Raw genomic sequence first — 72,089 nt, 5'->3', positions numbered from 1 at the left:
AGCTTTTCCCAAGGGAAACCAGTATGGATGTCATGCATGCTGGTGGCCACATGGCAGCCCATCCCATGGAAAGGTCAAGCTATGCTATTGCCCTGCTGTGGCAGCCTCTGTAGTGCCTGCAGCTGCATCCTGCATACAGCAATACCACCTGATGGAATGCATTCCTCAAAAAATGGAAATGTGTACATTCTTGGCATGGTGGCGGTCAAGAAAAACCACACCTTTATCTGAAAGACAAAGAAGGCCTTACCAGCCAACCTTTTTGAATGGAAGGATGAGCATACAACTTCCCTTTTACCAGTAATATGATTATTCCCAGCAGGGGACAGTATGTGCTAAAATACAGCAGCATATGCCTAATTATACAATTACACCCACACATCCCTGTCACCCACGCTTTGCCATTTTCATCTGAGAAGACAGGCAGAGTTTAAATACAGCATTTTTGGGTGTAAAACCTCTTGCACAGTCCATCTCTTTAGGAACCAAGTTTGTATATGTGCAAACACAGCCCAAAACCTCAGCTGAGCCCTAATACACACTGCAACATTAAATGCATACTTACTGCATCAATAGGGCATGCACTGATTATGTGAATCCTTGAGGCTGGACATTGCTACCAGAGATGAAATATCACAGACAAACAAGTTTTTTTTTAGTGAAGAATACATCCTTCATAAGTGGATCAAAAAAAAGAGCTGTGGAAATTGCCTGAAAGAAGTTGGTGTTAGGATGTAACTGTAAAACATCAGGCGGGGAAGAAAAAAAAGCAAGGAAAAAAGGAATGTATGACTAATACAAAATGTAAATATGTATAAGAGGTGAGATAAAATTATATTTTCTTTTTATTCACTGTTCCACTATGGAAACATATCTTACTAATTTGAGAAGAACTAATATTTATTAAAATAGGAAGACTAATTATATATACTTACATTGCTTCAGTCACACCACTATGCCAGCTTCTTAGCTTGTATCTGTGTTGCAGGATATTTTGTAGACTTTAATATAATCTGCCCGTTCTGGAGAGTCAGATGTCATGTTCTGCAGGGTCTCTCTGGATCATGCCTGTTTCTGAATTAATGTGAACCACAACTTCACTGACTATGTTGAAAATATTTAGCCATGCAAAGCTACACTGGGAAGTTACACACTGTTAAACTTATTAGGTTTGGACCAAAACTGGACCCAAGCCCATATCAATTGTGAAAACATGAAAATATAATTTACTGACTATGTAAAACTAATATTATAAGTGTCACAGAAGTATTTAGTGAAGTAGTTATGGGACAGATTTTGCATTTCCTTATGAGGCAGATGTTTTTGGTGCTGCTGGACGAGTAAAGCTTCTGCACCTCTTTCTTTTAGGATCCAAGACTTCTGGACTGTGAAGGGCAGTCAGATTATTTTTTTTTCTCCTGCTGATAATTTAAACCTGATACTTTTAACCTCTCTTCAAAGGTGAGGCTGTTTGCTAGGGAATGTTAAGAATATTTAGTTTATCTATGCTTCTTTACCCAGATTGCCATGCATGAAAAAGGTTAGAGCCTACCAAAATTACTATTTCAAGGACATTGAACACAGGTTGTCTACTTCACAAGTAAGGCAGCAAAAGCATTTTGACATTAGGTTCAAATGCCAACAACAGCAAGCTTCAGATTTCAAATTTCTTTGCATGATTTATAAGGAGCAACAGATAGGATAAAATAGAATCCTCACCAACGAAAACTAAAAATGAAAACACTTCCATATCCCAGCCCACAGGCTGAATCTCTCTCTCTCTCTCTCTCACAAACCCAAAGTATGCTGCTTATTTCTTCATAGCTGGACACAATAAGGGTAATGGGGTCCTTGCATCCACCAGAATAAAAGATCCAAGATCAGGATCCTGCTAAACATGTCTGGACTTGAAAGATGAAAATGGTCCCATATACTTCCATAGCTGCTAAATGTGATATTGTCTCTTGAAATGTGGTAGCTTATTTGAAATGTGGTGTCTGACTCCATATGTGTGTTCCTAGAGCCCTGCAAAGCAAAACTAATTTCCTTGAAACATATTTTTAAGCCTCCATGAAAGAGTCACTCTGAGGAAAAAAATGCTTTTCTCACCAGGGAAACTTAGCAGGACTGTTCCTGGGGCCTCAGCTGCTTGGCTATTTGGGTCTCATTTCATTTTGGAGATGTACTTTGTGGACATTCTAGGCCTAGATATGGGCCAGAGGCCAAGGAAAAGAACAATCCTATTTGGCTGACCTAAGCAAAAGGAGCTAAAGAGCATTCAGGGGAGCACATGGATTCCAACTTGAAAGTCAAGTAAATGCTTAGTGGGGCAGCTCTGGAAACCAAGCCAGCCTGTTAATCACTAAAGGTTCATCACCACAGAAAATTTTGTGACTGATTTTTGGAAAATATTTCATTCTTTCTTTCCAAAACAAGTATTTTCCAAAGAAATTCAGTGTATTCTTATTACTTAATATGTTCAGAAGATCCTAAATACATGCAGATTATGGAGTTTTAGTTGAATATAGTATTTTTTTAAATCATGGCTTTCTAGAAAAATCAAATTTGGTAGATCTGTAATCTAGGCACGCTTTTCCTGAACACCATGTATTTGTCATAAATATTCTTATTCTGTACAGTTGGAATAAGAAGGAACTTTTACACAAACTCAGGCAAGTGGTCAGTCATCCTACTGCCAACAACCTAGAGCCACCTTTGCATTTTGTATCTGAAAGGTAATAACAAAATGAGCACTTCAGGAATATCAGTTTGACACATCAAAACTGTGTTAGTCACATTTTTTTTGACACTGAAGTAATGCAAAAGAGCACAGTAAATACAACCTTTTTTTCTTCCTACACCCTCACCACATGCACACAGTTGCTTGGGTATGAAACTCCAGCAAATAATCTGACAACACAAACGTGAACTCTTTAAATGTTCAAAATATCCTGATTACAACAGTATTAAACGTGTCCCTTTACTTGGGAACTCTGGTCTTGACAGCAACTAAAATTACTTTAAACCCCTCTCTTTTTCAGAGAGAATTTCCTAGCTCCTGCTGTGTGGCATCTACCACTAATCTGACATGCCAGAACAGTGGCAGAACAAAGAGGAAACCATTGTAAATGTATTTATTTTTTAAATCTGCATAAAATGAATATTTCAGGGATGCACTATTCAACCTCTGACTGCAAAGTTTGGTCACCCCTAATCAGTCTTCAGTGTAGAATTTTATCAGCAATTGCAGAAAGAAGTAGTATCATTTCATAACTGCATCTGGAGGCAATGAAGTGTGGGTCTGTCTGTATGGGGAAGTTACAACAAAATATGTCAGGGCATGAATTTCAAGCACAATAACTGCTATGCTGTAAGTCTCTCTGTAGATGCTCTGCAACACTAAGACTTTGGGGGTTTATTCCAGTTTAGCTTAATCCATTTTCACAGTGGACTCCTACAGAGGAATTAGTGTCCACAGAGAGAACTATTTCTTAAAGGAATTCTGAGATATTTTCCAACTAGACAAGCACTAATTGTTAATATATTTTAAAATATATATTTCCCCATAGTAATGAAATAACAAACCTGAGTACTTTTTCAGAGGAAATTAGAGATCCTCAGAGACTAAATCACCCCCATCTGCTGTTTTGCAACCCGTGTTGTATGGCAGCCTCTCCTACTTACACATGCTAAAACAGAGCACGAACAAAGAGAAACTCTGGCACATGCATACATTTTCCAAATTTACATAAAATTAGAATTTCCAGAATGCATAATGTGCCAGCCATCTCGAAGTATTGTTAGTCTGACTTGTCTTTGAACTGGGTTGGTACAGTATCGATTATATATGAAATTGGGTGTTACTTTCCCTGTAGTACAGGCTGTGTTGCAGCAAATGCCACTAAAATATAAAAAAAAATGTGCCAGACTGCTCATATAAAGTGGCATGCAGAAAGCATGCATGTTCTTTTTTGGTTTTCTTTTTTTTTCCTCTTTTTTTTAATTTTTTTTTTTTTTAGCTAGGATTTAATTTCTTCATCGAGGTTTTGGCTTTCCATGCCTGAAAAATGTAAAATGTAAGCAACCAGACACATTTCCTGACACTGAGTTACCTGTTTCACTGATCAGAAAGTCTTATGTGTTGTCCATCAAGATGGGCATCAGCCAGTGAATCACATCACTTCTACCTGGGACCTTTCAGATACAAATATTATGATGCTAATGTGAGTGTTACTTAGTGTCAGAATTTTAGATTGATTTTCAATATCTAGAAATTTAATCCACAGTCTGAATTGCTTCAGGTCTGCCCTAATGAATGTTACTGGCATATCACATCTTTATTGATGTTATTTTTGAGACAGATATGTGAGAAGAGGGACTACGCAGAGACAGCATTTCCCTCCATTAAGAGTGCAGCAAGCCAGCCCAAACAATATTCTGTCTGCTCATGGTATGATGTGAGATTTATTATGAAAGTTTTCTCTGCCTTTCAAGCTTAAACAACATTATCAAACTACCATAGTTGGTTTTGGTTTTTTTCTTTTTTTAGGACCCATGCTGAGGGAAAACAACATATTAATGCAGGAGAAATTGTTTGAAAATATGAAAATATTAATTTTACTGATATTATTAGTAAAAGGATACATTGCCCCAGCATGTATTAAAAGGGTAGCCTAACATTTTTTAGAATGCTTAGAACAATGAAATATGGCACTATTCAGCACTATTTAAAACTGTGTTTCCCAAAAGACTCTCACTATTTGTTGAATATTTTCTTGCTCTAAATTGTGCCAAAAATTCTAATTCATCTCTGGATATTCCATTTTTATTCTATTAAAAAGTATGAATATGAGTAATAGTTGTTTCATGTAACAGCTTTCAGGGTACAAAAATGTCATGGAACAGAAATGAATACAAAAAAAATCAAGATTTCCTGGGTTTTATTGAAATATTCCCATTACACTTATTGGGAAAGGATAAATTTCAGATGCTAGATGCTAATCAGATGAGAGTAAGTTAATGGAGGATCTCACATCATCTCCTTATTTGTGAACTGAACATTTGTGTTACTGATATGTAGCAGCCTCTACTAAGCAGAGTTAGAGGACAGCTGAGAGAGGTTTCAACAGCCTCCAACTCTTCTGAGGAGCTTCTTTGCCTTTATCTTGTTCACTTCCATAATAATAGTAGGTCTAACCATTTGTTGGGTTTTATTGATTTCAAAATGGTTCTTAGTAGACATAAAATAGATGTTTATTTCAGTTTTTTTCCACATAATGATACTGTAGATTCACACCCTGCTCTTACTGGCATAAATGCCTATCTTTGAAGTTTGAGAACATGATGCTGGAAAAGCTTGCAGACATTATGCAGACATGCTGCTTTTGTCCTTACCAAGTAATTTCTAAAATCAGCATACTTTCACTATGCTTATCTTTCACACATGAAAAGAGTTTGAAGTTTAAGGATTTTTTGGTTTTGATTCGTTTTCTTACTTTTGCATTGACACACTTTCATTTTAGTGAAAAGAACTTATGCAATCAAAGAAATTGAAGTTCTAGGGAATCTTCTGCTGGCCTTTTTTTTTTTCCTAGTACCAACCTAATTGGAAATACACATTTTTCTAGAGAATAAACAGGGTATGTTAATGAGCAGCCATTAGACAGGATTTCCTCTGTCATGTGGAACCCTCCATATCTCACTAAGGAAATAACCACTTGTGAGTCTTTCCTTGAAACTGGGTTTATCATATTTTGTGGCAATTTTCATGTCCCTTCTATTAATGAATATTACTGTTTCACCTGCACATACTGCATTTACATTTTGTGATACAGTTTCTATTTTGTTGCACTATGACTTCATATATCCTGAAGGCCTTTTGGATGCAGAAATTATGCCATGGTAAGCCTCCTAACAGCCAAATTAAGACAATCATCTAATGTGAAGAATCCTATCAAACAGGAAAAGAACCCAAACCAGCACCATACATTTACCTTTATTTTCCTTTTCTAAAATACCCTAGAGACATAACACAAACCCCAGCTTGGTTGATGGTATCTAAAATGTGTCATGGCACTTCTTAAATGCTGATGGAATAATACACTGTGTAGTTGTAAACTGGTTTTAGACAAGTAGTTTTCTATAACATAAAATTCTATTTTATTTTTGGCACACCATTCTTCATTAAGTTCTAGCTACAGTGATCCAGATATTTGATAAGGAATAATTTCAGTATTTTTATTCAGTCTAAAGCAGCACAACTTTCATGCAAACCTTCTGGAATAATGTAATATTTTGGCATAAGCTTCATATGGTGTTTTCACAGAGAAAATAACAACCATAAAGGATCTGTGAGTTACCCACTTCAAGAAATTTTATCTGTCTTTTGACCCACTGCTCTTTCAAAGGCAGAAAATAGATCTGAGCACAAATATTTCACTTGAAACTGTATTTCTCCTTATCTTGGGAACAGTGATATACTTTTCCACTGTATCTGAATTTGTTTTACCCAGTACTATACTAAGTTTTCCATACAGAGAGCAACACAGTGCTAAACTAAACATCTGACTTGATAAAAGCTGGAATTACCTTTGAAGCCACACCCCATGAGCTGTATTTCCAATTTAAAGATCGTGTTGTAAGTACCTTGATGCCTGGGTGAAATGTTCCTGAAATGGGTGAAACCCGTGTTAGAGAATCCAAGACTACTTGAACACACCATGGGCACAGTGCTACAAGCCTGTCTTTGGAGCCTTGCAGACTCTGAATCCAAGACTACTTGAACACACCATGAGCACAATACTACAAACTTGTCTTTGGAGCCTTGCAGACTCTGAGGTTGCTGCCTGAGCAGCAACAACAAGGAGCCTTTACTGCAGTCCCTAAAGACAGCAGGGAGTAAATAAAGGCAAATCCCAAGCAGCCAAAGAGGAATGACAACCAGCTTTCTGAAAGGTCACAGCCAGGCACATTCCTGAAGAGGAAGCACCTATATTTACACAGGGGAAATTCTAAAGAGATATGAGATTGTGCTCTCTGTCACACATACAGCACCTAAAACTAGAAAACACAAGATTGAGACAAACAGACCAAGCAACCATACCTGAAGTACTTTGGACTCATCGGGATACGAAGGATAAGAGAAAACTTAATATATTATGATTTTTTAAAATTTTTAGAGGTATTTTTATCCATGATGATAGAATTTGGCTGTGGATTGCCTGTGCCCCAGATATGGGTGACAGTTTTGGTCCAGCAGGCATGGGAGAGCATCCCTTTCCAGCATTGGCATGTGGCTTTGGGAAGGTTTTGACTACTCTCCATATGTCTTGGAGATGGACTAAAGAAGTCTAGTTGGCCCCATGGAGAATAAGCTCATGCAAACCTGCAAGGCACTTTCAGATGTGGAAATACTCACAAATGTCACAGAAACACTCAGCTGATCCCCCTGGATCTAGCTGGCTCCTACCACAATTATTTGCTCTGGACATGTAGGGTCTGAACAGATTCCATGTTGCTCCACTAATTTTCTCATACTCCACAGTACTTTCTACTTGCCCTGCAAGGACACTTTTAATTTGGGCCCAGTATTATTAGGTCACACAAACCATCTCAGGCCCAGAAGACTGCCCAGGTTTTTGCAGGTGCACACAGCTCATTCCTGGCTCTGTGGGAGCCAGAAGAGAAAGTCCAGAAACATGAAGAAAACCAGTAAACCCAGCTGAACTCATCTTTCTTGGACAGATAACACAGTGCCTGTAGTCTCTTCAGCTATTTTATCTAAGTTTTCATACAAGTTCAAGCGCTGGTTGCCCATTATTTCAGAGGTGGGAAGCCATTACTTGTCTGGCATGCTTTTGTGTGGAATTAATGTTAATGAATTAATGGTTTTAAAAGACTGGCAAATGGCTAAGCTGCCCTGTAATGCCTTCAAGGAGAGAAGGATTCAAGTGCAGAAACAGATTATTAATGTGCCAAGGTGATGCAGTGAATTGGTGCCAGAAGTATTAGACTGGAAGATGAAAATTTCAGAGGTTCCACAAAATCAAAAGGCTGGTTGAAGCCTGAGGGGTGAAGAAATGAGGCACTGCAGTTGTGACAAAGCCTGCATGTATTTGTTGTTTCCAAAATGAGTGCTGGGCTGTCTAAATAAGAGCAGAAATACAGAATTGGACACCAGACATGTTCTCAACCAGCAGCCACCATCTGCCTGCAGCAGTGCTGTGTCATCATGCTGTGATAGCTTGTGACTGCAAAATTAGTGGGTCTGCAAAGAGTTTAAAGGATAAGTAGAACCCATGTCAAAGAACAGTAGTCCCAGAATAACTCTCAGGATGTCAAAACCATCAGGGTACCTGAGATCTGAGAGATCCTTTCCTCCCAACCACAACAACTGACTCTTCCTTGCTGTTTCAGTCCTTACAGTTTTCTGACTAAAATCAAAATACTCTGTAGCACTTCCTGGTTCTCCAACCTGGTGCAGTTTGTTTGCAGGTTTTTTTTGTTAGTTTGGTTTGGTTTGGTTTGGTTTTGGTTTTGTTTTTGTTTTTGTTTTTGGTTTTGTCTCAACTGGGACAAGGGCTTTGATCTCTCTTGGTCTCTTGTATGGATAAGAAATATGGGTAGAATATGGGTACCTCTTAGGGCACTGATAGGTCACATCCCACACAGAGACATTCAGGGTAGGGAGGCCCCAGATGTACCATTCATGGTTGATTTTCAGACATGTATATGACCATTCTTTCAACACACACTGGATTAAACCAGCTCATTGTATTACCATGTATAAACATTTTTTACTCTTACTCTACAATAAATGTAGGGGTGGTTGTAATATTGACTTGAAATAAGGAATTATCATCTTTAAAAGACTGAAGAAGACTGAGCTAGAACACAAAGAGGTTATTAATGCTTTTGAAAATATACCACCTAGGCTTGAGTCAATAGGTAGTGAGGTAATTAATAAAGTGCAAGGCTAACAATATATTTGTATTCTCTTTGTGCACAAAATGTAACTGAATAGACATAAAATCCATCCTGTTATTGTCTTTCTCTTCTTGTGGTTGTGATGGAAAGGAGATGAATGTATTTAAGAGTGGTTTCCTATACACTGTAGTCTTGTACAGTATCCCATTAACATTACAGAATAGGATGGGTACTGCAATGAATTATTGAGACAAGAAGCTCTATACCTACTTCTCTATCACTTGGTAGGCTATGTGCCTTGACTTTCCCACAAATTCACCAACTTTCCACAGAAATAAAATGTAAATTATGGCTACTCTGGTAAATTCTTTCTCCAGGAAAGCAGGAATCCTAAAGGTTTTAAAAATACTAATTTCAAGGAAATTAAAAAAAAAAATTTCATTAAGACTTTCTGCGCATTTATTTTTGAATGCTAAGTTTATAATGTTACATTGCACTAAACCTTTCACTTTATATAGATTGTAGAGTGCATGCTGTCAGCTGGTTTTAGATTGAATTGCTGCTGGAAAGGCAGGTTGCCTGTTCCCCACAGTCCCAGTTTCATGTTTCCCTCCTCTCTTCATAATGGAGTATCTTTCTGTGCAGTCAGATGAGTTCAGTTAGCAAATTATTTATTTTTCTGGCATTTCAGATAGACCCTGGTATGAATTACAATTGATTTTACATCTGAGTAGATGGGTGCAGACCAAATCAAGTTTGTAGAATCAGTTTGTATTCCAAGGTAGGTTATTAGCTCAGGCACATTTAGATACCCTGTTCCAAGCCAGAGCTGTATTCCAGCCCAGGTCTGTGTATGTTTGTACATACCTTGAGTGGTCCACTCCCAAGCAAGTTTTAAAGTTGTTTTAGAGTACCAAACATTAACTCTAGAGTTTTTCTGCCAAAATAAACACTAAATCAAACAGTAGCAGACCTTCCTGATAGCCAATCTGTGCAGTATTGTTCAAACAGCTGGAACACCTAGTGCTGTGAGTCCCAGTAATGAAGGCCTGGGTGGGAAATCATAAATGAGTTGCAATCTGTTTTACAGAAGGTTACAAGTGATGAAAGTTGCCACAGTTGCTCAATTCTTTGATGTTTAGAGGATCTTAGTGCTCTGAAAGGGTTTACTGAATTTGGTCTGATGCATTGAGCAGTCCTTTTTCTATATTCAAAGTTTATTATATCAAAAATGTTGTTAAATGCTATATACATTCACTATTTTTTTTTGTCTGTGAAGCAACACAAATTCTTGTGCACAGAGAGAAATCAGGTCCCTGAGCAAAAAAATTTCCAAGCTACAAGTGCTACAAGTGACCTAGCCACAGATTATATAAAGACTTGCTCGATGAGCTCTCAATATTTTCTGCATATAAACACTCATCTAATCTTCCATCAACCTGCTTTTGGTATAACTCCCACTTTCCATAAACTGCATTTTGAATGCTTAAAGGTGATGGCAAAGAAAAGAAAATAATATTTTAGAATCTCTATGAGCAGGATTAATGAGTGGGTTAAACTCAGTCCTTTTGAATGGGAATTTATTGATTCTCACTGTAATGTAAAGAAGAGAATGATGGAGAATTCACTTACTCACTTTGTCTAACTCTCTTTGGTGTGGTGAACTAAAAAGAACTGGTGGTTGTGAGATTGTGAAAGGAATATATTAGACCTCAGAAACCTGCATCATTTACCATTCCACCATTTCTTAGTTTTCCTCTTACATTCTTACTTTTATTGTTGGCAGCTTTAGGTGCACATATGCTATTTTAAATTCAGAATTTGAATAAATTCACAAAAGAAAATTATGTGCTCACTTTACAAGGTCAAAAGCAATTTATTTTTCACTGACAACTCAGCCTGATTGTATTGGACATTTAAAATTCAATTTGTGTTATTTCTGCCAAATCTAGTACATAAGCATTAGCAATAATGATTTGGAAGCCACATTTAGCTGGTTTAGCTGTTATTCCTAATGTGACCATAACTATAGCATCTAAGTGGAGTACTGATAGCCTTGTTAAAGATTCATGCAGTGCCCAGGACACAGCTCTATTCTATACCTACTTCAGTGCTGCTGGACTGACAAATATAGCATTGTTTTTCTCACTGTAGAGTGACTCACTCTCACCATAACAAGATAATACTTTTATAAAATAAGTTTTCTGAGCACAGCAGCATGTGGCAATAATTTGTGAAATAAAAACAACAGTAAATGAAAAATTAGTATTTAAAAATCTATATGTAAATCTCATTCTTATTTAGCTTATTTTGGACTTAGCAAATGTGATATCTAATATCAAACTGCTTTTAAAACAGCAATGCAAACTTCAATTTATGCTGTCATGTCAGGGCAAACTGTAATAACTCAAGAATTTTGCAATTACTGTTCACTACATGAACTTATTTGTTTCTCATTTTATACAAGTCAACATCTTAAATCCTGGGAAAGTTATTGATATACATAGGTGTGAGAACAGCACACCTGTGGATCCTTCTGTGCAGACACTGCAGGTGCAAATTCTGTGCTATGTAATGACCCACTGTGCCCTGTTGGCTATGATTTGACTTCAGCACATATGAGACATTGCAGATACTATTTCTAAAAGCAGTTCCTGTGTCCATCTAAGATATCTGGCCCATATTCTGCTTCAGTTGAGCACCCCAAATCACAAGGCACTTTCAGAAATGTGCCAAATGTTATGCGTCTTTCCTGACATTTCACTTGTGAGCTGCCCTATCACTTCTTCCCACTGGGCAGCTTAAAGTCACATCTTGACAGCTTGCTGAAAGACCTCGTGCTGCAGCAGACGTAAGCTGCCACAGAAATTTAAGAAACTAAGGAAATGGTTCTAAACAAGTAGAGTTTGGCTTCCTGTTCTGCTCTTTTTTTCTCTGCTACTTCTTGTACAACAGCAAGGAAAGAGGTGAGCAGTACAAATTAAATTTGGTCCAAACTACAGGTCCTATATGTCTTCTTCTTAACCCTGAGAGGCAGATTCTGCTACATTCAGAGTTCTGCTGTTTTCTCAGGTGCTTCAAGCTCTTCTTGCTAATAATGCATGTGAAAACCAGAGGAAATACACAGTGTGAGATATGCTAGGATATACACTTGAGGACATAATGCTGGGCTTTGGTGAGAGAAGTCATAATAATCAAGACATCAAACAGCACACCAAACTTCCTCTTCCCCCCAGCTGCGCCTGTGGAAGGCAGAGCCTGAGGCCATAGTGCTGTCCTCCCATGCCATGCCTCTGCTACCAGATTTGCTTCCCATCACTGGGGCCTGTGCTACTCCAGCTGTGAGCAGGCTCTAGTCTGAACCACCACCACCATCACAGCCACCCTGGCTGATCTTCATGCCTCCTTCTGGGCCTTCAGCATGGGCCTGTTCTGCTGCTGCCTTTCCCCTGGAGCTGGGCCCAGGGGCTGTGTGTGGGGTGTGCCAGCAGGCAGTGGTGGCACCACCACCATCACAGCCACCCCTGGCTGATCTTTATGCCTCCTTCTGGGCCTTCAGCATGGGCCTGTTCTGCCTTTCTCCTGGAGCCGGGCCCAGGGGCTGTGTGTGGGGTGTGCCAGCAGGCAGTGGTGGGACCATCACCACCATCAGCACCACCACCACCATCACAGCCATCCTGGCTGATCTTCATGTCTCCTTCTGGGCCTTCAGCATGGGCCTGTTCTGCTGCAGCCTTTCTCCTGGAGCTGGGCCCAGGGGCTGTGTGTGGGGTGTGCCAGCAGGCAGTGGTGGCACTGCCAAGAACTCACTGAGCACACTCCCACACGGCCAAAGTGCTTGAAGGTCATGAATGAGGGGAAAGGGCATCATGGGCCATGGAGAGCTGGATCAGGCACATAATCTGCATCCAGTGTAGCAACACCACGTGGGTCTCAATTGTTACAACTTAATTTTTCATTTTTATTCTTTGAGAAGTGAGAGTATGAAACTAGCTTCATATTTGGGGTTGGTTCAGAAGGTTTATCTCACAGAGTGAAATCTCATTAGGATTGGAAAAAAATGTAGCCTCATAGCAGTTAAGCTGGTAATAAACTACTACCTTAAAGTATTTTTCCCAATTAAAAATAAAACCTATATTTTTATACAAATAAAAATGTCTTACAAGTTTACATCCTAATTATAGTTTAAAAGTGCCAAATTCTTTGAAAAAATGATTACAAGCCAGCTAAAGGGAGAGTGGAAAACAGTTTTATCATAATTATACAATTGTGAAGTTTTACAATAAAGAAGTTTCTTAGAATTTCTGTTTGTCTGAAGTGCCTTGTAGATTGCTTTACAGTGTTTTAATTGCTCAATCAAAAGAAAACACCTGTTTGAAATTAGCATACATCCAAATAAAGAACAAAGACATGCATTTTTGACAATGAGAATAATTAACCACTGGAAGAGACTATCAAAGGATACAAAGCATTCTCATTCACTCTCCTTAAATCAAGACTAAGTCTGTTTTTAAAAGACACTGTCTCTTATTCTAGGATCGTTTATTTGAAGTTCCATGATCCGTGCTATGCAAGAGATTGTAATAATGATGGTAATTTTTTGCTAGAGATGTCAGAGAATATTTTGGCTCCTGGGACAGTCACATAGCACATCCCTGAGCTCTGGCTCCTGACAGCTGCCATCATTCTGCAATCCCTCTTTCCTGCAGATGAAACAGTCAGCAAGTTTTAGAGATATTTATCCCTATTTGGTCTGTAGCTTTCACATTGTCCCTAGTACAATCTTCCATCTCGAAACCTCTTTACTTGTTAGAATGAAAGCAGTATTGTAGTTGCTCTGAAAGTATTTTGCAAAAGGAAAAAAAATTACATATATTTAATTAAACTCTAAGAGCCAAATTCAGAGGTGTTTTAAGCATCTTTCACTGATTTCACTATCCCTACCTTTAAAAACATTGCTGTTACTTCTCAGACTTGAATTTTTGGACCTTGGTGTTCCAAGACATGTTCAAGCTATGAATTAAATGTGGTCCTATGCATGGACAGCTTACATGTGTGCTCCAAAGCAGTGAACCAAATTCCACTCCAGTTTACTACATTTATACCCTAAATATTTCTCATCCCTGCTGATCTGGCTGGGGGTGCAGACTCCACCTGCTCATCACCTAAATAACTATGGGATGTGTCAGCACTCAATAAAGGACAGAGCCAGTTGCCTTGGGATTTGTCACTCAAATCCAGCCTACCTGTGTTGTATCCTCTAGGCTCTGCAGGAGGATAGATCATGAATGGGAAAGCTATTGTTGGCCTAAGTAGTACTTAAAAGCCAGGTAGGGATTTCTGCTAGCAAATCCACTCAGGTACTGTGGGACTATGCTGAGACAGTTCCTTTTTGCAGTTTCTCTGTTCTGTCTTTTCCCTTCTTCTCAATTCTTTGATCTGCTCCTTGTAAACAGAGTGGATCTCCTGAGCGAAGCAGTGATTCACAGCCACCTTGGCCACAGTGACCAAAGCAACTGAATTTAAAACTCTGTTGACAGGAGCAAAAGAAGCAAAACTCCAGCTTCTGGACATCACGAGGGCAGACTTCAGATTGCTCTGGGAATTAGTAAGTATGGTCTGTCGCAGACATCTTTTCATTAAAATCCTTTCATTAGGATTTCTCCTGCTGAAGCTGAGAAGTTTCAGCAACAAAGTGTAAACAATGGTTATCTGCTGTTACGAAATGCAACAGGTGGATCCGTGATTGGTCTCCTGGCTCTCGCTCTCTGCTGAGACACAGATCTTTGTTATCATTCTTTTCTATTCTATTCTTATAGCCTTCTGAGAACTTTTCTTTCTCTTCCTTTTTAGTATAGTTATAATGTAGTATTTATATCATAAAATAATAAATCAAGCCTTCTGATCATAAAGTCAACATTCTCGTCTCTCTCTCATCCTGAAAACCCTTGTGACCATGGTCAAATATGGTCCCCTGGAAAATGTTTTTGCATGAGCTGAAGTCCATTGGTGCTGATCACTTTTTAAACATCCCTTCCTAAAGGCACAGAAAAAGGCAATTCCCAAATGTTGGAAGTCATGCAGGTGAGGCAGAAAGTCAGCTCGCTTGAACTTGATTTCTTCTCTGGAAAATAAGGCAAATTAAGAAGGTGTGTGCCCAGTGGAAGCAAGGTTGGGTAACATGGGACAAATACAGTGATACTGTTTGCCACTGTAGGGAGAAAATTCATATAACCAAAGCTCAAATGAAGTTGAAGCTGCCAGAACTGTGGGGGACAATAAAAGCAATTTTTCAAAATATGTTAATGGCAATTAACATAAATTAACATTGACCCATTATAGGATGAGGATGGTTGCCTCACAAACAGGGACATGAACAAGGCAGAGGTGTTTAACATGTTCTTTGCCTCAGTCTTCAACATGGATGATGGACCAAGTGGTTCCCATTGCCCTGATTTGGAGAACCATGGCTGTGAGAATGATCAACTCTCAGTCAACCCTGAAACTGTGCAGGATCTTTTTCTCCAGCTGGATCCCTATAAATCTATGGGGCATGATGGGATTCATCCAAGAATCCTCAAAAAGCTGATGATGTCATTGTAAAACCTCTCTTGATGATTTTTGAGCAGTCTAGGGAATCTGGAGAGGTCCCAGCTGGAAACTGGAACGGTGCAAATATTGTCCCAGTTTCCAAGGACAAGAAGGAGAACCCTGGACTACAGGGGTAGTCTGTTGACTGCCAATTTCACTGTGGTGCCTGGTAAAGTTATGGAGAAGGTTATTTTGGGAGGTATTGAAAAACACCTGAAAGACAAGGCAGTCATTGTTTACAACCAGCAAGAGGAAGATCCTTCTTATCAAGCCTGACATGACAAGTCATGACAAGGTAACCGCACCCAGCTGACTAAGGGAAGCCATTTGATGTAATCCTTTTGGATTTCAGCACAGATTTGACACTGTCTGTCACAGGATCCTTCTGGACAAAATGTCCATCCCACAGCTGAATAAACATTTTATGTGATGGGTGAGCAACTGGCTCATGAGTCAGGCCCAAAGGGTTACAGTGAAGGGGGTGACATCAGACTGGTGACTTGTCACTAGTGGGGCTCCACAGGGCTCCATCCTTGGCCCTGTGCCCTTCAACATCCTCATACAGGACTCGGAAAGGAGGGGATACTGAGCAAGTTTGCAAATGATACAAAACTGGGAGGAGCTGTTGACTCCTTCAAAGGCAGGGAGGCCCTGCAGAGAGGCCCTGACAACACAGAGAGCAGGGCAATCAACAACCAAATGAAGTTCAACATTGGACAGTGCCAGATTCTGCACCTGGGATGGGGCAGCTCTGGATGTACAGACAGACTGCCTAATGAGATACTGGAAAGCAGTGCTGCAGAAAGGGGCCTGGGTGTCCTGGTCTATGGCCAGTTGAATGTGAATCAGCAGTGCCCTGGCAGCCAGGAGGCCCAACCCTGTCCTGTGGTGCATCAGGCACAGCATCACCAGCCAGGCAAGGGAGGGGATTGTTCTGCTCTTCTCTGAGCTGGGGCAGCCTCCCCTCGAGTGCTGGGGGCAACTTTGGGTGCCACAATACAAGAAAGATATAAAACTATGAGAGAGTGTTCAGAGGAGGGCAATCAAGATGGTGAAGGGCCTTGAGGGAAACCTTTTGAAGAGTGGCTGAGGTCACTTGGTCTGTTCAGCCTGGAGAAGAGGAGACTGAGGGGAGACCTCATTGTGCTCTGCAACTTCCTCATGAGGGGAAGAGGAGGGACAAGCACTGATCTCTTCCCTGTGGTGACCAGAGACAGGACATGAGGGAGTGGCCTGAAGTTGTGTCAGGGGAGGTTTAGGTTGGATATTAGAAAAAAGGTGTTTGGGCAACAAATTCCCCAGGGAAGTGGTCACAGCACCAAGCCTGTCAGAGTTCTACATGCATTTGGACAGGCACCTACTCTCAGGCACATGGTGTGACTCTTGGACTCAATGATCCTCATGGGTCCCTCCAAACTTACCTTATTCTATGATTCTGAGAAATCATAGCTCAGGGGAGGTTTCTGCTGCACCTAGGCAGCAGGCAGGCACCTCAGAAAACATCCCTGTTGTATCTGTCATTTTATTCAGTGTTTTTAATTTCCACTCGTTTACAAGAGATGATTATGTAGCTGCAGCCACAATATTTTTGATATGGGAAAATATTCAGCCCAAAATATACACTCTTCATAATACAGAGCACAAGAAATAATAGCAAGGAGAGGCTTTTAATAAGGTATAACAAAATGGTTTATCACTGTAACATATAAAAAAGACTGTAGCCAAACTTACCAAAAGCCTCCAATTTGTTAGACCTTCCATTCACTCTCAGGTAACATAAACCTGCTCCACAGGTTGTGTCCTAGGCATGTGGTTTTTAAATAAGATTTTTTTTGTCACTGTTGTTCAATCTTCAAATTTTTACTGGAAGAATTTACCACCATGAATTTGAGTGACTCAATTATAAGCATCACTATGAAATTTTCATCAATTTCTTGAAACTGCACTTGTGACATTGCAAAATGACACAATGAAACTTAAATTATGCACATTTTAAAATTTATCTGAAATCATTAAGGTTTTATGAACAAATCTGTGTGAAGAATTTGTCTAAAGTTTATGTATTTCAAACTCAGGTTTGTGGAATAATTTGGCTGGCTTGACTTTGTCCATCCACCTTCATCTCTTCAGCACCTTCACCATTACCCAGTTTATGTATGTATTTATGTCTTTTATGTCTTTGTTTCCTCCAAGGAGATGTGGGCTCATTGTGCCATCCTTTGTGCAAACCAAAGACTGCTTTCCCATCTCAGTAGTTCAGAGCAATTCATCCCAGGGAGGGCTCACTGATGAGACTTGGCAGTGTGTTCAGCCACCTCTGCCCATCAGGAGAGCAGCCTCTGCAGACCCAGGGTATGAGCAGACCAAGCCTCCCCTCGCCTGCAGTGCACTGGTTTGACACACCTGCATCTCTGCACAGCTGCAGGAGCCTTCATGTCAGGAGGGGCAATTACAGAGTGATTAATAAACAGCTTGGCCTGTGATGCCAGGCATGAGGAAAAGTATTGAGAATGCAGCAAGGTAGGTTTTTGAAGGGGAGTTGCAATTTTAAATGTTGCAATTAGAGAGGTTTTCCCTGAAAGCTTCAGCAACTGTAGGACTGTATCTTTAGAAGACAAACCGTTCCATAGGTGTTCCAGGCTCAGGAGTTTGAATTCTCTGCTTTTGTACTCATTTCTATCTAGACTCACCATAGCAGAGCTCAATCTGCCTGACTGCCAGCACCAGTGTATTTTGCAGCTGTCCACTTTCAACCATGATTTGCTTGCCACTAATGCAATAGTAATTTATACTATGATATGGTTTTATTTGTATATAAGTAAATTATCTGCTATATATTTGCATAAATATGTCATTGTACTAAGTTAAAGCAAAAAAACCCAAATGCAGTCTCCATAATGTCAAATGAATGGGATTGCTTGTGGAATACAAACAGAACAACATAGTTACTAAAGAATGGGTAACATGCAAAAAAGGAATATTTCCTGGACCCTTAGTTTGGGGAGGTTTACTTGAACCTTGGTATTTAATTTATCTGTCAGGAAAGGCAAGGCCCTTGTGCCCAACGAGGTGTCAGCATTCTGACTGAGCAGTGCTGCTGGATCAGAGGGTGGTTTGACTGACTCAGTCAGGGCAACACACCAGCAGCTAAAGCGAGACCCCACAGCAGGACTTTCCACTTTATGATCCCTCTGGATCTTCCTCTTTTTTGGGTATAACCCACTGCCAGCAGCTGCCAGTGCTTGTGGAGGACTCACACTGACAGAGTAACACTCTTTATTAATATAAAATTGTGACAGGTCAAGGTTCAAGGATTGTCGGTGATAGTAGCTGACTGCAAAAATGCATTCAAAGCAATACACAGAAAAGCTCCAATAAAATTATTTAGCACAGACAGGGATGTCAATAGGCATCCCTGCAAGGAAGAAGACAGGCCCATTGACTGACTTCAGCAGTTGCAATGGAGCCTTCTCTAATTTTCCCCCATTCTCAAATTACTTTTGTACTATTTCTTTGTATTTAGATGGAGCTAGAGTGAATTTATTAATAAATTCTTTATTTACTGGTGAGTATAAATTTCTCCCACTTCACTTTTAAAGGTACAGTCAAAAAGAATATACAGTGCATGCCCAGTGAGGAGTGGGCATACCTTGGAGGTGGGTAACTTTGGGAGGCAGGTGTGTGTTAGGATTACAATTAGGGTATAATCTGAGGAGAGTGATTTGGCCACAGTTTTTGGCTCAACAGCAAGACATCTCCTATCTCCCTTGGTGGGCAGGTGTTATGCAGCTTCTCAGCTGCAAAGTACCTCCCTGCAAGGATTCCAGCAGAGTCTGGCCACAGTCTCTCCATTCTGCTCCACCCACCCATTCCATCCCCCTTGGCAGGTGCTGTGGTTGCAGATTGTGGTGTGGGGAATCATCATGGAATAGGTTTTGAGTGTGCCAACTTCATTCCATCTGGGAACCAGCAACTGTATTTTATAATTTCTATACCATTATAATTTACATTAGGATGTGAATAAAACTTCTTGGTTTCCTCTAATTGTATCCCCAGCCATCTTTCACCAGCTAGGCATCTGAAAAGGAAGTTGTCTTAATTATAGCTGTAATGCCAGACAAGAGGCAAATAAGGTCAAGAAAGAGACAGGTATTGAAAGGCAGATGAAAGTTTTTGTTACTAATTTAACTTAAATTACCATTAAATTTTCTCTCAAAATACTGTCTCTTCTCATGCACTGGGGCCAAATAATGTTTATCTAAATACAATTAAGGTCTCAAATGCTTAAAACAAGAACCAAGTGGATCTGAGTAATGTAAAGCCAAGGTCATAATCCAGTGAATCATGGAAAGCAGGGTCCACAGAGTGCCCCAGGTTGTGATCTTCTGGTCACCCTAATAAGGAGACCTGGCATATACTGATGTCATTTCCTCTCAATGACCCCAGAGAAGGAAATGAAGATGTGCAAAGGAGTGATGGGGCAGCCCAGTCATCCCCAACCTGGAGTTTGGAGCAGGAAGTTCTCTAGGGCTGAGACTCCCCAGAGTATCGGCACGTCAGCCACACTGTGTACATTGGACTGCAGCATCTACCTAATTCTGAATTTATTTAAATTCACTGAGTACCTTTCTGTTCAAAAGTGGGATGAGTCCATGTCCAGTGGGTTTCTGAGATGTCACTCTGGAACAGCTCATTTTCCATTGTATTGGACAGTGAGCACAGAAATGTTATTCAGGGCTCAGGGTTGCACTTCCAGCTGATGGGCACCTGAGCTGTGCATTGCTTCAAGCGCTGTGGACTGTGAAGAAAACTTACCCACAACAGTATGACTGGCCTAAATATCTCATGGAACAAACAAATGTGAAAATTGTGATACCTAGTGCATAGCAGAAAATGTAGCTTTGAATCCACTCAATTGAACACAGTTCAGCATTGGTTTATTAAAAATATAATTAATGAGATTACAGTTGTCATTAACTTAATTTAAAATCAATTTTTATTGGATGTATAAATTCTTGACTTTTGAAGAATTAAAAGGAAAGCACATGGCAAGTCATGCTATTGCCTTATGAAATATCAGACAGCACACTTTTTAAAAAACATCATGTTTGTTTCTCACTTGATATGTCTGCATTAAAGGATGATGTACAGCTACAGGTGTAAGTCTGTTCAGATTAGTTAGTCTAAAAGGTCATGACTGCAGTTGATAGTGTTGAGTTTCTTACACTGTATGTCTTCCAATGTTTGATAATTTCAAGATAATAGCAGTTTATTTAAACATTTCTTTATACCAAATTGTATATCATGTAATGAATAACACAGTGAATTTCTGTACATGCAGTTTACCATGCACACCAGCATGAGATTGAAGGCAAGGACACAGGTAGCTTAAGTGCTTGCTGATGGCCACATGAGAGGGTGTATGTGAAACACACAGAGCTGAGTCCCAGCAAAGCAGACTGTGAGCACGTCCTGGCCACACCATCCAAACACTGCACTTACAGCAGCCTGCCCACCTCACTGCAAGGTTAACGGAGGCATTGCCTCTGCCCCCAGGAACAAAGCCTTTATTAACTGGCTTTCTAATACTGATGTTTTTTTTATTGCTAACATACCAGGAGGGAAATTAAAAGACTCGTCTGTGTTTGTGCCTTTTTCTGGAGTGCAGCATGGCTTAAAGAACATTGATATGATCACAAATTCAACCTGAACTTAGAAAAAGATAATTTTCCAATTTATAAATCTCTTGTCGTCTACTATGGAACAGTGCAGGCATGTGCTTACTTGCTTTCTTTCTCTCTCTCTTTTCCAGCAATTTTTATCTTCCATCCTTTCCTCTATTCTGTAAGTTTTATTAGTAATTCTGCCATAATTCTACAAAAATGCTGCTTTATATAGAGGGATTATACACTAAAATTACATCACAAAATTGTATAAAACTGCTTGATAAACCAGTAGTTTATCAAGTAGTATTTGTCTTTCATACCTAATCTTATAAAGCTCTCATAAAAGCCTGATTTCTGTCTCCCAAAACATGAATTTACATAGGTGCAAGCCCAGACCCTTTGTGGCTGCTGAGACACTTCTCATAGGCATTGCTAAGTGTACCTAACTGCCCCAAGACATTCATCAGCCTAGAGCATTGAAGGAGGTATGAAACCTCCACAAGAGGCCTCCTACTCTTGTCCTTTACCAGTCATGGGTCTTGGCTCATTCATGGCACAGAGGGATAGACAGGCACATAGCTTGTGTGAATGAATAAGGAGTTTCTAAGGAGCTTAATCAGGACTTTCCCCCAAGCCAGTCATTGTTTTTTTTGTCTTTAAAGCGTCCAGGCCACTCCTAATTTTCCATGGTTGCCCTAAAAGCAGAAAGGATTATTCCCTAATAAAGAGAACTTACTTAATAAGGAAGCTTTTGTCTTTTCCTCAGCAGTTCTCATTTCCCCTTCAGAGACTCTGGAAGTTTTGCAGCATGGAGCTGCCTTCTGTCCTCCACTGGAGAAGGTAGTGCCAGGAGCACAAGCAGCTGGCAGCCCCAGAAAGATCACTGGTAGAGAGGATCAGAAATTTCCACATAGATACAGCTTGTAGAGTGGCTTAAATGAGCCTGTATGCTCTATGATCTCCCTGTCATCACACATACACAAGACATGCTCATGCCCTGTGGTCCTTAGGAATCTAAATGTCCTCCTGCAGCCATGCATACTGCTAGAAAATCAAAGAAGTTCCTACATGGCTCTGAACTATACCAGAAAACACAGGGATTGTGGGAGCTTAACTATTCGCAGACAGTTTTGTATTTCTGCACTAATAAGCACAGGCTGACACGTATTCTTGTTTTCTCCTGACACACATAGCTCATGTCATTGGGGACTGACCTGCATAAACAGCCATGAGGCAGGTTTGTGGCTCCAGCCTGAGGCTGTCCCCCCCCGGAGGATTATAACATCTTGAGAAGGAGGCTGTCTCTCTGGTCCTCAAAGCAATGCTCTAGTCTTGAATCATTGAATATTAAGGTCAAGGGCAAGATATTCTCCACTATAATTCCATTAAGTGGCAGTTGATAAATTACAAAAAGAAGTTAGTGTGTATTTCAATTTTTATACTTTATATAACTAATAACGTATTTGTGTTATCTGTCCAACCTACTCAGAACTTATTAAACTTTCATGTCTCTAGAGAAGGCTGTTCAGAAACTTTCCAATTAGACATTCTGTTTACTATTTCTTTTCCATTCTTCTATGGAATCTAGTTGTCACCTTTCCATTCCCTTTTCCTAGAGCCACCCATACACTCATGAGCACACATATCACATATGTACCACCAAATCACACATATCACACTTGTTGGATATCTCAGCTCACCTAGTTCATGCCTACTCTGAATGCAGAAATTATCTATTCCCATCCATCTCCCCGTGTTTTTGAGAAATACTGTCCTCACTCAGGCATGTGTAGTTTTGGTCAAAAAATCTCCCCTGACACCTACCTGAATTCTGAATCCTCAGCAGCATCAAGACCTCCTAGATCAGAAAACATCCTGAGTCCTGCCATTATCCCTATAGCTCTAAGGTCTCCTTTGCAGTCAGTGCTCTCAGAGGAGCTGCGAGTGTTAGAAAGTTCTGCTGGGACTCACAAAAGGGCATGATTGCCTGAAGTGCAACTGTGCTGGGATTGAAGCACCTTTGTAGGTCTAGGAGAGAAATTCACAGTTCATGGCTAAAACAATTTCCCACTCCTGGTTCATGAGGCAATGATGTAGGCCTGGAAAAGTAAATTTATAGTCTAAGGAAGAAGTAAACCTCACTGAACATATGTAAAGGTCTTGTTATTGGTTTTGTATTTTATCTAAATAGAATTTCACATAAAATGCATGAGTTATTCTTGGGACAAAGTTTATATCCAAATATCCCAAATCTATGGCTTAAGGATTTAAACTTTCTCTTTCTCCAGTCACAAAACTCTATTTGTTTCTGCAAAAAGTCCTTTTTCTGAAGGCAGCTGTTTAGGCGTATCAGTGCATGAGAGGTCTGCAGAATATGGAACCTGACCTGATAAAAGCATGTCCCTGCCATCCAGCAACTAAATCCCACTGGCAGGGCATGCGTGTAAGACCTAACTCTGCCATGAGGGGTTTTTATTAGAAAACTTTGACAGCTCCATATTTAACACATCGTCTATTTCGATTCTCATTCATGTGTTCAATGACTAGAGAGTTTAGGTGTTTTGTTCAGGGGTGTAGATACCACTGGGCATATAAAATTTAGTATAGTGACTCAGAACATTTTCTTATTAACCTTCCTTTATGGATCTAGTTCATACTCTGTCCTCTTTATTTTTTCTTTTCCAGTATTAACTAGGCCTTTAAAGGCTGTAGCTTGTTTCAGAGCCAATCCTCTGTTGAGCCAAAAGTCACTGATTGATAAGAACCAGCAAGCAATTAGCAACAACAAGTGCTTAGGTCATTAATGATGTCTCTTGTTCTGACTGCCTCCAAGCAGAATGAATCTGAATGCAGAAATTCTTCTCACTCCTCTCTCTTCTGGCATGAATTTATATTTAAGCCAATTCAACAGATTAGACATGCTGCAATATGGAAATTAATTTATTTGTTACATGTGCAGTTTGGATAATAGCCATGGGACATACCTCCCATGATATGGAATATATGAACCACACCTCATATACCTTGCAATAATGCAAGAAAGTCTTTTGCAGTTATATTTTTTTTGATCACTATATTTTACTAGAGTTGAACCCTTTGTGAGCTCAGGATTACCCTACCATATAGCATCACACCTTTCTGTTGCATTGCTTGAAGAAATAACTAGAAACTACTAGAAATTAAAGTATTAACTAGAAATATGTTACTGCTACCTTGTAGGCAAGCTTATTATGAATCATTGCAAGAGCACAACACACCACTTATTCCCTGAAGTAAAAACCAATATTTTGCCAATGTTATAAAGGTGTTTCTTCCATACTAGAAACAAAAGTAAGAGGATTTTTAAAAGATAGCTTATCAAATGATAAATAAAAAAAAGATAAAATTACTTGCTTTGTTGTTTTAAGCACATACTTTAAAGTTCGGGCACCTGTGTTCACAGATCAGTCTAGAGTCCTGTTTTGCAATCACTAGGTATGATATACTGATTAAATATTTTAAATATAGAACATAAAATCCCAATCCAAATCTGAGAAATGCTAACAGTATTCCACTTGTGTGTAGATGAAATATGCTTACTCTAACACTCAAATATTTACCCTAAATTCCAGCTCTGAATGACTGTATGTGTTAAAATGGCAAACTCTAATGTTTAACCTGTTGGATACAGGAATACAGCTGTTTAAAGCACAATTTCTGTAGAGACTGAAGTAATTTAGCCACATGTTAGCTGATATTTAGGAATTGTTAAAAATATATTGTGACACATATAAAAGCCCACTAATTTTTAATGAATGTCTGTATTAATAGATCCTCTTTATTTATTCCTTGCATTTTTTTTCAGGTCATATTGTCTCTCTTGAGCTCTCTGTAACATTTTTTTGTCCAGAGACAGATTCAATTCATTTACTTTCCTCCATCCATGGTCCTGGGCCCATCAATCATCCCTAACCCATTTCCTTGCTCTCCAATCAGCTGAGCTGAGCCTTTGACAATGAACCAAATATTTTGGGTTGAAATGCAGGAGAAACAAAATTTTGGCCTTGCAGATTACATACAGGCAACTACCACAAAAATGTATGGTTCTACTATGGTTCAAAGATATCTATGCTTCCATGTGAAGGAGCAAAAGGATCCTTAAAACACACACCACTTAGAATCTCCAAGATTCAATACAAAAACACAACCAGGCTTTTCTACCTCCATGCTGACTGAATAGTTCAGCTCTGCTTAAAATAAGGCATGTGTCCAAGACAATGCCTTATTTAAAGTTCTTTAGCTATGTCACTGCTTAGGGATTTAGACTGTGTCAGATTAAGACCTCTATAAAAAATGGACATTACAAGTTCTGGAAAAAAAACCCCAACAAATCCTCTGGGTTGGGAGTATCAAATGAGTCTCTACCCTCAAATGGGGAAAAAAAAATTACCTATTGTTCTGTTCAGTTTAAGTCAGTTGAAAATGTAGGAACCCATCTATGTACAGTGGTACTGCCAAACCCTGATGACCACAGTCTTCCTCACAACAATACTCCTCCAATGGTAAACTAAATTCTGCAGGATGAAAAGCCTGGGTTTGGTAAAGTTGAAGATATTCAAACATGGGTTTGAATACTGTGGCTTAGTGTGTAGAGCTTTTACATAACTTGTCAGGAACTTGGACTTTGGTCCTTGCTCTGAAGTTTATTAACTTTGCTTTAAAGAGCTATGTGGTAAATTAGATTGTAGGGACTTTTAGCAGCTAAGTGAATATAAAGATTCTAATTTCTGCCATGGTTGTTTTAACTGTAAGATTGAAATGGGTCCAATGTCTTTCACTTGAGGAATCTGATACTTGACTGCATTGTGACACTTTCAGCAGGACAGGTGCAAGATGCTTTCTTCACTTTTTATCCCTCTATCTGAGGACCTTGATTCTGTCAGAATATACTGGATGTTATTTCAGAGCTTCCACCATACTGGGAAGTAAAGCAATACCTGATGTCTCTATCCCAGTCAAGCTGAAAATCTGATCCACTCAGACCAGGGATTTGTCATACTGTGGGAAATGGACTACCAGAAGTATGGCAATGTTGTGACTTTTGAAGATGTATAAGCATCATGAAAAGGATAGGTTCTTTCAGCATTTGCTCTCTCCAGATAAAGGAAGGTCTGCAATCATTACTTTGGACTTACTTTGATTTAACTTCAATCCTGCTTTATGTCTAAGCCTAAGCTTTTTATTGGATTCATCTCCTAATGCCTATTGAATTAATTTCTTTATCTCAATGAATATTTTCCTCATATATACCTTTGAACATATGGACACAGCCTTCCATGTAGCTCCTTAGTGCCTCCAGTCCATCGCTATAACTCGTTCATAGATTGCTGTCACAAGTTTTCGAGGTATCCAGCCATCAAAACACAAATCAGCAGTGGATCACACACATACTTGCTCACCCCACTGAACACACTACTAAGTGAAAATGTTTGGAAGTTTTTCCCCCCAGCAGACTAGGAAGGCCAAGGTGCCTCCTGTACCAGAGTGGCCTATCACCCTGAAACATGTGAATAAGTTTTACATGGACTTTAAAACATTTATTTAAAAGCTAAGTTAACAATGAAATAATTTTGGTATTACACTGCTTCAGCCATATATTGCAACCAAGACTTTCACAGTTCTGGTATTTCACAGTGGCAGTAAGAAAAGTGAAACAAACAGAGCTTTAAAACAACTCTTTTTTATTTCTTAATTTTTATGGCTTCAGCAACATTATGCAATCTTGGTGCTTCTTTTAATATCCTACCTGTGGTAGCATCTGTGGCCATCTTCTGGGAAATGACTGAAGAGCATCATAACCTGGCCATTCCTTTCTTTCTGGACAAAATTTGGGCTTGATCTTGTGTGGGACACTCGCAGTGTTGGAGCAGGAAAGCTGCCCATGTGTCTGCCCCACAGGACTGCTCCACAAGATCAATTTGGGCTCTCCCTAGGGCAGATGCTAGTCTTTTCTGCCTCACCCAAGCCAGACAAAGCAGCCTCACTGAACAGGAGAGTCATGCCCAGTGTTTTCTCTTGGTGTTTGATTAGCTCTAGGTCGCGAGCCATAGGAAAAAAAAGCAGTAAATCTAATTCAGACATGCTCCACACATTTATAGCATTCCTTTGTAAAATTTATTTAATGCTTTGTAGATATGCTCAAGCAATTCTGATGAAAAATATCACTCAAAGGCTTTGGCCAGAATAAAAGTTCAGTAAAATTCTCAATCATGTTGCTCTGTCCTCATTTGCAAAACCCAAAAACTTTTGTGCATGTGAGTGATCAGTAAGTGGCCTATGGCTGTGACCTTCAATCTTTACAGGGTGGAAACAGCACATCTATTCTGCTACGCAGTTACATCCTGGAAGTTACATGATGTTAATGAAGTCAAAGCCTTACATTTTTCAAACAGGAGTACTGCTGAAGCTCTAAGTCGAAATAATTAAATAAAAATTTGGAAAAATGTATTAAACTATCAACAGATGCATTGCTTAGAGCATTGGCTAATTACACTAGCAGATTATCAACTGCAATCTCAGCACCAAAATACTGACTTAGGTTTTATATTGTTTCTTGTGTTGTTATGTACCACACAGAATCTTGGGAAAAAATTCCCTGAAAAATATGAAGCTTTAATGCAAAAGAAATTAAAGCAAGTAAATGGTGGGTTTAAGTACTACAGAGACATGAAGCATTGCTTTTTCATATCCTGCTAAGAAGCAACAGCTGTACTTCATTTTAACTTGACGTGCTTCAGAACTCATACTCATATAGGTATTTAATGATCCAAACATAATGGTCCTGCATAGTTTAATTACTTATATGAAGGCTCAACTTCATAAGTAATCTCTTAATAAAAGATGCTGCTGTGAAAATCTTGCCTTGGTTCTAACAAAGAATAAACTCTTTAACAGTGAAAATACTTTGGTAGAATTGAAGATTATTGACTATGGATCCTGAGCAGAGCTGACAGTCAGTGTTATTCCTTCTTAATAGACTCCTTGTTTCTTCTTCCTTCATGGTATAGCCAATACAAGGAGAACAGGTAGAGTGCAAGGCAGACCATCAAATCATAGTGGTAGAGTGTTGCAGCAAATAGAAGAAACAAGAAGAAACAGAATATTTTGAAAGCAATATGTTTTAAACCTGGAGAATCGCTAGGTAACTTAAATGCTTCACTCTTCTGGTTGGAAATATCTGCAGAATCAGAAACATGTTGGCTTTCCTTCTGGGAGTCATGAAGCCAGTTTAGTGTTTTCTCCCCTGTTATTAAATGGTCAGCTGGAGAGTCTGTTCCTCCATTTTCGTTGGTAGACTTACTAATTAAAACTTCAGGCCTCCATGACCTCTCTTGCTGGAGCTCTGCTTGATGGAAAAAATGACCTGTATTCCTTCCTGTTCCTTCTCCAGAAATTGCTGAGTCTGAAGCAGAAGGTACTTCTCCTTTTTCAGCTTCAGGAGAGAAGCTTTTGTTAAGATATGATATTTCATGTGTTAGATTTAAATTGTACCTTGACTCAGCAGCAACCTTGTCAATGACATTGGATTCAAAGTGTCCATACAGATGCTCCATGCCTTCTTCCAGAGTGGGCCCTTCTGAAGATGGCACTGAAGAACTTTTATAATGGTAACTAGGCACAATATTTGCACCAGAAGGTGGCATTTTTGTTTCAGCTTTAGAACAGAAACAGGAAAGTGTATCACCATGGCTTTCTTCCCTGTAGAGCTCTTCTGCTTTCTCATGGTATAGATGCTTCTGAGTGCTCAGGGGGCTTTTAGGTATTTCTGAATGTGAACCCTCCTGCAAATCTTTCCTTCCCATAGCAGAAGCCTTTACTGCTTGTCCTACAGGTAGAATATTGTCTGCTTGTGCTTTGGCACATTTTTCCCTGCTATTGCAGACAGACTTCGTTTCTCCTTGCAGTGTTTCATGTACGCCTGCATTATAAATACCTAAAACTGATTCCTTTTCAAATTCAGTGTCATATAATACACCCACTGTGTTGAGTTGACAAAGAGCATAATGTGAACCATCATTTCTCCCTTCATGTGTATCAAACGCTGTTTCCTTTTCCTCTGTGGGCCTGTCACTTAGTGCAGTCTCTCGAGGTAGCTTAGCAATTACTGCTTTTTCACTGCCAGGCATTTTTTCTGGAGCACTTTCTGATGTTGTTTTAATTATATAAGCTGTGCCTGCCTCTGCTTTCTCTGTAATACCCTGCTCAGAGACAGAAGACTTTTCACAACTCTCTGCCTCCTGGCAGGTAAACAGCTCCTTTGTGGAAGTCACGGTCTGAGGTTCCACGCTCCCCCTCACTCTCCGCCAAACCTCACTCGCCGTTCCTTGCCACCTCTGCTCTGCAAAGTTTGCTTCGCTTTCCCTTCCGATTGGTGTCCCTTTATTTGTGTTGTCTGTCTCTCTGTCCTTTAATCTCCTGAATCCTCTGTGTTCCTGAGTCTCCTCAGGTCGCCTTTCATCCACCCTGGTGGCCCTGGGTGCCTGCTTGTTCTCAGCTGGCAGAGGCGCTGGGTTCAGGGCTTTGGCATTGTGTTTCCTGTGTGCCTTGAAAGGCTTGGAAGCTTCCTCCTCACCGATTGATGTCAAGTCTGCTACTTCAATGACTTTCTTCTGCTTCCCCAAATCAGTGTTTCTTTCTGACATTTCACCAACTCCTTTTTTTCGTGTGGAATCTGTTGAGATACCAGCATGTGCAAAAGTGCCGGCATACAAATCTTCGCTTAAGTGTACCTGAACTTCGCTTTCAATCATCTTGATTTTTCCTTCACTTTTGTCAGCATCTGACGACAATGAATCCAAAGTTTGGTGAGACATTTGTGGTGCCTGGTGTTCCAGAGCTGGATTAGCATTGCCATCCAGCGTCCTTGCTATGTGTGCATTTAATTGTATGGATTTGTCATGCTCTGGTGAAATGGTTTCTGGTCTCATTTCACAGGCCCCTTCTGAGGTACCAGCAGCATCCTCACTGATGAATAGCCTCTCCACCATCTTACTTCCCGAGGAGCTATCTATTTCACCTTTTGAAATATCTGTGTGCCTCTCTCCTTGTCGGCTTGTGCCAGTAGCCATAACATTGATAGCCTCATTCTGCTTTGTCAGAGGAAAATGTTTTGCCGATAAAAGGCTTTCACTGGTACCAGTATGTTCCAAAGACCGCCCATAGCTGTTTACTGAGCCAGCAGTGACTTCCTTCCCTGGTAGCTGATTACTATAATCTTTTACAGAATACTTAGCTTTATCTTTTAATTCTTCTCCTATCGCATGTGAAGTGTTTTCAGATGAGGAACCGATAGGCACGGGGTGCAAGTCACTGCTTCTTTCTATACAGGTTGGATTTTTCACCAATCTTTCAGTTTCACTTGGAAAATTAATTGGTTCTGTTGTATAAAAATTCCTTTCATCTCTGGAAGAGGTACCTCTAGCTCCTGTGAAGTGCTGATTTAACTGAAACAATAGAATAGAAAAGAATGATGAAAAAGTGCTTTGCAAAAATATGCCGAATGAAGGAGGCAAGATTTCATTATGGGAAGTTTTGTTTTCAGTAACAAAGCTTTCATGGAAACATGTTCCAAACCATTTGCAAAATTTGCATTGCATGTATTTTTTAACATAGGTAATGAGCTTTATGGTGGTGCTGAAAGGAGCAGGAAATAAAATAGTGTTCAGAACCCTCTCTCTTTATTCATGAGTTCAGTAAGCTGCTAGTGGATTTTATACAAATTAAATCTGAAGAGAATATTTCCTTAAAGCCAGGCTAATTTGTTCACTATGCATTTGATTCTAGATTTGGAGAGGAAACCATGGGGTGAGGGGGGAGGACTGGTGCTTAAACAAGGGCATTGATACAGTACATCAGTGTCCGGTAATGTACAGTATTGTCCAGTAAAACAAAGACACATTTCACACTGACAAATACTGTAAGGATTATCTGTGCTTCATTTCTCTCAGGGACCATTTTACAGGCTTCAAACCAGACTGTTTTTAGACAATCTGGTAAGACATGAGTTGGAAATGAGATTAGTGAAGTAAAAGGCCAGAAACTAATCATTCTCCCTCCTAGCTCCCAAATATCATATTGTATTATTCAGCTATGCCTGCTTGTCACTGCACTCTCTTCTCACTTTCGCAGTCACACTGATAGCACTGGCTGATCAATTAGAGGCTAGCTTCTTGGGCACCCCTTTATACATTTGCACTTGCTGTAGATACCCCCATTACAGTTTCTCTTATTAATATGTTTTCTGCAAAGCCTCTGCAAACTATTAATAGTAAAACGTCACTCAAAGAAAAGTGAGGGAGCTAATGTCTCTGCAAATTCTGTTTTAATGACCCTCTGCCAACCAGTGCTCAAGTGTATTTGAGTTCTTCGGTGATGCCAACTGTCAGGATTTAACAGTGAGATGCCTGTGTTTTTTTCCCCTCCTCATAACTGACATTTGCATGATCTCAATAATTATATGCAAATCTTACGATTTCCCCTTCTTCTCACATAAGGCTCATGTTACTTGTCAACTGCACAGCTGTCTTGTGAGCCAATGCCTGTGTGTTTCAAAGATTTGGTTTTATTTCCATGTATTATAAGCCTTCATTGTTTAATTCATTAAAGAGCGCACAGTGCAAATTAACATCTAAATTATAGCTCCCCCTTCATTTATTGTACGGACAAGTCTGGCAATTGATAAACAAATGGTTATATTTGATCCCCTTTTTTGTAAAAGGGTGGACTGAGAACAACAAGGGATTTAGAGGTCTTCCTTTGCACATTTCGTCATAAAGAAAAAAAGACCAAAACATTGACCTTCAGGCAGTGAAAGGTCCCACAATAGGCAACAATTTTCAACTTTTTAAAGTAAAAAACAAGAAAATTTTATATTCAAATGAGAGGATTTTTTTCTCTCTATCAACAAGAAAAAAAAGAATGGTTCCCATCTTCCTCTCTTATCTGATTCAGCATTCACATTTTCACAGGTGATAGCTATTATAATCTATGATTATGAATCTGTGCACCCAAATGATATGAGCTGAGAACAGACACTGGGAATAATGGATTGCTGTATGTGTCTCATTTATTGCCATTTTTTCTTTCATACTGAAAAATGCAAGGCAAACCACACACACACATGCATGCACACAAATCCAAATAGATTGAATGTTCACCAAGTGTGAAATTCATTGGAAAAAAAATAATGTAAAATACTGATACAGAAGAATCTGCTAATATAAACATATATATACTTACTATGCTCATATTGTTATAATTTCAAAAATCTCATAAGTAAACAGTACTATAAATATAAAAAAAATTATAAATAGAAAGCATATATTTAAAAATATTCCCATCCTAGAGAATAGGAGGGAAGATTTTTTTAAATGTTACCCTTCTAATTCCTTAGAACTGTCTTTTAGAGCCTCAGGTAAAGAAGTAAAGGGATATGTCATTAATTTAAGACCAGAAAAAGTTGATGCACTATACCGAAATCAAAGCACCTTCTATTGTTGAATCAGTTAGAGATTCAGTGTAAGTACAGACCAAGGCTTTACATTTGTAAATTAGTACATCAGTCAGCTCTGTTAAAAGGGGGCATTTCACCAGCTTTGAAGCGTAAATGGATTCAAATCATTTAATACTGTAGATATAATTGTATAACACTTACCAGCAACTCTAATTCTTTTTCATCATCTTTGTGATCACCCTGGTTGTATTCTGCAATTTCGTCTTTTATATTTTCTTTAGTTAGTTTCTTGTCTTTGTCTTCTGCTTGTGAATAAACAATTTCTGGGATGTTTGTGTCTGAAGAGTTAAAAAAACAGTTGAATAATTTCCATGATGTTGGTTGTTACACTATTTTTAATTAACATGTGCAGTAAGGAAGAACTAATTAAACCGGGTGTTGTACCTGAAGTCCTTGAGTTATTCCATGTGCCACCGTCAGACGTTGCCAATATTTCTTCTTTTCTGTGAAACAAAAAGGAACTTCTTGTGTTATTCTGCAAAAATTATTGTTCTAATTCCCCTTAGACTCAAATATAAAGATTACTGGTTAATTACACAACATTTTAATGTTATTTGAAATTCTGAAAATAACAGTTACATAAAATGTAGTGCTTTTTGAGTGACCTGATATTAAGGCTTGGTCATAAGAAAGAATTGGCTGAGAAAATGAGAATGTGTTGACCTTCAGATAGCATTGCAAATCTGATGGGTTTTCCCAGGCCTTTTCTGAGAAAGCAGCACAAAGGTGATTAGATGGGTCAGTGACAGGAGAGCATAATTTTGGGGTCAGGCAAGGGTCTGGAAGGATATATGTGTTCAAGAAGCCAGGGCTCCCTCTTGCTTGTGTTTTTCAAATATTTATATATTTATAGAGATGGCTGAAAAAGACATCTTTGTTACCTGAAATAAATCAAAAGATTCTCCCTGCATGTGTATAAATCCTGTTGCTAAACTATGCCTGGCCAGCAGGAATGAATTCTGCTTCTCTCAGCCAGTGCAATTTTTTCTGTTGCTTTGCTGGCAGTGAAAAAAAAAGGCCAGGTTGAACACAAAAAACACCTACAGAGAGATGCTAAGTGCCTGCAGACCTCATCAATATCAACTGATATCAATTGAACTGCTAGCAGTTCAAATTGTGTGGTTATAGGGATCTAATTTTTAGTGGAAAAGGATAAAAATGTTAAGAGAATGCCACTTATGTAAAATGTAAATTATTGTATCACTCCTAATGACTCCTCTATGAGGAGAATTTTTTTTCTGTAGGTCTTAATTTATGTGATTTTCAACCAGCCGTCCACCTCTGTTACTGAAAATTACTTTCTAATTTTCAAATATTAATCTTTTCCCCTTTTATTTTCTTCTAGTGTCTTTCATTTGAATTGATATAACATTAACTCTGCCACCTAAATGCTTAATTCAGAAGGAGGATGCTAAATTTATACACTATTAAAAAGATGTAGACATCTACTGTCACCAACTTTTTAAAAACCAGTCTTTATAGGGTTTGCCAGCCTAAGCAGACAGAAGCTCTTGCCAGTCTTGCATCTGATCTCTGACACTGGCCACTATCAGATACTTCAGGGGAAGATGTAGAATTGTTGTAGGAAAATACTTGAAGTAATTGGCACTGCCCTCTTAAATTTCCTCTAGGCCATTTTTTTTTTTGTTAGAAGCTGTCCTTGAAGCACAAGATTTAATGCTCTCTCAGGGATTCTTTTTCACCATTAATTGCAATAATGCTAAATATTCTTGCAATGCCTATGAATGTCATGTCCCTCTTGAATTCTGGTATGTGCATAACCTCCATGTGGTTTTCACTCTTCCACTCACACTGAGTTGTCCTTTCCCCTGCCTGCAGTTGCTATAATCTGCATTTAATTCTGAAAAATGTGGCAGATCCACCTTTTTGAGTTGATCTGTAGAGGTTTTAAGGTAAACCATTTGTGCTTATTATTTATACACAGGGGTTTTGGGAGGGTGGTTGGTTTTTGTTTGTTGGTTGGCCTTTTTTACTGTTCAAAGCCTTGGCTTAGTGTTAAATCTAGTTCCCAATTTTCTTCTGCCCTTTTGCATATTTTTCACTCACCTGTTTCCATAAATCTGGACACTGTGTAGATTGGGGGTTAACCATGATACAGATGCATCAAAACATTTAGGTGCTGTTAGGGTGTCTGCAAAAGCCCCAGATTAGGAGCCAAGACATGTATAACAAATGAACTGAATAATCACCCCAAAACAGTGATCCCAAAACAACATGGGCCCAGCAGGAAACCTTCCACTGCTTTCCAGTGGGGAAAAAAAGAGCATTCTAAAGTGTCTGCATTTCTTTCAAGGCAGCTGACTGCCTACAGCATTCAGCCATATGGATGCCACAGCTCTTGGAAAGCAGGAATGGCACCACTTGCTGCTAGAAGGGACTTTTGTCTACTTCTCAAAGGAACAAGAGTTTGACAATTTTTTCATTCAAGAAGCATTCCCAGAAGAAGGGGAATTGTTAATGCCTATATCTAGCTTAGCATTCTCCTGCTAGCTAGAGTTCATAGCAACTACTGTGACATCCAAGTAGCAGTGCCACTTTCAGCTTCTATCACACCCTCATGTGATAAAATACCCCACTGCACATCATTAATGCAAAAAATACTCAGATTACCAGAACACAGAACATCTGGGGAAAACTGGAGGGCAGATTGGCCTACTCCTGATGGATTTGGATGCACAACAAGCAGGATCCTTACTCTTTAGCTTAATTTTCATACCTTGGAGAAAGGAGAAACTGAATTCTGCCCCATTTCCTGTGTTACCTATGCAGTGATTTTTTTTTTTTAGAAAAATTTTTCAGGGTAAAAATATAGGCACAGTGTTTGAATAAGGATGTTAAGGCTGAGTACCTATTTTATAAACTTTTAAATGTACAGGTATAAAGATGCTTCAAAATGGATAATTATGGGTATGTGCCAGGATGGTGTTACCTTATCTAGCCTTATTGTTCTAAGGATCTGTGCTCAGGCAGTCCTGTATATCATCCCTATTATCAGAGGTGAGAGATCATCACTTCCAAAAGGAGATTCACTCCCTCTAACATGGGAATCATGAGCAAGATGGGGTGACATATCTTACGAAGGCACTTCTTCACCTCTGAAAGGGACTGACCATAAAGGGAACCTGAACCTACGTCTTGGGCCATGATCTAAAGCTGCATGACTCTCACCTTGTAACTCTAAATTCAAACTGGAATGTAGTTATGGAGTTTTAGTGTCTGGGACTGTAACACTCAATGTATGTGTGATCCAAGCCCCTCGGTTTTGCTTTTGCTGTGATTTAAGCAGAATTTTTGCTTCAGTTTTGTTCTAGTAGCATCTGCACCCCTGGTCAACAAGTTTCTTTTCACAACAGCAACAGAGGTGAAGTATGACAATGATAACACAGCCTCACAGATACACTGCAGGGCTTGTAGCATAATTTCTCTCCAATTGCACTTAATTTTATAAAGATTTCTGGTTTACACCCCATTGTTTGTGCACACCTGCCCGGCAAATAGCTGAGTACAGGGAATGCCAATGAAGCAGTTATTTTACCTAATTTAATTTTAGATCAGAAATATCTGTCCTCATATAAGTATTCTCAGGGGAAATTTAAAATTGGCTTAAATTAAGGATATTGATACTGTAGTGTTTGAGGATCACAACGAGCATAAAACAAAAGTAATTTAAATCACTACTTCAATTTAAGAAATGACACTTTGAGGCTATGGGTGCATATAACTTTTGGACAACCTCAAACCTATTTGTATATCCTAAGGACTGAAATATTTCCCAAAAGACAATAAAAATTAGCCCCTTCATCAAACAAGGGCAATTAGAAAGTGTTTGTCTTCTTTGTAAGTTTTTTCTCCATATTTCTCTGAAAAGGTTCTAGCACAGTATCAGAATTTCATGAGCAGATTTTTAAATTAGAATATTAATTAAGTTTTTGTTTCAGGAATTAATTGTTGCACTTTGTTGTGAAGTATGCTCTAAATTTGCCTACATGATGAGAGACACAACATTTGTATTCTGTAAAAAAGTGTTTACTTTTATTTTTAAGTCATCCAAGTATTTTTACAACAATGCAAGCTAGGAAAAAAAATCCATTATGTCAGATTATGCAATTCCATTGCAGCATAAGTAGCCATAAGCCTGCAGAAGCTCTGTTGCTTTTTCTCATTCACCTGAATGGGGCACGTCTTCATAAAGTTCAACAGGAACTTCTAAATTTCTACCAGCTTAAAAAGCCCAAAACCTATGCTCATATGATTCATTCTTGATGAAATTATCATTCACTTGTATTGAGTTATAAAAATAAGTCAGGACCGAAAACAGGCTATCAATGTAATTTTGCATTAGAAAGAACAAATACGAAGTTCGGGGGCTGGTTAGTAGGACTGAGAGGACTGAAAATGTGACTGACATGTAAGGAGTTCAGAAGTCCCAAAGTTATGTGAAATTGGCATCGCAGAGAGGAAATGTTAAATTAAAGATGTAAAGAGTAGACAGAAAATATCTAAGTGACAAGAAAAAAAATTAGCCAATCAACAATATTTCTTTGACTTCATGAAGGGTTGGGATAAACTCGGACATGTCAAAGCTTTTGAACTAGCCCTTTTAAGTTAAATAAGAATTTTTTAGAAGTGAGATTTCATCAACATTTCAGATAATCTATATATGACCGCACAAACAAAAGAATTCTCATAAACTCTTCTACCATTGTGCTAGTGGTGGGGCAGATTCTTATATGAAGAGAAATCTTGCAGGGCATAACTGATAGGAGCAGCAATTTAGAAAATTTAATTATTTCATGCAGTCTGGGAGCAGAACTTGTTGTTTAAATATGCTCCAATTAAGAGAAACAGATAATCTCCAACCCAAATATGAGAGACTCAATAGAGGAAAATACATATTCATTTAAAACCTTTGCTATTCAGATCTATTCAAGTGGTCCTATACTGTAACAATATCAGAAGAGTTGAAAAATAGAAGCTATATTTAGGAAAAAGAAGAGAAATAAAGTCAAGGCAACTACAGGCCCAGGTGTCTTTGAAAAGTTTTCACAATAGACTTAAAACAAAAATGAGAACAGAAATATAGATAAATGGAAAATGGCATAAAAATGCCAGACTCACCTGATAATATCTGTCTTTGATAAGATTACTATATTTCCCTTGTCTAAAAATCAGTTATCTGGACTTCATTAAAGCATTTGTTGTGCAGCCACATGGGAAATTTATTAATTAAACAGGAGAAGAGGGAGATGAGCACAAGAGCTGGGCGGTGGGAGAGGGGCTCGGTGCCAAGCAGGGTCCCAGGAGCTGGGCTCTGGAGCTGGCAGGCGTGGCTGGGGAATCAGAGAGGACAAGTCATGTAATCAGACTTACTCAGTCATGTTATTACAGACCAAAGCACAAGAAGTCACAGTTAAATTAAATCTGTGGTAGAGAGGAAGTTGGGAGACATCACCAACACAGAGGAGGATTGAAAGAAACCGGTGGCCTGGAGGATCAGAATAATAGTTAAGGGATGAAATTCAAAATTATAAAGTGTCAGGTTAAACATTTAGGGACTAAAAAGAGTTTATGCCACAAAACTAGGCTTTAGAACTTGGAAGAAACAGGTGAACAAGAAAAATTGGAGGGTTTCTTTGCCAGAAACCATTTGCAAGCCGCTGGTGCGAGATGAGATAGGCACTGTGATATAAAGGCAAACAACGTTCAGCAGCAAGGGGAAGGTCATCCCAGTTATGAAAGATTTCCAAGAAAAGTCCACGTTGTGGCACCAGGCACATAATGACTCCTCTAGAAAATTTGACTAAAATTTCCAAGAAAGATTGATTCAAACTAAAACATGTTCAGAAGAGGACTAGAAGAAGACTGGCAGGATGAAAAATCTATTTTAAAGAAAGAGACAGATTGAGTAGTTCTATTTTCAGCATAACAAAATAAAGTCTGAGAGGAGGAATAAATGCCCTCTATTGATGCAGCACAGGGGTAAATACTCAAAAGACAAAAAAACCAGCAAGACTGTTAATGCATTAATATAAAGAGTCGACAGAAACATTTGTTGTGAAAACTTAAAGAAGATCTGTAAGCATTAGAAAAGAATATCCTGTAATTTATCAGTGTATCAGACACAAGAAACTGAGAAGGAACTGTTTCAAGTGTGGAAACAGGAATATATTTTAGTGAACAAGATTATGCAACACATTTCCCAAGGGAATAAGACTTCATGATCCCATAGTCACAGTCCAGCCCTACTTCAAATGCTCCTGTGCAGCTATATGCCCTGGGAGTTATGCTTCCAGGATTTTTAACTATGGAGCAGGAGGTGTTTTGGTCTGGCCTGAAATAGGTTTGGGACTGGCCAGGAGTAACAAACTTCATAATGGGTGGGGTTTATCATAGCTTATCATAATTTTAATTCACACACCAATATTTGGCTAAAAATGTGTCTGTATGTATGTATAACTCACGGTACCAGTCACTTTATTCTGTGCTATATCTACTTATGCTAGATCTTACTATCTAAATGTGATATTTATTTTTAAAAATGTGAAAGAAAGGCTAAAATTTTTGGATTATGGAGAGATGAAAATGGACCTGAAAAACTGAAATTAATGCAACCTGATCAATTTTATACTATCTCATATTTAAAAGAAAACGTGGGATAATATTATTTAGTCTGAAATTCAGAGAGGTATGAGGTTGTTAAAGTATTCAAAGAATGTATTTCTCAATATTTAGTTAAAATATGTAAAAGGGGAAAAAATTTAACACTATTTTATTTCAAAACAGTCTTAGGTTTTGTGGATTCTTTCATGCTTCTGATTTTACTGTAGATTCAAACTCAAACTAAATCAAAATTCTACCCTGAAGGTAGAATTGAATGTATGGAAGTTGAGGTAAAGCTAAAACATCCTCATGAAAAGAGCTGGCAAGACTCAAGTTGTTAAGCAAACCATAGCTACATTTTAATTTCAGGACAGATTTCTAAGCCTAACTGTAGCCTCATACAGCAGCAACCTTCAATACAACTAGTGCTTTTGGATCTAGTGCCAAAAATAGCCAGCCTTGCTGAAGAATGATGCCACTGGGATGTAAACAACATGTGAGATCCCTGAAATGAAGCAGTTACATGTGTCAGCAGTGCTCTATTGAGAAGCAGAGGAGCAAAAAGTAAATTAGGGCAGTTAAGTACTCATGTTCGAGCTGTCACAGGAGCCAAACAGGCAATCCTGCACAGAACTGCAACCCTATGGAGCAGGGAAAGGGAATATGGGGAGGGAAGGGCAGGCAGCTTAGTTTGGTTATTTTTGTATCATTAGCAGCAGTAATTTCAGAAAGAAGTACAGAAGGAAATATCTGAATTTGAACAAGCAACAACAAAACTTATTTTTAAATGTTTATGTACACATCAAAAGCAGAAAGCCTGCGAAATGTCTTGAAGATCTGGGTGAGAAACTGGAGAAAGGGTTTTCCACATGTAAGTATAAAATTCAGTAGCATTGTATGCAATATCATTCAAAATCCACAAACATGCAACAAGAATGAATTTCTCAGGAAAAAAGAATTTTGGAAAATATTAAGAAAGATTTTGTATGTGTAGAGCTCTAAGCAGAGCTTTAAAGTTCTATTCAATTATTTGTAAGGCACAGAAGGATAAGAATTCAAGGTATTTTTTTACTAACATAACCCCCATAACATTGGCTTGCTTTAAAATATTGCTCTATTTGTATCGATCCTAAAATACCAGTTGGACAGGAGAGAAAACATTTCCAAAACCAATTCACACTGAGAGAAAAATACAAGAATGGAAAAAAACCTCTTGGTACTATCAAAAAATAAAATAGAAAAAAATATTAAAAATTAAGCTTCATTCTTTCATTCTGGTTTAGGATCCACCAAAAATCCTGATGTGGACCTTCAAAGTGTAGACTTTGACTTCTTTTGTGATGGTGTCACCCTAGTTAATTTTATTCTGTCTCACTGACTGAATATATGAACTAAATATTTAATGAGTATAGACAAACTCACTCCTTGCCTCCATATTGCTCAGTTCAAAACTCACTGTGGAGACAAGTCTCCCTACTGATGTAAACTGGTAACTGTGTTCTCAGAATCTGAAGTTATAGTTTGAGAATAAAACAACTCCACAATTTATTATCACATGCAGTTCTTATTCTCAGTCCCTGGTGCTGCCAGGGAATTCAGAGCTGAGCTCAGGAAGAGGAGCTGGAGCCCTGGCTTGAAGCCACCTTTGTGCCTGCTGGGCCTTGCCTGGCTGTGCCATAGCCCCACCCAGGGTCCCTGATGTGGCTGGGGGTGAAATGGAGGCTGAGAATTACCTGTCTGGGTGCTGGCCTAAGAGGGCAAATATATTATTTCTCCTCTGGAGAGTTTCTAACATGGAAGACTGCCTGCTGGAGGTGTGTCCAGTGGCCTCACCACCGATCAGTGCTTGAGCTCCTATTTCAGGACTCTGAAAACTGAGAGGCCACAGAACGTCTGCAGCAGAGACGCGTGCAGTGAGACACGTCTGTGTGCTACCACCTGTGTGCTGTGGAGAGAAGCCATAAAGTGCATGTTCCTCTTCCCAGGGGCAGAGCAGAGCTATGCACAGCGGCCCAGAGTGCCTGGCGGTGCTGGCCTCAGTGGAGCCAGCCAGCTGGGGGGCAGTAGGATCTGGACTTCTCCAGAGCTCTACCTGCAAGTTGTGTCTGCCCAGGCTTTGAGCCCCTGTGTCCGTAGAGAAGAAAGAGCCTTGATATAGCTAAGGAGCAAAATCATTGTTATTGCCAGACCTGGTGCTTCTTATCTGTTTACCTGCATATTTCATCTAAATGAAGGCAGAATATTATTTTTATGAACGGTACGCTCTCGTTTGGAATTGACACTAATGAATGCAAGGCCCTTTCCCCCTCTTGTTTGTACCATCAAATTAATTAGCTCTATTGTGACACCAGTATTTTTCTCAAGTAGTTCAAGGCTTGAGCATTTTCCTTTCTTTTTCTAAAGGGCATCTTCAGTGCCCTTTATCTACCATAAGAATCATGCATCACTTGTATTTTTCACAACTAATGCTGTTTATTATAAAAACTGATTGTGATGTGAAGATTGTTATACTGTGTGGCAAATTGCCCAAACAATTACTGTAAATGCATGAGCCATAAACTGTACTGCCAAGGACACTGGTAGGTTAGCTCCTATAAAAGAAACAATTAGAGTCTGAGGTGAAAATAATAGAGATGAGATGACAGTTATTGAAAAGGCAGAACATCCAGTTTAATGTTGTAAATATAGGTTTGTAGATTACACTGATGGTTTTAAAGTGTTCATGACTTATTGAATGGAATAGAATATTCCTTACTTTAGAATGGGGCCATAATTATTATTTCCTTTTAATTGTGATGTCTGATGCATTTGTGAGCAGTTGTTGAGAACATCTACACATTATACTGATTCTATTTCTAAATTATCGTCCTGCTTCAAGGGTTGGAGGGTTTTTTTTATTTTACTTTCTTCGCATTTTGTTGTTCAGGGTCTGTTCTGAACAAAGTATTTTCTCTTGAGGAACGTGGAGTGCTTAGAGGGTTACAGCAATAATTATTTCAGTTTCAGCCTACACACTTCACTGCTTTAAATCATCATTAGAAGTTTCATCCCTCAGCAACTCCTGCTGAGACTGTCTTAAACTCCAAGAAACAATTAGATAAGAATAGCTTATCTTTATAGCAACTTGTATATAAAGGTATTGATAAGAATTTGCCAGAAATTAAGGGAATATTTTTTTTTTCTTAGAAATCATCTAAATACAGAAAAAGGTTATTGCTACGATTGCTAAAGAATTTCAGGAATTCAAACCAGACTTGGAGTGCATGAAGATTAGGGTGCATAAAAAAAAAAAAAAAAAAAGATGTGCACCTTCCAGGAGATGTATTGCAATAACCTGTGGTATATATAAAGAAAACGCAAGAAAATTGACATTACTGCCTGAGAATATTAAGCAGTCCTCTGTTTCTTTTTTTAAGAGACAAGACATAGGGATAAAAGGAAATGAAATAACGTTCTAATATTTGACACTAGAGAGAGCACTAAACAACTGGACACAGAATTATGGCTGTCCAAGAAGGCAGAGGTACTGAACACATAAAACCAGAACAGGGAAGGGTCTTCCCAGGGTTTAGAGGAGAGGATGAAATGAGCAGCAGAGCAAAGGGCAGTTTATGTGAGCAGCCTGTGTGAGCTCTAAACTACCAAATCCATTAGTCAGGGGAAGCTGGAAAAAGCTCTAAAGTGGCTCTGAGAGCAAGTTGCAAGGAAACTAAGTACTCATCTAAAACACTTTTCAGGGAAATGCTCTAGGTCGTTTTCAGGCTTTTAAATACTGTTAAAAAAGGATGATCTTAATATGACTTAGGGGTGTCAGAGCTGTGTTGGAATTCAATGGAGGTGCACTGAAGTTCAGGTAGGGGTTGGGGAGCACAGCTGGGGAGGGGGCAGAGCTGTGGGCCTGGGCAGTGGCTGCATCCTCAGGCTGAAATAACTGCCTCTTTCCAAAACTCAGGGCAGAGTGCTGGGAACCAGACCTTGAGTATAGCAGAAGCCACCAGCCTCACTAATTAGAGACAAACCAAGCCTGCACAGAGCAGTGTGGCTGCATAGAACTGTGGGGCTGCACAGAACCAGCACCTTTCCTCGCTTCCAGGCTCCTAATGGGCACTCCTGAATTCTGACTTCCCAGGTGGCTTTACCTGAAATATGGCCATTTCCCACCTAAAAGCATTTTGGCTTCAAATGATCCCTCCTTGTGCAGATGTCGTGTTATACGTGCCTGAACCATAACACTGTTATTATATGTCATGTGTGGCAGTATCATGGCCGTCTGTTTATGCGATTATTTTGTTTCAGGAGGTATTTAAAAAATAGAAGCAAACAGAAAAATAATTTAATGTAAACAATGCAGGTAATCATAAATTAAAATGATGTTAGATTCAAAACTGGTTGAGACCACAAAGGAAAGGATTCAGAAGCAAAAACTGCAGACAAAATCAACATCTATAAATGAAGAGCTGTGTGAACACTGAGCAGAAATAACTGAATAATATTTTAAAGCATTGCCATTACCACTGATCCTATTAAAATGAAGCTGTATGTAAAATAGGAGCCCCAATTGTGAATCTAGGCAAGACTGATTTTCTTACATGACCTTCAACGACCAGCACTGTTAGAGAAGGCTCAACCTAGTTCTTAGTAAATAGGTGTCACCCAACAAATGGGACTGACACTAATTAGCTTCCTTGTTGATAGTCGGGAAGCAGAGGACAGAGGCAGGAGGTGGCGTGGTGCCCTCACTGTTAGAGCAGCAGGTGAGGGCATTTGCTGCCTGGCATGGCAAAGGAGGCTGGCACTGCAGCTGCTGATTGGAAACCACCCTGGGAATGGAAGACTTCACTTCCAGGAGAGTCGGGCAAGCAAACTTCAGAAGCGTTTTGAATGAAAACAGAGCCACAAAGAACCTCCACTGAAATATTTGAATTTTGAAGAAGACAATATTAAACAGTGTTATTTCTTCACCTTGAGGAAATACCCCTTAGTTTTTGTCTTCTCACCTAAGAAAAGGGACTGTTATCAGAAGAGGACAGAAGGTGAGCCTGAAAAAGGACAATAAAGGTCTCTCAGTAACTTTAGGAGAAATTAGAAGTATTTCTACACAAGGAGAAATTAGAAAAGAAGTTTGGAAAGTGAAGTTGAAAGAGATGCTCAGAATAAGCAATATATGGTATGATTAATAGTATCAAGGGGGACATTTGATCAAGAGAGCAGCTGTAAGGGAATTTAAGCATTTTTCCTGCAAAGATAATTCCCAGTAGGATTCAGACAATGTTTGTAATAAATCTATTTTTATTAAGATTATTGGATTGGTGTTATCCAGGGGATTATATTTTCCAATTACTAATATTTTCATTTTTCAGTCTTAGTTTATGATTGAAGCAGGGACATGGGTGGCACAGAACAAAATGCATTGGCCTGACTTGGGATGAGAATAATCATTGCCTCAAAGCAAACAAAGTCCCAAGAAATTAGTCTTTATTTTCTAGCTCATTAAAAAAGACCTTGAGTTTTAATAGCAAAACATTCATACTTTTTTTTTTTTTTAAACACAGATGTATTAAAAAAAATGTATATGTCCATTTTAAGATTTTAGTGCCATTCAGTCTGAACCAGGAGCCCAACACCAGTTTGGTGCCAGGCTCAAATATAGCTTTGATATAGCACTGGCTATCCCCAAATCTCATGACTGTAGGTATAAAGACTGCAGAAGAGCCCATTGCATAAGAAGTCAGTTATACCTCAAATTAAGTTATAGCAAGTACAAACAGGAACACTGCCACTTTATTCAGATAATTTCATAGCTCTGTCATGATTGCTGTAGCTCATTGTGATATCCATGTAACCATGTTGAAGCAGTACCTATTCAGAAGTGTTACACATCTGTTTTACATGTGGATTGGTCAGAAAATTTATTGATTCCTTTGACAGAATGGGCTAAGTATTTCATAAACAGAGAACCTCTTTCCAAAAGATTCTCCAGGGCAGTGTTACAAAGTCTGCTGAGAGATCCATTGTGAATTAGTAATGCAGGCCTTTTCTATTTGGATATCTATCTCCAGGGCCAAGCTGTTGAAAAAGAGGAAAAGGTGAGCGAGCAGTCAAGTTTTCTGAGGGCTAGGCTTGGCTTAATGTGAGAGGATATGCTTCATAGATCGCTATTTTGTCTGGAAGAGGTATGATCAAATATCAAAATGGTTTTATAGAAAGGAGCTGGGGCCAGTGCTCTTCTCATGCTCCTTTTTCCCACTGCTTTAAAATACTGGAGGAAACAAACTTTCAAGTTGTGTCTATTTTGGATAAATCTGAGGGGAGAAAAACATTAACCTGTGTTGCCTCTGGTCTTTTTCTGAGTCTCACAGGGGAAATGGAGAAGGAGCACTCTCTTCCTGGCATGTCAGAAGAGAGTATTTTCCAAGAGGCTGCCTGCAGTGTGCTGGGGCACATATACAAGAAGGTGGGAAGTGCCTTAGATAGACTGTAGAGAGATAGATGGCAGCCAGGTGAGACTAAGACACGGATGCCACTCCTGGGCAGGAAAACAGAAAGGGTGACAACAAAAACAAAACCTTAGACAGTTGTTCTTAAGAGAGGAAACTATGATCTAAATCTCAGGAAGCAATTGTAAATTCAGTAAGTATCTCAATACGACGAAAATCCCAGGTGTCATCAGAAAAGAGGACAAGAGGCTTTTATAGCCTTTTTTTCATTTTTCACATGTTTACTACCACACAGCAAGAAGACAGCTGTGTGAGAGGTATCAATATTTCTATCAAGAAGACATGGAAAATACCTAGGAGACACTGGTTCATATTTACTTGGGTAGCTGCAGAGACTGACAAACTCCCCAACTCTCTACCATAATATGAAGTGTTTCAGCCTAGTAAATCTTATATTTATCACCCAGTATCTATAAATGCTATTGCAAGGACAACAGTTGTGCATCAAAACAAAATGTAAATGTCAATCCACTTGGTGCACCTAAGTGCAAGGTAAGAAAAACCTGCCAGGTTTCCCTAGTTCCCACTCAATTGTGTAGCCCAGCACCCTTTAGGACTAGTTTGTAACCAGCAGTAATAAATCTTAAGGTTTAGTGTCAGAGTATCAGCTGGTTTCCCTAATCAGGAGGAGAGTGGAAAGACACTTAGAAAACCAAGCCCCCTATTATGCTTTGGCATGTCAACTAATACTTTTTGTGTGTGTCACTGAAGGTCCAGGGATCAAATAGCCACTTCTAACATTCTCCCACAGTGTTTAAAAGGTCTTACCCTCTCCTTTGCCCTAAGGCAGGGACTTCACTTAACTTTCAAAGTATTTTTTTGGACCATTTTTCTCCCCTTTTGTAGATGAGAAGATAGTCCACATTTTATATTAAAAATACCGTGGGCAATTGGTTCTCTGGATCTATACTGCAGCTGAATCTATTGCTTCAATGTCAGAGTTAAGGTGCTGGGACTGGATCACAGCTTAAAGTTCATAAGCAGAATAAACAGCTCAGATGACACTGGTAGTCATTGCAATGATTAAATATGACTCCAGCGCTCTCAGCTGATGTTGCACTAACTTTGAACATCTTTTCAAGACTAACATTTAGAAGAGTCAAGTTGAATGTAATGGAACAATTTTTTTTCCAAGTGAACATTTATGAATTGTAGTACCTGAATGGTGGACAGGAGAGGGTATTGAAATGGTCATTTACAGCCTGGTTCAGTTTGCAAAATAGATATCTTCCTAAACAAAAGAATCATTGAACATACAGGAGTTCATTTAGCAATGTACTTCTATTTTTCCAAAGGTCCTTAACCAGCAATCTGAAAGAGCATCTGATCCTGTAAATATTAACATTCAAGGAGAGCTTTACACATGAAGAATTCTACAAAGTTCAGTGAGACTCCTGATGTTCATTAAATTATTTATTATGCTTGTTGCAGGATCAAGCCAGTTGCTGAATTCAAAAGTTCTAAGAATCAGCCAAAGTAGTTACAGTATTGGTGTATTTAAATAAGCTGATGAAATTGTAGCAACTGAAAAAAAATCTTAGAAGTGTAAAGCCAAGCAATGCATGGATAATACAAGTACTTATGATGGCTGAGAAATGACACCCAGATTACAGAGCACTGGTTTTATATGATTTCATGCAAACAACTGAAAAAACTTTGTAACAACCAATATTTCCTACACAATAGAACACAAATTTCTGTTCTGTAGCATTGGTGAGAGCAGTTTTAAAAGTAGATCATGGAAATAAACAAGAAACCACTGATACTAATAAGTTCCAGTGACAATACTCAGTGTAAATACTCAGCTAGGATTGTCAGTACAACAACATGTTGTTTTCATGTATTGTTCCTTTAAGTTTTAGAAGCTTCTTTAAATATTTGTAGTGCAATAAATGGATGGCAGATGGGTGGCACAGTTTACAACCACCAAAAGCAAAAATGTGACAGGTTTTCAGCTTTCAGGTATGCTCCAATTAGGAGACCACAAGTACAGGAAGAATGTGTCTATTTGTCTGTGCATGCCATTCTAATCCACAAGTTCCACCTCTTTCTTTAACACTTCTGTGATAGCATTCAAAGACTTAAGCCATTAACCTAAATATCTATCTTCAGGGTGTATAATAAGTTTCATATTTCAAATAGTATACATGTCCAGATTTTGAAATAATATGATCAAACAGAAAAGAAACATTGATCATAGTTTCTGGCCAAGTAGGATTGTTCTCTATAGAATACTTTTCAAGTGGTTTATCTCAGCTTACTTTAAATTACTTTGGACAGTAAGGCTGAAGCAATTTCCTCAAAAGATAGCCCTTGAGTTGCTGTTAAGAAGCATTCCTAATGCTGAGTCAAACTCAGTTCCCCAGCTTGCTTTTATCCCACTTGTCTGAATAATATATTTTAGAGCACCTTAAATAATTATCTTGTGTCCCTGATAATCATGCTCTTCAAGTATGTAGAAAAGTCTTATTTTGGTTCCAGTCCTACCTAATTCTACAACTGAGAAAGGCTGGCAATGACCAGGAGGCAAGAGAAGGTCTGGGAATACTAAGTCACATTAAACACAGAGAGAGGAGTGTTCCTCATAGCTGGCTCCCTGTGAATGGATAGCTTCTCTAGCAGCTGCTCCCTGGTAAAAACAGTGACTGCAGTCACTTCCTATTTATAGCAATAAACTTTAGTCAAATCCCATATCTGTATGCTGATAAGATGTAACTCGAGACTTAAAATGCCAGAAACAACCTTGAGATTAAACAGAGGTACACACAAAGAAGATGTGTGTTTTAACACCTTTCCTGCTCTTCTTTTCCCTTCCTGATTATGGTGACACACAATCAAAAGAAAAAGGATTAAAAGGGAATGTAATTCAAATGCCATATTTTAAATGGACCAGATGGGAATGATGCAGTTGTTCCTCATAGCAAAATGCATGAGAGATTATTTCCAAACATCTTTGTCAGAAGCCTTTGATTTTTTTTTTTTTTAATCACATCATGAGCTTGTGGGAAAAGCCAAGAGGAGCAAAACTGCATTTCTCAGCACAACCTAGGCACTGGTCTGCCATCTGCCTGGGAAGACAGAGCACAGTGAGCACAATGCAGTCCTGCCAAGCTGCATCTTCAGCAAGTTCTACTTCCTTTGCCTCCCATCAGAAAGAGATGATCAGCATTTGAAGAAGGAAAGGCACTCATGCACAGAAGAACTTTTCTCACGGACAATTTCTTAGAGACCATTCAGCATATATACTGGCAAAGTTGGCATTGGCAGCCCACAGACATGGGTTTTAATCTCTTCTTTCTCATTGTGCTCATAGAGCAGCTCTTGTAAGAGCCATTGCCCTATTCTGTGTTGTGTTTCTAAGTGGCATCATGGAGGAATGGGAATTGATGCACTATCACTCAAAAAAGTAAAGTTCAGCAATTACAAAAAAAAAGGCATAGGATCAATATCAGCTGGATCACAGTGATACACTTGTGGATCAGTTCAGTGTGATATATTTGTGGGCTCAGAGAGCTAAGGGAGGATAACTCTAACAGTTGTGACAAAAATGCTTGCCTTCCCCTTCCTTGTCAGAGGACAGGAGTCCAAACCCGATACCCTCCTGTAAAACAATTCTCATGCTTATCAGCCACTTTCCTGGTGATGTCACTTGTGCTCTTGACAGATGGCAAAGCAAGGCTAAGCACAGAAATGGGGTGCAGCATCCTCAGTGACGGGGGGCATGGCTTCCATAATTCTATCTCTGCACCTTTCAGCATGATCTGCAGGAGTCTGCCTCACACAGCAGCCAACCACCTCCTGTCTGATCAGACCAATGCAGGAGCCTGGTGTCCACAATAAAATCATGTGGTCTAAATCTGAGGACTGGGAAGAACTCATGTTCAGAATCACTATCCATATCCCAAAAGTATAAGAGTCAAAAAAAGAGAAAAGAGTGGAGCTGATGCAATTAATTTACATTTTTCTGACTTGTATGTATATATAAAGATAATTTTATGTGTAAATATTTTATTTATATTTATAAATAGGATGGAAATTAGGCCTGTTTACTGGTAGAAGATTTTCCTCTTCCAGCAAGTCTTACAATTTTAGGACTCAATTTTTCTCCTAAAGTATATCTACGACTATGTACAAGTTAAGCAAACACTTTCATACAGACCCAAGCATAAATTAATTAATTTAGACATTATTTCTCCAAACTGTATTTTGTCCCTGTGCATCCTTTGAAGACTTTTGAATATCATAAAAATTGTTAAAGTTTATAAGGAAATAATTTTAGATTGTTAAAATATAGCTAGAACCAAATAATTTATGAAACTTTAAGAGAAGACTGTTGGTTCATACCTAGACACAGAAGCAAAAGCAAATGAAACATGAAATGAAGAGGCAGACTTTTAAGTGATGTGGTTCCGAATATCCAAATATAGACAGTTTTCAGCATTAATTATTTGATGCAGTTTTGCTTTTTACTATAATTTTTTTTCAGGTGCAACTTTTGAGGGTTAAGCTCATTTTTAAAATTTATTTCTTAATAATGGTGTCAGAACAGCCTATTAGCCTCATTCACTCATCTTAGTCCTGGATCATGTTCTTAATTGTAACTTGAAATAGTCATATTATTGTGTTTCCCCAGTAACTTCCTCTGAAAGTGAATATTATTCCTTTCAGTTAACTAACACAACTAATCCTTGCTAATGACATTTAATGAGCCACACAAGTATGCCCTAAAGTGGATCAGACTCTCTGCTTAAAAACCATGATCCTGTCCTGCCTTATTTTATAACTGCAGAGGTAAATTGCACATTTTAAGAGAAAGTATAAATATCTCAGAGCCAGGAGTTAAAAAAAAATTAAAATGTTATTACAAGTTTCTAAATTTGAAACTGAGCCCCAAATGAGTGTCCTTTAAAATTATCCTTTTGTTCAGATTGCTATAAAGAAATCTTTAATTTAAGATGTCCAACTCATGGGTATGGATAGCAATATTCCCTACCTGTCACTTTATTGTGAGAATCATAGATTAAATTGCTTTTACATCTATCTATTTGTAATGCTGCAACTCCAAGGACAAGCTGGTTATGTTCGATGACTCCCCCACTTTCCTAAATGTTCTATAAGCAGCCAGCATAGCACATAGAAATGCTGCAGAGTTTATAATCCAAGCTAAGAGGAGAGAGATGGGCTGGTGGAGGAGAGCTGGTAAATGGGCAGCACTGCTCAATGCAAGATGAAGGAGTAACAGCACATCAGCAGCCTCCCTTTGCCAGTTTTGGGGGGTTTGTTTTTCTTGTGCTTTTTTCGGGATATCAAAGCAAAGGAGTTTTAATGAGGGTCTGAAGGAGAATAATGAGGTACTTTTGCAGATGTCTGCAGGGTGTTCCTCCTCACTCAAAGGGGCAACATGTACAAAGACACTTTGAAAAACAAGTGAGCAATGGAAGTTGGCATCTTAGTTCTTTTGAAACAAAAGACCCTGATGCTGACCTCATTTGCACTGGCAAAAGCTGTGACTCTTATGAATTCAAAGAAGTCCCTGTAGCATAAAATTAGTCCTGGATTACATACTGACAGAACTGTCTTTCAGAAGCCTTGGTGACCACTGAAACAATATTCCAAAGATACTTGCAGCTCATTTTTGCATTTTCTATAAGGTCTCTGTACATTTTCCTGCCACTAAAGAGAGTCTTGAAAGTGCATGGTTGTTAATTGTTTGACAGAAATGTGTAGTATATCCTAATGTAGACAAGAATTTGACCACTTTGGTTTAAATATTTTAAACATACATGTGTATATATGTCTATATGAACAAATATACACATAAATGTATACATACATACATATATATACATGTATGTATTAACACATACACATAGATGCATTCCTCTTCAGTCTAACATAGAGGGAGAAAACTTTTAAAGTCTGATTACAGATAAAGTAATTTTATATTGAGAAGAAGGCACGTTATCTTCTTTCCCATTTATTAAAATCGCCCTGTCTGACTTACACATAAATCATTTAGTATATCCATATAAAAGAATATTCCCCAGAAGGAAGGCTTCTACAGCTTTTGCTAGCATTATGCCTGTCATGAGAAACTTTAGGGAATTAAACCTGTAGAAATCATTTGACCTTAGACGTCAATGGTACCTAAATTTTCAAGTTATTCCTGAAACCATCTGGTAGCCCAGGGCTCACTAAATTGAGACTCAGCTCTCCATGTCCATCATGTGCTCCTTGTGGGCTAGCTCAGCTCAGGCTGGAGTCATGCCTATGGTGTTTGATATCACAGCCCTTCTGCAGGGCATCTCAGGTTATCCTTCTTATCCAGAACAGGCCATGTGACACTCCTTAAAATCAGACACAAATGTCAGGAATTCAGCACAGGACATGTAAAAGCATGGTTCCCTCTGCTCTGACATACTGGGAGGTTAATTAATGGAAGTATCATCGTGAGGGCTCCAGAGCTGGCCCAAAGGACACTTGTCAGGAGAGCTTTATGGACTGGCTATGAACCAGACCTTGGGCTAGTCCCGTGGTGGCTCCTACCCTGTGGTGTTGATACAAGCCCTAGGCTGTACTGTGCAGCTCTCCTCACAGGGATAATGTGTGATTAGGGCTGGCAGAAGTTCCCAGCACAGCAAGTCTGGTTTTGGGAACGAAGGTTTGGCACAGAGGAAGCCCTGGCTGTCTCCCTCTTCCTTAAGCTCTCACCACTACTGCAGCTCTGCTCCCCCTTCCCTACCACTTCAGGCCAGTGGAAGAGCACCAGCAAAATCAAACAGCACTGTCTTATTTGGAAAGAGTATGGGAACTAAAACCCCAACATAAATTCAAAACCAATGTTAACTTAGTTCTGACATCTGAGTATTGAAAAGGACGTTGCAGGTAAAAGACAGATTTAATTCTGCAGAAGTCCAAATGATTTATAGTAAATTTGGGGAGGAAAATAAATGAGAATTAGATTTTTGCATGCAACATTGTTTTGCTAACAGAAAGAACATAATTAAAAACATTAGGAAAACAGAAGTGACTATTCTCAAGTGTCTCTCTTTATATGCTAATAAAGTATAAGTTAACAATTGCCACTTTATAATTAACATATTACTTGTCTATATTTAATCAGAACAGTATGGTATATAGAAAATAAATTCTATACATTTTTTCTTTAATATATTACCAATTCTGCCCTATAAAACATATTTCATTTCACCATTTGTGAAACAGAAGCATGAACCAGTGGCAGGGAAAAGGAATTATAGCCCTAATATGGGACTTGCAGAATAGCCCAATCACATGCAGAAAAGATTGTACCAGCTATTTTACTTTCTGGATTCTTCCCTAAGTTATCCACTTCTGCTTCATGAACCATGAGTACCATTTCTGATTTAATAATTGCATGTAGAGAAAGAACCATGAAATAAATTGTGTGAAAACCCTGCTTTTGTTTTGGTTTTAAATTTTTGTTGACTTACAAAGGAAATGGATGCAAATTATTTTAACTGTACAGCTACCTTAGTCTTGAACAACGATCCCATTGACATCAGCTCAGTTTCTATACTACAGAGATCAGAGTTGGTACACAGTGCATAGGGGATTTATAGACCCTCACACTGCTTTTCAAATGAATGCCATGCATAAAATTATTATCTAAACTAATCTGTCTGCAGAAAATCACTGGTTGATATATACAAACACTTTACTGAAACAAGTCTTGGTTTAATTTTTCACTTACAAAACAAAAGTAAAATAGAAGAAAATAACATGGGCAGTCTCGACTCAAGTAAGCACACATAGAAAGTCAGAAATAGCCAGCTATATTCTAAATTACCAAAAATTAAGGTGCAACCTCACCTGCTTTGTGTTGTCTTTAAGCAGCCTTTAAGACTCCTATCTGTAGCCTCTTTCTGGGATTTATTATCCACCTTGGGCACAGTTTCTTTCTTGTGACAAATCAGTGTGTAATTTTTGTCATCATTGTTTGCCCAGAAGGTACCAACTGATGTCTCGTAGCGGATACAGAATTCCACCTTTACTCCATCTTTCTGGAAAGGAGGCACCACAGAAATCTTAAAGCAAAACTGATCCATCTCACTACCACAAGAATTAGGCATGAACTCTGCGAGGATGTCATAGTAAGTGAGCCAGTTATTCAATGTCATTCGAACATACACCTGTTTTTCAAAGGATACATTGAGGACTCGTATAATGCCGTTCATACAGGTAACTCCGGGCAGGAGCACGACTGACTCCAGCACTACTTTCTGCTCTCGCACTCTTTGTAAAAGTTCTTCTTGAGAAGCAGGTAATGTAAAATGCTGGGAGAAAAAAAATTCATCCTGAGGGAAAACTTCATCTTCTACATAATTTTCTTGTCCTGTATTAGGAAATTCCCAGATATCAAACTCTTTAACAGACACAAGATCAAACCCAAATGCATCAGCAAATGAAACTTTTCTTGAGATGTGGGTGGGAGTATCTGCCTCCTCTTCCTCTGAAGCTGAAGAATTCCGTCTTCGGGGACATGGGGAGAAACGAAGTTTAATGTCAATATTAACATCTTCATCGTCTGAAGTGCAATCATTTGCCGTGGGGACTTGTAGGAAGTTAGCCCTGTTAACCTGACGAGGTCCTTCAAAAGACTCCATTGGGCTCTCTGATATAAACTGAAAGAGAACTGTACAACTAGTAGCAGCTGCTATTTGAGATACTATGATTTAAAACAAGGATTAATGTTACAGTTGACATTGCAAAAGGGAGTCAGGTCTATTAATAGATGCTATGGTGTGCGAGCAATGTTGGCCTTTCTCCATCTGACAGTATTAGATGTTACAATTTTGGTGATACATTTGAAATATTGTATTCCCTATTTTTATGTGGCTGTATGTGCTAAGAACAGCATTTAAAGACTGTCTTCTTTGCATAAATTGCACAGAGCTATTTTAAGATGATCAACTTATGTTGCACAAGAAAATCATCATATTGCACTAATGAGGAGCTATTCTTTTCTGATTAGGAAGTATACCTCACAATATGAAGTATACATCCTAATATAAAAAGTTTCTATATTGATAAATATTCCTATATATATTTTCAGGGCCATTTTTGCAATATTTTCAGATAAAATGCAATGTCATATTCTGCCCCAACTTTATACCATGCTGACCCAGTGAGCCAGATACTAGGACTATGTCAGCTTCTTCTAGCTAAGAAATGGCTGTCACCACTTCAATGAACCAGGAATGCAGTAAAACGTTGAGGTGAGTACACTGGAAATGAACTTGTAATGTTCCATTGTACATATGGCTGAGCCCACCATTAATTAGATTATGAAATTATCTTGTGCTAAAGTGCATTTAGCATTATCCAGGCAAATGGAGAGAAAAGCAACTGAAAGAAATGACTTTAGCAGCCACCCCTGAAATATAAACCTCTTTCACGCAGCTACAAACAGGAGGAAGGAGGAACTAAACGTGTGTTCAACCTTTGTGCAGGACATCTCCCCACGATATGAAATGAAACAGAGGCTTCTTAACCAACTTATTCAGATAGCATTTGACTTTCACTTTCATGGCACTCCATGCATAGAAAGATTCAGTCTTTATAAAACAAAGATCTTAATCTCAAAATTTCACCTTTTTCCATCATATAATTTAATGTTTCCCATTTCCCTTGACTATATCAAAGGGTAAGCCGACACCATAATCTCATAGTACAGTACAGGTTAGGATATATAGCAAGACTATCTTGAAATTAACCATGACAGAGGCTGACAGCATTAGTAGCATCATCACAGATTTCAGTACAGTTTAGAAACCTAGTTCTTCATTTAGGACACTTTGAATACTTCCTCCTGTTGTTATAGTTCCACTGGTAACTTTAAAGCTCATCTAGGTATGTCTATTTCCAGACAATAAGGTTAATGGCATCTTACCACAAATCATCTTTTCTAAAAAAGCATCACCTCCATCTCCAGGTCTTACCAATGCTCCATCAAAACCCTTCAATAGCCATCCCACCTGCTATTGCAAAAACATTCCTAATTCCCTAATCATACTTTGAGACAAAGGAATATCAGAAGATATTTTAAAAATAGCTTTTCATCATACACTACACAACTCCTACACTCCAGTAATGTTACTGACTTTGAGCTAGTGCTCTACAATGCTGTATTTTTTTAACAAAAAGAAAACTTGTGGAAACTAGTTTTGCCTCTAGACAGCATGAAAATAAGTTAAAAACTGGTTAAAGAGAGTTTTAATTTATCAATTAATGTTGCTGCAATTTTTTCCATTCTTAATTCTTGCTGAAACCAAATGGTGATTTGTCTTGGCCCAGTCCAGCACTAATTCAGTAAAGGAGAACCTTTCCAGAGGCTTCAGCAACTATCAGACTAGATATTATGCCCAAGCTAACAAACAAACCACTGCTTTCCATCATGCTGTGACAAGGACTACTTAGGAAGGAATGATAGGTTGCAGAATGTTCTGAAGACAAAGACGTATAAAAGACATGTTTTTGTTTAAATCAATTACTGTCAGTGACATTAATTAATGGCTATTATTCTGCACATCTCTATCCATCATGCATTCACTCAGTTTAAATCCTTTACTTCTGTCCTGGGTGTAAATAAGTATGGGAGATGGGAAGAAAAGGTGAGAAAAGGTGTAGTTATTAGTTTAGTCTAAGTGATTGACGTCCAAGTGAACACTGATAGACAAAGTCTCCAGACTTGTGCCATTATCCAGTTAGAGAAAGAGCATTTACTTAGTAAGGGCAGTTAAAATAGAAAACAGAAAAATGGTGTACATGCAATAATGTGAAAGAGGGAAAAGATTCTGCCTTTGTACAAGAAAGAAATACCAATGGCTATGAGGGAGACCAACAAGCACAACTGGGAACAGAGGGAGACCACACTCTAGTTGAAAATAATGTCCTATCTACTAGCTTCATCTTCTTCAGTGCAGAGGGGAAGAGGTTTGCATCTGCTCTCCATTTAATTTAGCTCTTTTCTGAACAGTTTGCACTGAGTTAAACTTTTCCTAGAAGTCCACATATTTTTATCAAAAATATACAGCAAGACTTTCACCAAATCAAGCACACATCTACCTATAAAGATTGCATTAACACTGTAAAAAAAATTAATGAAAAAGAATATAATTTATTCTCTGCATTTTAAAATGGTGTTCTAAAATACCTAAATCGACCAACAGAGTAGCCATTTCCTTTCAAAGTATAACAGCAGCAGGTCATTATAGAACATTTTAATGGGACAACTTCTTTAATGAAGCCTCATTCCTCTGAACACATCAAAACCAAATGTTGAATCAAGACAAATAGTTTCCAGGTGTCCTTAAACACTGTTTAAATAACAGTGGAAACATCAGATAGAATTAAAAATATGTAGACAATAAGACAGCTCTACATTGGTTAGCTGCTCTATTGAACAGCATAGTAAACATCAGAGGGAAAACATTACAGAATTAGCAAGCTTTGGACCTAATTTAACACACAACAGAGCAACAAAAACTATAGTCAAATGTTTTTGTCATATATATTATTAGCGCTGACCAGTTCCACTTTCTTTGCCTTAACTGGAAGAAAAGAGGCTATACCTTTGCAACAAGTGGAAAACAATTATGTCTTAAGCATGGACTAAAGATGAGCAGTATAAAATCTGGTTCCACTTGGCTTCCTAACAGTGCATTCCCCAGTGCCCTAGAAAACTGCACTTCTTTAGCAAATGGTATGAGATGTCTTACCTTCTGCACTGCTATTAAATAAATCTATTAGGATAAGGCATAAATATATTTTCTCCTTGCAGAGAAGGCTGTTCTAGCTGCCTGTTGAATGGTCAAAAGTGCTGAACCAGAGGTAGACGAAATATTTTAAAGGTTATATACATTAGAAAGAAACATTGATGGCATATTTCAAGAGCTATTTTGAAACAACAATTAATTCTTTAATTCTACATTAAAGCATGTCAAACTAAGAAAGAAGAGATAGTATTACACTTGAGCAATATTTTATTTCTAAATCCCATATGACTGTAGTTAAATTTTAGTAATAAAGGCTGAATGAGGACAAAGGCTGCCCTCAATTGTTTTCAGCTCTTTGTTACAGATTGTATGCACTGTCAGACTTCTTAACAAAACTTTGTCCTATGACTGCAACTGGTCTACTCTGTGACTCAAAATAGAAACTAGACCACTTCCTATAACATGTGCTTGTTTTCACAGTACCAAGCAGAAAAATTGCAAGCTTTGTAAATATATATATAGAAAAAGAAACATTAGAATTATTGTAAGGGAATGCCTGGATTCATACAATCAATACTAAGATATTGAAAAAACCCTCTTTAACCTAAATTAAGAGGAGAGGATAAAACAATCCTTGTACAGTGAAAGGATTATTATGATTACATTACTGGAACAGAATTTCCAAATGCTGTTTTATCCTCATTTATCCTTTCCAAAACACATCATTTATTGACAAATTTACAGGATAAACTATTGAACAAGTCTGGCTGATAAAGCCAGTCCCTTAGTTTTATGGTGCTTTGTGGGAAATCTCAGATTTCTAACCATGCAGTCTTTTAGCAGCTTTGAAGAGAATGTGGCAACAAAAATGATGCTTTACTAAGGTATGTGCAGACATTTGAAGAGTTATGTGCTTCCTCAGATTGGAAAAAAGTTTGCATAGTAAGAATACACAGTATGCTGTCCCTGTCTCTCATTCTTCTTTTCAGAGAAAACTGGACATTGAGCTAGTAAAGGCTGTTTCTCTAATGTAAGAGCTTTGTAAACATTTCAAGCAGTGGCAAGAGGGTTCCCACAAAGAATAAGGATAAAACAGGGAACTTGTCTTATTTTTTTAGGTGGGATCTTGTTTTGGGCAAAGGGAGGAATGTTCATCTTTAATGATAAGACTCAGAGGAAAATAAAAGCTAACTTCAGAAATAATGTGCAGAAAGAAGAAACAAGCAAGACACTCAGGACTTTGGGATTAATATCTTCCTTGGTGGCATATCTGAAAACCAAAAACTGTGATCTTGGAGATGCAGCCCTTCCAAATGCAGGGGTTTTTTCTCACCCTTTTGTCTTTCATTCCCTGTAGGATCTTCCTTCACGTACTGAAAGAACTGTTCATCTGTTCAGATGTGGAGACCTTTCAGCACAATTTTTCTTCTTTTATAGGATTTCAGTTCAAGAATCATGCATTTGACTTTTGATCATTTACTCATTTAAATTTCTAATTCTTCAGACTGGCTCTTTTTAATAACTTCTGTTTCCTCAGTTTCTGAAAGCCTTTCCTTAAAATTGAAAATTCTAATAAATATTGTTTTCCTTATTCTTAATTTAATTTAATTTAATGTGTATATTTGAAGGCACTCCAGATCTGGGTTCTATGCCTTGTCCTTCTTAACAATCCTTCAGTTTACAAAGTCACTACTAAAATAGCAGAACATGTGGTTGGTTCTGTGTTTCTTTCTTGGAGCTATGGGGAAAGGAACATGCAATTCCCTTCCAATCTACAGCATTGTGAGCAGCATTCCTTCTCCAATCTACAACTGCAGTGTTCCATAAAAACATAAATTTCAGTAGAAAGAACCTAATATAGAGAATCTGATATTCTGAATTAAAATCAAGTTTTTTTATATTATGTTTTTAGGAACCCCTTTAGGTATAACCTGCTTAAAGTAGAAACAGCAGAAATGGCATGATTGTAATAAATAGTCTAACGTGCCAGATCACACATTTCAGAGATAATCTCAATAATTTCTGCTATGACTTGACAGCCATTCAGCTGCAAATAAGAGAGGAGGAGAAAAAACTGGGTAAATTAGTCATCAGAAGGTTATGAAAAACTACCAGTAACAGAAAGATGATGGCAACTTTAGGATGTTCCAGGGAGAAAATTTCTAGTAGGGATAGAGCAGGTCGAATGAATGCCTTCAAAAGAAATGATTGCTGAGACTGAAGACCAAGAAAAAAACCTGTTAAATAGCTCATCATATCATTACTAGGATTTTTGAACAGCCAAGGCTGTTAAAATACCAGGTACATCCCATTCACAGTGATTACTCAAAAAGTGTTCTATTAAATCTTGCAAGCAAGCAGGTGGCAATTCTACTCTGGCACAGAAATATCAGACAACTCATAGTACCTGTAGTGTTGGATTATGAGTCTTGTTTTCTAATCTAAAAACATCAGGCTGCCAACTGAAACATTGGTTGGTCAATTTGAAGCCCTGAGACAAGGCTTACTAGGGCCCAATCAAGATGATCAGTCAGGGTATGAACTTCAAGATCAGGAGGAAAGGGATCACTTTAATAGATACCCCAATGTCCCTCTCTCTTTGACAGAGCTAGCATCTGAAAGGAGCAACCAAGGGTCATTTTCAGAACCCAAAAGAACCTGAACAGCAGCATCAACTTCAGCCTTGTAAAGTTAAATCTTTGATGCCATTCCTGATAGCTCAAAACACAGACTTCATTTGATAATACATATTTTGGACATTGAAAGTGACGCAAAAGTAGATACATCCTCTTTCAAAGATTTCATCACATTTAATTTTACTTTAGAACATATTTCAACATATTTAATAACATTTCTAGACTAATCTCATGACATCATAGAATCATTGAATCAGGGAAAGGTTTGGGGTTCCAACCCCACTGCCATGGGCAGGGACACTTTCCACTAGACCAGAGTGCTCAGAACCCAGTCCAACCTGGCCTTGAAAACTGAAGGGGAGGGACTATCCACAACTTCTCAGGGCAACCTTTTCCAAGATGAGATGATTTTCTTCTCCTTAACAGTGCAGGCCTCAGGAGGCTGAGGGCTATGTCAAAGTTCAAGTGACAGTTTGTGCTTTGGGGGTGACAGAGCACAGAACTCTCTGACTCTGAGTGGTAATTGCTCCCTCAAGCGGTTTCTTGGGTTGGCAGAACTGGTCACTTGCACACTCAGCATGAAAGTTAGTTGCTATCAGAGAGTTAATAAGAAAAAAAGGGGAGCAACTTGTGTTTGGGGTTTTTTTTTTTTTTTTTTTTTTTGCTTTAATTCAATTTCACCAAGAATAGCTACACTGCAGCTATAAAATTTGACAGGTAGTTTCCTTTCACACAGTACTTTCTATTAGCAGGTAAAACAAATGTTTATTGTACTAAATACAACATGTTTGACTAAGTGTAGAACACAGGAACCAACATGTTGGTTTCAGTTTGTTCTGGATATCACTGGAAAGTCTGATCCTTTCGCAACTCTATCTAGGCACCATAAATTTCTCATTAATCATTATGTTTCAATGGGGAACAGTTAAGAGTGCTTTCTCAGATTATAATGAAGTGAGAGGCTAACGTCATGGTCTGTTTATCTTTGTACTTAACATAGTATAATTATTTTAGGGTTTTTTTTTTTCATTCAGCTAGGACTTGAACCTTGACTTTAGTAAACATAGGCAGTTCAGTTTTCGTTGTTAAGGATGTTGATTTAACAGAGTATAAAACAGAAATCTGGGTATGTACGAGCAGCACATTTGAAGTCCAACTTTCTTTTCTCCTGCTGGTTATATTCAGTGGACCAATTATTCAACTGGCTACTTGCAGTAAAATATCAGAACACTTAAAATAAATGCCGGGTTTCAGGCTGCTATAATGAATGAAGACTCTTCTGAAAACAATGAAGGAAGTCTAGACATCTGTACAGTAGGAGAAGAAGAAGGAAAACTGGCTCAAGGGATTCAACCCCAAATTCCCAGCTCTCACATACTTGCCAAAAAGGGTCGTCCTGTGACTGTGGATGAACGAAGACTTCTGGATAAACCACCTCTGTCATACATAGCTTTGATTGCAACGGCGATACTTTCTTCCCCCACAAATAAACTGAATTTAGCCGCTATCTACAAATATATTGAAGATAATTTTCCTTTTTACAAGAACAAAGGTCAAGGTTGGAGGAACAGTGTAAGGCACAACCTTTCACTAAATGACTGTTTCATCAAGGTGGGAAGATGTGAGGATGGCAAAGGAAACTACTGGAGTATTCACCCATCAAACTTAAAAGACTTTGTCCACGGGGACTTCAGGCAACACCGAAGGTCACGAAAGCGAGGGCACCAAAAGGAGGTAGAGCACTGCTTTGCTGGGAATTATTTCACACCATGGGGACACTATCCTTCCTGCCCAGCACCAAATATGCTTTACCAAACACATTATTTTCTGGATCCGCTGTGGAAACTTCTGTATGCTGACAGACTGCAGTTTGTGCATGAATACCAAAAGTGGAATGTAAACAGTCACTTAATCATGGGGAAGTTTTCACCTCAATTACAGACTGATAAACCCCATAGCACTTCTGGGGACTGGTTTTATGGATCTCCTGCCACTCCAGTTATGCAGCAGAATATTTTCCTAAATTGTCAGCCAGGTTTACCTAACTCGCTTTTATTCTTTTCTCAAAAACAACACCAAAGTGAAGCATTCAGACACATCTGTAAGTACTAGAAAGTATATGAAGTGCTTGAATAACTTCACAGGCAGCGAGGGACTCTGTCAAGATATAATATATATGTTGTGCAATTTTTAATGTTGTATATGTTTAAAGACAGCAGAAAAGCTTGCTTACTGCTGTCCACCATAGGCCACTGATTATCCATGATTATTACCTAAGAGTATTGGCATTGAAACCATAACAATGAATTTTTAATAATTCTGCTGGTCAATGGCCAGGCGTAGATTACTTCAGTATAAAAGCAAATCCATTCACAATGACTGCCTAATGAAATTATTTTTAAATTGTTCTGTATTAATCATATTACTGTATACTACTGCTCTATTGGATTCAAATTAATACACATGTATGTGTATTTATAACTATATACTCAAATATGTACAACCATATATTTACTTTTACATTATACTGAATAGGAAGGATTAATAATTTTTTCCTTTGTCATTTGAGAATGTCTTTGAAATTATACTTGTCACATCCCATACTGCTGGCAATACTGAATTATTCTTCTACTCATTAAATATGATACATTGGTTAGTACTCAATCAACACTATTAATTCTGATGCATTGTATTGATAAAAAAAAATCTCTGTATATTTATGTATCTTTAACTGTTAAATTGTATACTTGTTCTTGTTTGAATAATTGTGCAGATTAATAAATATTCCAAGTGAAATAGGACTGTAATATTTTCTAAAATATGTTTTTAAGTTCAAATCTGCTTTTTAAATGCACGGCCACATATTAATTAACATACTTAAATGATTACTTAAAGGCAACATGGCTAATCATGAGTTTATCCATTAGCTGGGTATAGTCCATTTAAGAAATTTTCATTTTTCAGATATTTTCACCTATTTTTTAGGCTTATATCTATATTTTAGTTTACCTAGTCACATTTATGTACATAGCTACAGAGTGTATGATGTTATAAAGTGCTCACTTAAATACATTTTTAAAATGTATGCATCTATCCAGCAACCTCATGGCAGCAGAAACTTATCAAGTTTCACACAGGGAAGTGTAACAAGCATTATTGTGAAAAAACCCAGCTATGCTAAATTATAAAACTAGAAGAACTTCATTTGACACACTTGCTCACAAAAAATGAAGATGAAGGCACTGCAGTGCCTCAGTTACAAAATACCCTTGCATGTGGACAAAACCTGAGAACTGGACAAAGGTGGGGAAGTTGGGATGGAGGTGGGATGAGGAGACCGGCTAGAGGAAACAGAGATAACTGGAGTTGGGACAAAGAGCTTAGACATTTTGATCAAGGACCTGTGAGAAGCCCAAGGAACACAAATTGTGAATGCCAGGCAATTATAACCAGATGACAATGAAAGCTAGGGATAAGAGTCAGGGCAGGTTTGGTGAGTAGTAGGTGGGAAAAGTCTCTGCCTGCTATAGTTTATGTATTGGATAAAATCTAATATTCTTAGTTCTTTAGCTGTCAGCAAATTACTTTAGAATTTCACACGAGAACAAGATGCTCCTGTTTTTTCTCACTGGGCTTACTTGGCAAAAGCTTGTGAAGTACACCTGAGGATATTCCCAGAATGACACAATGTCATTCAACAACATCTTCCCTGCTATGTAAGAGCTGGAGAAGGGTATTACAGTGTACAACATGACACACTGCTTGCGCTATTGTGACCTACCACTTACCAGGTTTTCCTTTATGCCTGAAGTAACCATTTTAGTTTGCTTGGGAAAAGGAATTGTATTTTACCAGATTAATGGTGATGGTGGAAATGTGGCCTGCACCAGTCCTTACTTATGCTTCCAGACCTTTGTTTCAGTTTCCTGTGGGAATGCAATAACTGTAAATCATATGAAGGAGACATTCCTCTGCTGAGATGCTCAGATTTTATTTGAAGACCACTTTGAAATAGTTTTCATACCACTAGTGATACACATACCAGAGCTTGAAAACTCCCATCTTAGATATTTCCACTATGATCATGTAGCTGTCCATATGCTTTCTTATATTTTTTTTTTGTTTTATTCAATGTGTTTTAGCTTTCTGTTTGTTTGCACAGCAACTGCATGCCACATAGGAGGAGGATTCTTTTAAAGTCATAAGCAACTATTTATTTTATCCTCATCAGTCAGTGGGTATCCATTGCTTTTTAACTGTGCATAGTTCAAACCCTGCTCTGAAGACAAAATTACCCAATCACTATTATATTATTATCCTTTGAAGCCATAATATAATTTATTTCCAAAATAACCTGAGAGGTGAGGAACATCTTGAAGCACAGAACTACAAGTCAGAGGTCAACTGTACACATTCACTTTGGACACAGGTTTGTGACACCACTGTTTAGCACTTTTTGTTCTCAATGCCCAGCAGCTGAGTTCCCATTGCCCTGGCTTTCTGCTCTGAGTGTTCAGAATCCTGCCACAACACAAAGCAACATGGCAACAAGTGACCGACTTGATAAGTTCGATTTCAACAACTTGTCCTGCAGCAGATGAAAGAGGCAAATCCGTATCTCCAAGGCAAGCTGCAACTGCCATAAAAGAGAAAACACTATTTCTTCCTGTAAACTCCAATAGAATTTGAAGTTATTTTACAAAAAATACCCATAATTTCCTCATTGCATTCTTTTAATTAATATAGAAAAAAGGTCAACCTTGGACCTTTGAAATATGAAATATAGCAAAACACCAGATTTTTTCATACATCTACAGGCAACATTTTAATGCCTTCAGCTGAGGTAAGGGCCAAGTTGTGAATACATTATTTATACAACATGCCATTTTTTCCCTGCCCTAGTGTCTGAAAGCTTTACATTGCAATCTTAATACTGTGGTTTTTTAAATTTCAGCTGAAGGAGTAGGATTAGTATGTAATTTTGTGATGAAAATGTCAAAGTAATAATTTGAAAACAACTTGAAGTAAAAATTTCAAAGAAATAAGAAAAGAAGATCAAGTTGTGTATTTTACCTGAATCTAAACTCCCAAAAACACTTAGCGTAGAAAAAGAAATAATTTTCTTATCTTGAAATATAATCCTCCAATTAGAAAGGACATTGGATTTCTGATACAGGAAATTACCATTTAATGAGAAGACAGAAATGTTCTTGAAAATTAAACAGATTAATTACATGCTTGTACAGGAATTTATGAGGCAGTACTTATGGTGTATGAGACTCCCTAAGAAGCAAAACCAACAGTTACACATGCTGAATTACAGAAAATCCAACAAGAACACAATATCTAAAGACTGCATGTTGACAAGTTCAGCATTTTCCAGCTGAAATGTATTACTGGGGTTGATAACAATGTCAGGAAGACAGAATTTTAGCATTTTGACTATAATCCTCTGTTATACCCATAAATAAGATAGAGGCCATCTTTTTACAGCAGATCTACTTTAGGAGTCCACAGATGCAATGCCAGTGTAAGACATAAATAGCTGGGATGGAGGTCAAAAATGCTCGCAGAAATAAAAACTGTCAATTGCTTTCATCTTCTTTTTGCACTAAATAAAATTTTGAACATTTTCTAACACTTTAAATAAACTATGTCTTAATGAGGAGCACTAAGAGAATTGGACCTGAACATGAGAACCTTTAATTTGGGTAATAATACACAGGTAAAAGTTTTAAGCCAGACAGTAACACTAACTTTGCTATTGACCTTCACCAGATTATACAAAAATTTATTCTAAAACTTAAGTTTTAAGATAGCTCTGCTTGATAAGCACAGAATATTAGTACACAGTCAAATTTCTGATACATTTGCTGCCCAGCAAGACTTCTGACTCTGAGACTTGTCCTCTTTCATATTGAAAATAGCCACCATCCAGGGGCACAAATGAAAGCTTTGTAGAAAGGGAGGCCTACAAGCCCTCTAGCCACTCACTTATGCACACTGACTTATGCTCACCCAACAGTTATCCGTGTCTTGTGCCCCCTGAACAGGCTAGGGAAGCTGACCTTTGGAGGCAGTAGAACAGAAATACCTCATCCAATGTGCTGAGGCTCATGTACATGGACACATAAAGAATTTGTCAGGTTTGGCCTGTAGTGACACCGTGAGGGAAAAAAAGAAAAAAAGGGAAACACTCAAAGCTTCTTTGAGAGATGGTCTAATCAGAAATGAGGTTATGAAAATGAAAATGTTCCAATCACACCAAAACGATTTGGGATCAATAAAGGACACAGACTGATTTAAGTGTGCCCTCCTGTAGCTAATTCTTTTAATTTCTTGGAAGTGTAATTTTAATTAGGATCTTCCTAGGTTGGTATAATCTGATGTGTGTATGTTAAAAATATGAAAAAAGTTTAAAATTGTTCCTTATTTATATTATACAGGAAATAGCAATAATCACTTACAAATTTAATTATTTCTGTGTAAGGGGTAGTGTCATGACAAATGGATCATGCAGACATGAGTCAAAATACACAATTTTTGTACCATAGACCAAATTTTGAACCTTTTTTCCAATACTGACTCCTGACCAGGTGCATCCCATCATGTGAGAAATGTCCTCGGAGAGGCTACTGAAATGGTTGAAAGCCACCATAGAAGCCATGGACCACCCTGCCCCTGTGATATGTTGGCATAGACAATGTGACTAAAAAAAGTTGGAGGTCAGACTCTCCTGAGGCCTTTAAAACTCTTTTAGTCTGTATTTACACAGATTAAAATGTCCTAAATGTTTAACAGGACATTAGATATGATGTCCCTGAACGACTCCTCTGTGTCTTACCTGTTCCCAGTACAACCGAGATCTGGTCATCAGCACTAATTACATCAGCCTTTCATCCTCCTCATGGCCATTTAGCATTTACTCTGTCTTTCTGTGTTCCTTTGTTGTCTTTCATTCCAATCTGAATTTCCCACCTCAAGTTTTCCTATGGCTCTACTGTGCTACCTTCTTATATATGGCTCAGGTAACAGCCAAAGAACCCTGGACCCCAGTAGGCCCAGTTCATCACAGACAAAATGACATTTATGTCAACATACTAGAATAAGGCTTTAACTCCTGAAAGAACAATACAGAAAGAAGATAGAGCTGCTGATACTGATTCTATCAAAAGCCATGAAAAAGGAACTAATTATATTGGAAGCAACAGAACATAAAGTAAGTAAATCTAAGGCTTGAAGACTTTACTTCTGTCACAAGACCATACTGCACTGATTTTCCTGTATGCCTGATAGATTTCTTAGCTCAACCTACAGTAAATTTGACTTAATAACAGTTTCTAAAAAAGGTCATGAGAGCATTTTTACAGAAAACATATATCAACTGAATTTGGTAATCCAGAAGAGTTTACAGTATTAACTAAGCCATGCTACACATGAACTGAACTAAGTATATTTCAGTACAAGAAACATTTTAAGCAGCTCAATGGTAGGCTGTTGAGATTGTTTATCTAATACAGAAATGTTTTCAGACATTTGAAGTATGTGTGTTTGGGTGTGCACACAAGCACTTGTGCATATTTATGAGTGCTCAAAACCTAATTTTTAAATGGTATAACTTTGCAACAACTTTAAAAATCTGTATAGCAAGTACAGTGGGTGTAAAAATCACATCAATGACGCTCCAGTATTAATAGCTGGTGTGTTGGCTGCCTTCACTGCTCCTCATATTCATGACAGATAGATATGTACAAATGATTATATCATCATCTTAGTAGTACTAACTCAAAGATGAGATTAAAAACTGTAATTCTGTTTAATCCATGTAGCCTGTGACACAATCAAAGAAAAAAGGCAATGAGATTAAAACTTATGAAGCAGAAGTAGAAATAATATGTCATAAAGGATACTCTATCAGTTAAAAACTCTAGATGTACATCTGATTGTCGCAGATGAAGAAATCATTGTTTAAAACATCAAGCACCAGGTTCACAGACAATTCTGAAATGCAAAGCAACAAATTAAAGAGCACGCAGTAAGAGTCAGAATCAATCAGGACAAAATTTATGTCATGCTTGAAAGCCTTACTAGAATTCATACAGCAATGCTTCAGTTAGTAGATCTTTTGTTAATTGAGATACAACAATACATACCAAAATTTAGTGAGAAATGGCAGATGTGCTACTAGCTGATAATTACTTTGCAAATCTGAATCAAATAATAGCTTTCTAACAATTAGAGTAATCATAGTAATTTTAAGGGTGGAGAGAACAAGGATGATATCAAGTTTGCGATATAAAAAACTGGAATTAATACTTGAATAATCTCCATCATTAATCAAGAAATAAATCCATCTTGCAAGTGGATTTCTTGAGAGCAGTTAATAACTGCCATCACACTTTCCTGAGCCTGCAATCCAAATATAGATAGAAGAATGACTGATATTAGTTGTCTGAAAGTGACAATTCCCTTCTGAATATCACCAGAGCACGTGACCTGTATAATATGAAGTTTTGAAGTTAAATGATCTTATAAGGAAATAATTCAGCAGCTGGCTTGATGACTACTGTGCATCACAAGCACAGGGACATTAAGACTTTGGTAAACCTGTTGTAGCTTAAGGTAGGATGAAAAAATAGTGCTATTCTTTGGTGTGTATATATTTAAACTAAAAAATTTGCTTTCCAGCAATTTCAAAGCTTTAAACTGTATTCCTATTATATGCAAAAGATTTAAACCTCAGTTTAAGGAAGATGCACCACCCAACAGGTCATGGGATATTTCCCAGGCATGCTGATCTTCCTGCAGAAGCTGTTCCCTCTGAAAAGGTTGGGAACTCACAGTCAGTGAAAACTAAACTGGGTGTTTTATCTTCCCACAGTCCAGTAGCACGGGGCAGCTTCCTGCAAGGAGGGATGTCTGAAAATGCAGTCCCTTCTGCAGCACACCCTTCTCTATTCACTCCAAATGCATGGTATGTCAGAGGCCAAATAGGAGATTTTCCTCTGCCTCTCAAATGGGTTTCATAAAGACACTCACAAATACAGACTCTCATTCCTTCTTTCTCCAACTTTCTTCTTTTTTCAGAATATAATTAAATTCAGGACAATCTTTTGGTCCTCTAGGCACCTGGCTTCTGAATGTTTGAATGTTAGTAGAACTGTAGCTTGTTAAGAAAAGAATCTAAACAACAGAAAAATAAAAAAAAGGGCAAGAATAAAACCATCATAACTCTGAGAATACAGCCTGAAATTTCATTTGTCGAATTCATATTTTGGTTTATATTTTTCCTTAATAGAGTGATTCTTAATTTATGGAAGTCAGCTATACCTTTTGTGCCAATATAAATGATTGCGAAAGGCAGCAGAAAACAGGCACAATGTGTAACAGTGAATAAATACATTGTTTTACAGACTCAGAACATGCCCAAAAGCTCTTTTAAAATCCACCATCAGTGTGCCATCTGACAAACTCCACAGAGACCAATGACAGTTTGCACATTTGGGCTATCAAACATTTCAAATAATTTGTATGGGGAATGAATGTGAAAGCATAGTCCTATGTCTCAGTGACCAGAAGACACCTATTCATATAGAACGAGAACAGATGAATTAAACTCTGCTGGGAAAAAACCAAGGTGCTTGCTAAACCTTTGGAATTAATAAAGTAATCTATTAGCAAACAAAAGCAGAGGCAAGTTTCCAGCACCCAGCATGCCAGTGAATTGTTTCTTAGAACGGCAGTTTGATGTATGCACGTGAAAAGAAGCTGGAACAGCTAATTTTTCTAACTGCACTTCAACAGAACACTGTCACTTGAAAGACCAAGGAAGAAACATGGCCTAACACGGCCAGTGGATGTTACTGTGAATTTATGCTGTGATTTCAACAGTACAAGAAGAAACACAAGTACTACAAGAGACAAATATTGAAAAAAGAAACAAAATTTTAATTCTACTGGAAAGCAGAATTTTTTTAAAGTACCTTTTTTTCCCAGAAAACTATTACAGCAACTACTCTAAAACAAAACTACCCTTTTGTCTGCAGAATGGTAAATTTCTCTTTAGTATCTTAACAAAATAATTAAGACTTTTCCACATTAATGATTGGCTCTTCCAGGCAAAGTACCTATGTACACTTATTGTGAAATAATGGCTTCCAGAATTTGCTGAAGAGTGCAAGCCAGTATAGACAAAAAATAGGGCCCTCTGTGCCTATATGAGTGAAGGCAACAGCCTCAAATATACTTTTATGAATTTTTATGTTCTGTGGCTTACAAGAGAGACAGACTAAATGCAGGGGTTTCCGTACCTGCTATGTCAAACTGCCTATTTTCTTAACTAAGTGGCAGAAATTTATCCAACACATCTAATATACCTGGCTTTTTTGACAAATATTTCATATGATAAATTAAACAAACCATCTCCATTTCCTTAAAGTGCCAATACCATATTTTTGAAAAAAAGAAGAATTCAAAATGTGTTATCCCTGATTCAGTGTGGATCATTTAACAATTGTTTATTATCCCAGCCTCTTAGAGGTACTTCAGATCAGGTCAGAATCTTTTAATAGCATCAAATGACACTGATTGACTGGAGGAGTCAAAAGGACACATGTTACAAGGGAAAGAGAAGCAAGAACAGCATGACTATTGAAGGCTGATAACAAAAGAAATGCTCCTAAATTTGTAGAATGGGAGCCAGTGAGGGCCAAGGTTAATGTGACTTCTCAGGGATGCTGAAGTGAAGAGATGGAGAAGGCAAGAGCAGCATGTAAGTACACGGTCCTCACTAAAGTTGTGCTCTATTTTATCTCATCATCTGACTTAGAATCTTTCTGTCCTTTTGTGGCATTTTCCTGTGTCATGGCAGGACTCCAGTCCTGCATCCTTTCTCTGGCAGCTACTTGCCCAGAAAGAGGCCCTGAGAAGGGGAAGAGCACTTCCCATTTCTTCTGTGTCCTCTGAATTGCTATCTTTGAGAATTCTCTTTACTTTGGACTTGGATTTGGAAGGCTCCACAAGCTTCTACTGTTTGTTGCTTTTTAATATATTACAGTTTGCACACCAGTGTAAGGGGAATTGTGGGAACCAACAGGACTTCTGAAAACCAAGGTTTTATACAGATGAAGCCACCACACTGAGTATGTGGAAGGGACAGGGCCACTTGTTCAATGGGGAGAAGACAGACAATGGGGTGGAGAGGGATAGGCTCTGGCATAAAGTCTGTTCGTTCCTGAATCAGAGACATTGCTCACTCTGGCTTATCACAGACTCCACCTGTCTCTCAAAAACCTGGTTCAGTCAGGAGAAAATGTAAAAAAGGAAGAGTGGCAGTGACCTGGCACAAGCAGGAGCTGATACCGCATTCTCACAAAGTTTCATCCTTGCTTTGGATCCATCATGTCAATGGTGTGAATGAGTGAACTGTGAGCAGTGCTCAGAACTCAGAAATGTACAGCCTCACAAAATGGTGATCTGCCACTCTAAAGGAAAAGCTATATATTAGATAGTGTCACAGCCTGTCAGACTTGTGACCTTTAATTAAAGCATGTACAATCGTGCTTTTCAGTCCTCTCAGCAGCAATACTCAGCTCAAAATGAGATATTTTCAGAGGCAGATGGTTGGCTGGCAATGGGTTGGAAGGGGGGATGCTGGGTCAACGTTTCTGAGGTTCTGGATGGGTCTAGTGAATGAGTAGCATCCTGCTATCCCGAGTTGTGCCTTATATCAGTCTTCATAGAGGCAAGTGACACAAGACTGACACAAGAGACTGAGATGGAAGATGAAACCCTTTTGTGCATTGACTGTGTCTGAAACAAGATACTGGGCTATGCTGGCAGTCTGT

At 38.3% G+C, this 72,089-nt stretch overlaps 1 protein-coding gene across 1 annotated transcript; it reads right to left on the bottom strand.

Annotated features, from left to right (window-relative positions):
- Positions 1–28,180: 28,180 nt before the first annotated feature.
- On the bottom strand, positions 28,181–54,496 carry PPP1R3A (protein phosphatase 1 regulatory subunit 3A). Its single transcript, XM_054279908.1, has 4 exons — positions 53,703–54,496; positions 33,118–33,176; positions 32,875–33,011; positions 28,181–30,664 (listed from the first exon to the last, which is right to left on the bottom strand). The coding sequence occupies exons 1-4, from the start codon at positions 54,494–54,496 to the stop codon at positions 28,181–28,183; spliced, it is 3,474 nt and encodes a 1,157-aa protein (XP_054135883.1).
- Between the last annotated feature and the right edge of the window lie 17,593 nt (positions 54,497–72,089).

This window comes from Melozone crissalis, unplaced genomic scaffold, assembly GCF_028551555.1.
Source record: "Melozone crissalis strain CALT ecotype California unplaced genomic scaffold, PUWL_Pcris_2 ptg000004l_1, whole genome shotgun sequence".
Classification (NCBI taxonomy): Eukaryota; Metazoa; Chordata; class Aves; order Passeriformes; family Passerellidae; genus Melozone; species Melozone crissalis.
Note: the sequence above shows the minus strand (reverse complement) of the source record. Positions and strands in the feature narration are given on the sequence as shown.

Excerpts from the sequence above, each read along its gene's own strand:
- PPP1R3A (XM_054279908.1), bottom strand. The coding sequence starts at position 54,496 with ATGGAGTCTTTTGAAGGACCTCGTCAGGTTAACAGGGCTAACTTCCTA. Across the intron at positions 33,012-33,117 it reads GAATAACTCAAGGACTTCAG|ACACAAACATCCCAGAAATT; the intron begins GTACAACACCCG and ends TTAACTCTTCAG. Across the intron at positions 30,665-32,874 it reads AAAAAGAATTAGAGTTGCTG|TTAAATCAGCACTTCACAGG; the intron begins GTAAGTGTTATA and ends CTATTGTTTCAG.